General features: G+C 44.7%; 4 protein-coding genes, 1 long non-coding RNA gene and 2 pseudogenes across 5 annotated transcripts; 4 read left to right on the forward strand and 3 right to left on the reverse strand.

The window, feature by feature from the left end:
- LOC136484099 (cysteine-rich receptor-like protein kinase 15) overlaps window positions 1-2,013 on the reverse strand; it is a 7,711-nt pseudogene extending 5,698 nt beyond the window's left edge.
- An 11,877-nt stretch (window positions 2,014-13,890) lies between these two features.
- On the reverse strand, window positions 13,891-15,165 carry LOC136484100 (uncharacterized). The gene is made up of 2 exons (XM_066481259.1): window positions 14,590-15,165; window positions 13,891-14,338 (listed from the first exon to the last, which is right to left on the reverse strand). The coding sequence occupies exons 1-2, from the start codon at window positions 15,149-15,151 to the stop codon at window positions 14,295-14,297; spliced, it is 606 nt and encodes a 201-aa protein (XP_066337356.1). The 5' UTR covers window positions 15,152-15,165; the 3' UTR covers window positions 13,891-14,294.
- Window positions 15,166-17,893: 2,728 nt separating this feature from the next.
- LOC136480548 (mannose-6-phosphate isomerase 2-like) lies at window positions 17,894-19,218 on the forward strand (annotated as a pseudogene).
- A 6,795-nt stretch (window positions 19,219-26,013) lies between these two features.
- On the reverse strand, window positions 26,014-30,096 carry LOC136484101 (uncharacterized). The gene is made up of 4 exons (XR_010765763.1): window positions 29,902-30,096; window positions 28,337-28,400; window positions 27,769-27,820; window positions 26,014-26,272 (listed from the first exon to the last, which is right to left on the reverse strand). It is a non-coding gene; the product is annotated as an uncharacterized lncRNA (long non-coding RNA).
- Window positions 30,097-37,436: 7,340 nt separating this feature from the next.
- On the forward strand, window positions 37,437-37,988 carry LOC136480549 (uncharacterized). The gene has a single exon (XM_066478060.1). It carries the CDS (start codon window positions 37,437-37,439, stop codon window positions 37,986-37,988), a length of 552 nt encoding a protein of 183 aa, XP_066334157.1.
- Window positions 37,989-39,160: 1,172 nt separating this feature from the next.
- LOC136480550 (uncharacterized mitochondrial protein AtMg00810-like) lies at window positions 39,161-39,703 on the forward strand. The gene has a single exon (XM_066478061.1). The coding sequence runs from the start codon at window positions 39,161-39,163 to the stop codon at window positions 39,701-39,703; it is 543 nt and encodes a 180-aa protein (XP_066334158.1).
- A 14,591-nt stretch (window positions 39,704-54,294) lies between these two features.
- LOC136480551 (disease resistance protein RGA5-like) lies at window positions 54,295-64,650 on the forward strand. Its single transcript, XM_066478062.1, has 5 exons — window positions 54,295-55,097; window positions 61,423-63,436; window positions 63,570-63,707; window positions 63,814-63,939; window positions 64,393-64,650. Exons 1-5 carry the CDS (start codon window positions 54,295-54,297, stop codon window positions 64,648-64,650), a joined length of 3,339 nt encoding a protein of 1,112 aa, XP_066334159.1.
- The last annotated feature ends 7,260 nt before the right edge of the window (window positions 64,651-71,910 follow it).

A 71,910-nucleotide genomic window follows, 5' to 3' on the forward strand; every position in this document is an offset into this window, starting at 1 on the left:
GCTCTGAGGCACACAATTTGGTGGAAGGTTCTTGCTCTGGCCAAATTAAGGACTTGGTAGGTTGCAACCATAAATCATGGGTTCTTTTTGTGCACACCACATGCCTAAGTGGGTACGGCCCGCTGCCCAAGTAGTGCAGGCGACCAACAGTCTCTGTGGGAGTTAGTAGGCACGCGGTCTGTGGCCCTGTGCAATTAGTGTCAGGAGGGCGGAGGCTACTCCGTGTTACCTCGATGACACGACCCTAGCTTATATAGTGGCGTCTATATATCTTCGCTTCGGCTGGTGGACAGGACTGGTGTTAGTCGGCCTAGTTGCGGTTGCTGTGTTCATCGTTCATGGTGATTCATTGACGGTGTTCATGTGGGGTAACAGTGTACTCTCTACAGAGGTTAATAATCTATATGTATAGCCACGATTTCGGATATAATCACTTACTTGTGTGCAAGGTTCAGCTAACTAGCATCTCTCCCCTTGAAGTACGGTCCAGCTTGAGTCCGTTGAGACGAGGGGCGTGCGGAGGCCGCCTCGTCGACTAGACTGAGAGATTGAGGGTGTTGTGAGGGATGATGAGTTGTAACTTGTGATGATGATGAGTGGATGGTGAAAATGAGAATGGGTTGGGATCATAGAAGATACACTATACTTATTGTTGTTATTCTGCATGCGCGCTAAAGATGCAAACTACAGCCAAACTATTAGGATCACTAGATCTCTTTATTTTCTATTTCCACCAAAGCTCATCGGTGATGACCATGGCCTACACACATCTGGTGGTGTGCAGATTTCCTAACTTGCAGTGGTTCTGAGATTAGTTGTTGGTTTGCGGTCTACTCTCAAGGATGCCTGTGGATTGAAGACTCGTCATGCTTCGCTGCTACGATTAGATTATCGGTGTTTTGTTTGATTTAGCCCAGAGGGCATCTATCTAGTTTATTGTAATAGGCTTACTTTTGTACTCTGATGTGTTGTATGACTTTGTAATCATCTGGGAAGGGACGCCCGTGATAACTGAGGTATCCTGGGACTATCACAGAGGGGCAAGGGAGTCGGAATTTCAAGTTTTGAAATCCCGGTTCACTTCATATTTAGTCAGTATATATAAGTACTATGGGAAGAAAGGAAAGGACTGCATACTCTTGGATTTTGGTGATGGTAGCAGCTGGACAGGCTGTGGTAATGGTGATGGACTTGGAACAAGAGCATTCGAGGACTCTGAGCTCCATGTCGGCTCACCGGCGAAGAACTTACTCGTACCGTACCTCAAACTGCACCGCAGACCAAGAATACGTCCCCCTTGCCGCCCGGCGAAGTTGGCTGTGGCCAGCTCGCCGAAATTGTGGATGCAGTTGTAGCAGATATCTTCAACCAGGTCAGGAGGGCACTGCGCCAAGCAGTAGAGCTATGGAACGGTGGTGCTCCCATCATTCTTGTCCACACGGATTGCAGTGTAGTGCTTCGTCGTGGAGAGAACTTGCGCTACTGTGTCACTCAGCATCGTCTTGAAAATTTTTGTGAAGTTTCGGATCGCCTGCTGCTGGTTCTTGGCGTCCCACCAAACGGGTAGCATGGGCTCTGAGCTGAGATTTATCAGGATGAGCGCACCATCGTCGACAGCAGCAGCCGAAGTATTGACACGGCTAGAGGAGTCCATGTCAAGGATGTGATCCATGTCCGAAAAGCGGATGATGCACATGTCATAGAAGATGGTCGCATCCTTGCTGAGCCTGGACAGCTGCCTTGCGTCCTTGAACGCGGCATCGACACAGGTGCTGCAGGAGGAAGCGCTGAGGTCGCCACGGCATTCGCAATGTTTGGGCCGACACCTGAGGAGCCTTCGGCGAATAGATCGGTTGGGTCGCTGCCTCCTACTGTAAGGAGCGAGGACGACAGACTGTGGACGTTGAATTGGTATGTGCTGTTGGCCGTGTAGTCGCTGGTGCCGCAGATCTGCCACGGCCCAGCGGCGATTATCGGCGGGAAACCAAGGATAAGCAGGAGGATGAGAAGCATGGCTGGCTTGCGCCAAAGGGGATAGCTTGCACTGATGGCTAACGAGGGGCATCTTAATTCTTAAGCAAGGATAGATCTGCGTGGAAAAGTCACAGGTCACAGGCTCACAGCCATCATCGTCAAGGAGAAGGAGCAGTGCAATGAGAAAAGGGTCGGACTGAATGTTAATGCATGGGTCCTCGTGGAAATTTAGTGGGTGCGGTCGTTACAAGAAATTTTGAATCCAGTACGTGTGGAATGAACGTGTGATACTACCAGGGTTGAATTAGGAGTTTGCATCGGTTTTTCCGAAGGTGGCCTTCCCGCCTTTCCGGGCAGGCATCTTTTAGCCATAGATGTTGGTCCTCGAGATTGGTGCAATGTGTGGTGGATATATTGTACGTATTTGATATATATAGTTTATTTATGTGTACCATATTTATATTAATGCAATAATACGTACAGCTGCCCCATGTTCTCTCGCAAGATGCTCCTCTCGCTGTCTGCTCGCAAAGTCGCACGCAAGTCACCAGATTGTCCTTGGATCAACTCATCCGTAGGTGGAAACTCACGAGCCGCCGCCTAGGGTAACGCTGCCACCACCCTTGCTCCTAGGTCCTCGTTGTCGCCTCGTCTCCACCTAGGGCTCCTCCTCTTCTTCCTCTCCGGTGCGTCTGCCGGGGGTAAGAAGGAGAGGAGACCTATCTCTCTTTTCTACAAGTTTTTAGTTTTAGTTTGTTTCGGGTTTAGCACAAACAAATCCACCAGTGCAATCATATGATTTTTAGTCAGGATCTTGTTACCTGTGATGGTTTCGGTGCTTGCCACTACCAGATCGCCTTTGCAGGTGTTGATTTTATCAGCAGGCGGTCAATTTGTGGCATTATATGCAAAGGAGGGATGCTCCTGGGCACTCCCAACGAGGACGGTTTCTCGTGGTCATCGATCTTGTCGTCGATGGTCATGGAGAGAAAATCAAGGATTGAAGGTAATGAATCTGCATCCTATATTGTTCCCAACGATGCAACTATCGATATTATTTCATCGATTTAGATACATTTTGGACTAGTTCCAGAACGTTGGATCTTGCGGTATGTCCAATGTTTTGGAGTTGATCGCTAGATCTAGCATAAGGGTTGCACTCTAGTTTCGGTGTTCAAAAAGGCAATGTTCATCTAGAGCATCGTCTGCATTGAAAAAGAAGACGATGGACGAATCTGGATCGACTATTATACCTTATTTATTTCAGGTTTTTCCAAATGTAATTTTGGGATGTACTGTACCGAGTTTTAATGTAATTTCCCCTTCCTTTGGAAAACAAACTCATCCCTAGGTGAGTTGTTTCTTTTCGCTGAGTTTTTTATTCTTGGATGCGTAGGCAAGTTAATGGTTTTTTGAATTTTTTCCTCACTTCTCGGACCCACCAATCCATAAAATTTGTACGCAGAAACACCATGTCCACGAGGCCAGCGCAAGAACCATTCTACGTTCTCCGAGAGGATATCCTTGTTAAGTAATCTGCTGCTCCCCTTGTGTGAACGCACTGCAGGGACAGGCGGCGCCGAAAAGGGCCCCCTGTTGTTGCACTGTAGCAGTTGCAGGGGCAGGCGTCGAATGGCTCACCTGCCGCACTGTAGCGACAGTAGGAGCAGGCGCCAAAGTCAGCCTTGCTGTCACATCTAGTCATTGTAGCAGCATGGCGGCCTGACATGTCTGTGTAATAGGATTAGATGGATAGAGTTGTATATATAGTTGGCCACTGCAGCTCAGTAAAGAGAGCGAGTTCAGTTTTGCCATCTCCTCTGCAAAGTTTCGGCCAACACTGGTGCTTGTGCTATATGTGTATGTGCTCTGTTCTCCCTCCCTTCTTCTACCTCTAGTCATAAGTATGTGGTCGCCAACGACAGTTCGTGGTCAGCATCGCTAGTGTGTGCTCGACAACACTAATGAGTGGTCGGCTAACTCCGTACCGGAGATCTAGTGGGCTAACAAGTGGTATCAGAGCCATATAAACGTCGTCGCTGGACTAACCGTTGGCGATGATGCACGGTTTGGAGATGGGCGACAGCAGCGGCGCTGCTGTGGCTGCCCAGCCATGACAGGAGGTCATTGTGCGTATGGTGCGGGAGGTCAGCGGCGCCAGTTGGCCGACGCTGACTCGCACCAACTATGGCGAGTGGTTGGTGACTATGAAGGTCAAGCTCAGAGCCCGATGGCTCTGAAATGCTATTGACAAGGGCACTGACAACGAAGAAGACGACATGTCAGTGCTGGAGGCTATCCTCGCTGCTGTGCCATCGGAGTACAGGGAGCCTTTGGAGGCGAAGAGCTCTGCTAAGGAGGCATGGGAGGCCATTGCGGCGATATGCGTCGGTTCCGACCGCGCAAAGAAGGCGACGACCCAGCTTCTGAAGCAGGAGTACGCCAACCTCAAGTTCAAGGATGGTGAATCGGTGGAGGACTTCTCCCTCCGCCTACAGACGCTCATCAGCAAGCTGAAGAGCCATGGCGTCACCATCGACGAAGAAGAGGCGGTCTCCAAGTACCTCCACTCCATGTCGACGAAGTACATCCAGATCGCTCTCTCCATAGAGACGATGCTGGACTTGTCTACCCTCACCATTGAGGATGTGACAGGCCATTTACGGGCGGTGGACGAGCGCATGGAGTAGGCCACAGCAACGAAGGACAGCGGCAAGCTGTTGCTGATAGAGGAGGAGTGGGCTGCCGGAGGAACTCCGGGGAAGCCTCCTCCAGCCGCGGTGGCGATGGCAAGCGCCGCGGCAAAGGCTTCTTCAGAGAAGAAGAAGAAGGTTGACCCCAACGCCTGCTGATGCTACGTGAAGACAGGCCATTGGGCAAAGAAGTGCCCAAATCACAAGCAGAAGAAGAAGGCTGAAGCTCATCTGGCATAAACTAATGATGATAATGAGGCCACTATCCTAATGGCGATGTTCTGTGCACTGCACGACATTGAGGCTAAGGAGAAGGAAGAGGTGATGGTGGTGGAAGGGCCTGAAAAGGGCCTGAAGGCTGTCAACCTCGATGAACCGCGTGCCCAAGTCGACCTCGGACGTTTGGGCGGCGGACAGGAGCAGCGGTGGTACCTAGACTCTGGCATCAGCAACCACATGACGGGCTCCAAAGAAGCCTTCTCCGAGCTCGATGATCACGTGACTGGCACGGTGAAGTTCGGTGATGGTTCAATGGTGGAAATCCGAGGGCGCGACACCATCATCTTCAGGTGTCAGAAACAGCGAGCACCGCACACTAACAGATGTATATTACATCCCACAGTTGTGTTCAAGCATCATCAGCATTGGCCAGCTGGATGAGCGTGGTAGCGAGGTACTGATCAAGGATGGCGTCCTCAAGATCAGGGTCTCGGAGCAGCGCCTTCTTGCCAAGGTGAAGAGGGCCCGGAACTGGCTATACCTACTTGACTTGAAGGTGGAGCAGCCGGTGTGCCTGGCAACATGGCACACTAAGGAGCCATGGCTGTGGCATGCCCGGTTCGGCCATCTCAGCTTCGACGCGCTTGGTCGGCTGTAGAAGATGGTCCAAGGGCTACCCCACATCAAGCACGGAGGTGAGCTGTGTGACAGCTGCTTGGTTAGGAAGTAGAGGAGGTTGTCGTTCCCAAATGCGGCCAAGTATCGCACGACGGATGCTCTCGAGCTCGTCCACAGCGATCTCTGTGGGCCAATCACGCTAGCCACAAACGGTGGTCGGCAGTACTTCCTCCTGCTCGTGGATTATTACAGTCGCTATATATGGCTACAACTCCTGACAAGCAAGGACGGGGCGGCGGCAGCAATCAAGAAGTTCCAAGCGCACCCGGACCGGGACCTCGCCGTGGCGCTGCACGCGCTGCGCCCGGCCACGTACCGCGACGACAACCACAAGCCCGAGATGGCCGTCGCCGTCACCGAGTTCCAAGCGCTCTGCGGCTTCGCCGCCACACCGGTACGTTGTACGACGACGACGACGACGGCCGTGCCCCCCGCATTTTCCTGCGGCCCTGCGTTCGTGCGCGCGACGTGCCGTTGGTCAATGGCCCAGAAAATTTTATTGTATTGTATTGCTTTATTTTTGTCTCCAACCAATCTGTGGTGACGTTGACTTGGAGCTTTGGATGGCATCAGCTGATGCCCGCTGCTAAATTGGTTGGTTTGTTTGGCTTACTTGAATTCTTTAGGCCCAGTTTAGTTGCCGAAAATTTTGGCAAAATGACATTGTAGCATTTTCGCTGTTATTTGGCAATTAGTGTCTAATCATAGTCTAATTAGGCTTAAAAGATTCGTCTCGTGGATTTCATCTAAACTGTGTAATTAGTTTTATTTTTTATTTATATTTAATACTTCGTACGTGCGTCTAAAGAAATTTGAGGCCCTTAATCGAACGTGGCAGCAGGATTCCGCAGATGATTCCGGATAGTTATTAGGTGGGTGGAGTTGACTGACGGTCAGGTGGGGTGGGATCTCCCCGGCTGCTGCTACCTGCTCATGGGTTTGGTCATTATGCCAATAGTGAAGCGGTGTTTAGATTCGGCTACTAAAATTTAGGAGGTGTGTCGAAAAGATGTTGCATGAGTTGTTTGGATACTAATAAAAAAATAAATTACATAATCCGTCGGTACTCTACGAGATGGATTTTTTAAACCTAATTAATCCGTCATTAGCATATGTTTACTGTAGCAAACATTGTCAAATCATGAACTAATTAGGCTTAAAAGATTCGTCTCGCAAATTAGTCGCAAACTATGCAATTAGTTTCGTAATTAATCTATATTTAATACTCTATGCATATGTCCCAACATCTGATGGGACAGCGACTAAAATTTAGGAGGGGCAACAAAACACCCCTTTAATCGCATTCATAAGTAGTAAATGAATTAATCAATTCTGCGAATAATTAATCCCATTCTTCACAAGTAGTAATTGAATTTGGTAGTAATATATACCAGTAATTAATGGCATACAACAATCGATTGGATCCTCTGAACATTTTTATTCTTGCTCTGACTTAATGTCAGTCTGTCAGAAGAGGTTTATAAACAAGTAGCATGCACATGCTGGTAAATCGCACGCCTCTCGTGAGGTTCTGAGCTGCTGACTGTGTGGCCTTAGTTCCACGACAAGTCATACTGTCCACTAAAGCCGTTCTAGATGTACCCCGTGGCCAATGGTACATTGGTACCTAAGCTGATGGGCCCTGATACGCAGCTAGCTCCTGTACAAATCACATCCAGCGGTGCTCTTGAAAGTGCTTGCTAGTTTGGTTGGGTGGGAGGCGTTTGAAGGAGGGCAAAAGAGCATTGTCTGGTGTCATTGTCACTGAATTTTCTATGGCATATTCCATAATGAACAAATTAGATCACTGTTGTCGGGATAATATGTCGATTCATAGCTCGATCCTTGAGATATTTTTAAGATGTTCCTTTTTTTTTACTAGTAGGTTAGGCAGTAAGGGACAGTGAAGTGGTTACTGCATACTATATTCTGGGAGACATTCAGTTTACATGATCAGCATGTTCTATCTCTTTTCTATAGCTGTGAAGTTGTTTAAATCCATTGCATTCCTTTCAGAAGGGAATGCTAATTGTTCACTATATATTTTTCAGCAGATCATCAGTGTGGGCTATTATTATTATTATTATTATTTACTGACTTATTTATACTGATGTCCAGGAGCTCAAGGAAGTTTTGAGGACTGTACCTGAGGTTCAGGAATTAGTTGGCAAAGAAGAATCTAGGAAGCTTTTGGGTGTCAAAGAGCAAGATGGGGGGATCGGTGTGAGGTCATATCTGAAATCAGCTTTCACCAAGTTAATGACAGCGAGTGACGAAGCAGTTTCTAAAGCAATTGCAAACCTTAAGACTCGCTTGAACAGTGAGAGTAAGGTAAAGATCTTTTCTGAACAATTCTTGCTGCATCGGTATTATGTCATCTGAATTACTTGTATAATCCCAGAGACTGGTGGCAGTGACTTTCTGGCTGTGGCGCTCTACTTTGATCCAGTTTATATCTGAATTACTTGTAGAATGACTTTAATTAGCTGTTACAATCGGTATTATGTCATCAAATCGATTGGATCCATGCAGGCCAATTCTGTAGTAGTTAGTAGTTACCTTTATGAGTTACAGGGAAATGACTTTGATTAGCTGTTAGAATGCCTTGATTGTGTTGCTGGTCTAGTTTGGTCTTGAGGTGGAAAGCTTAGAGATGGACAGTGAGAAGATTCCTGTGGGAGAGAGAGGGTGGAAATGAGAGAATGGTATATTGGCCAATGGGGTAGTAACATGTCACCATTTGTTCTTCATTTCAGACTCGGTGATCCTTTCTTAGCACCAAAAGGTGCTACAGTGGCAAAACGACTTCCGGAATAGGTTGGGTAGGTAATGTTGAATATGACAGATATCAAGTAAGACGAGGCAACTGATCCGATTGGGGAGCAAATATGGTTGAATGTGCCAACAAAGTTGTATTTATGCTTACTGAATATATAGTCATTTAGTGGTGCGAACCAAACAACTTTTTACTTGTAATTCTCAACATAAAATTAATTGAAGTCCCAAGTATTCTTGAAAAACATGGAATCGATACAAATTGTGGGATATTATTAGCCTTTTCATCCATCCCTGGCCTGCTTCTGAAGACATCTTCTAGATATCTCTCATGAATTTTTTTCCATTACAAGCATGAATTAACTACAGAAAATTAGAAGCCTGTGGAGGTAGAATAGTCCTTTGTGCTATGTTATCTTCATCCTGTTTCTCAGGGGTCAATTACATCATTTATTCTGCTACTTCTCTAAGGCAGGGTGAGGGCATGACTTATATAAAATGGAGAGAAATATAATGTTTGAAGAAATAATTCATGAAATTTGTTCTGGCTAATCTAATACTCTGTCTAATTCATCCTGATGATGCTTCCATGTATTCAGGCTAGAAGTTTAACAAAGAAGGAGCAACTAGTTTTGTCATTGGAGAAGCAGTACCCAGGAGATGTTGGTGTTCTGGCAGCGTTCTTCCTAAATTTTGTTAAGCTCAATCCTGGTGAAGCACTTTATGTTAGTGCGAATGAACCTCATGCATATCTCTCAGGGGAGTGCATTGAATGTATGGCCACTTCAGACAATGTTGTCCGTGCAGGTCTAACTCCGAAATACAGAGATGTGCAAACTCTCTGCTCGATGTTGACTTATAATCAGGTCAGTTGTTTTACACCCTCCATTTATTATCACTACCAGCTTATAACCCCACTTTATTCATCATTTGATGATGAAATGTGATTGCTCAAAACATGTGGAGTTTGATTACAATCTTATTCGTACTAAGGGGGAGGAGGGCTTATCTTAATATTCCATCTTGTTTGTTAGTCTTAGTTAAGATAGTCTAATGAATGATGTTCCTTTCTCATGTAACTTACATATCTTCGCTGAAACATCTTGCCACATAAGTAATAAGTTTTTGATTTCCTACATGCAGGCCTTCCCGGAAATTCTGCAAGGAATGCCTGTACAGCCGTACGTGACTCGTTACACCCCATCAACTGATGAATTTGAAGTTGACCGCTACTTGCTACCTCCTGGCAAATCAGTCACCATGTCTCCAGTGCCTGGTCCATCCATATTCATCGTCATGACAGGAGAAGGAGAAATCCAGGCAGGCTTCATGACTGACAGCGCAAAGGCAAAGGAAGGTGACGTTTTCTTTGTGCCGGCTCACACCAAGGTCAAGCTTTACACTTCTTCCCCCAGGTCCATGCAACTGTACAGGGCTGGGGTAAACAGCAGTTTCCTGAGTTGATGGGCAACTGGTTTCTAGGGTTGGCATCTGTAGGTTAGGTATCAGCTACACAAGAATTTTCATGTTTGATACTTGCTCAAAAGTTAGTTAATTAGGTGGGTTATCATAGTGTATAGGAAAGATGGAGAATAATTTCATCACTTTATATCTTGTTTATTTTCCCAAAATGTTGTATTATATTTTCAAATATCCAGTGACCTGTTGGATCACAAATGGATCTGTAATTGAGTTCAAAGTTGAAAAGGTTAGCTCCTTTTGTTTTGGTGGCATGCAAGAACGGCTCGCCCCTGCATCGCCCTCCCACGCGGGCGGCTTGGGCGGCCAACCCAAGCCGCTGGCCCCCTCCCCTTCCCTCCCCTCTTCCGCTGCGCCGCCGCCAGAGCAGGCCGTCGACAGGGCTGCGCGGCCGGCCGGTATGGCAGCAGCGGGCCCTCCTCTTGCCCTGCCATGCCCTCTTGAACGGTTTCTGCGGGATGGCAGGGCAGCATGCTATGACCCATGGTCTTGGCCTGACGCTGTGTTGGCAGACATCTTGGGTGAAAGCCTCGGTGACGGTTGCGCCCTTGGGCGCCGCTTCCCCTGTTGAGGGCGTCGTGTTCCCCAGCACTGTCTTCCATGGGCAAAAGCTCGGTCCATCTCGGACGAGTGACGGTGGTGTCCCCGACGTCATTCCCTTCCTGAAGGCGTCGCTATTGAAGTTCGTCTCGGCCACGACGTCGCCTTCGGGTTATGCTCTTCGCTTCTTGGCGCTCGGTATGCGTGTGGAGGGAGGGACTTGCAGCGTGAAGTTGGAACTGCTACTTCAGGGGATGTGTCTCGACAACGATGACATGAGGTGAAACCTCCCCTTCGTGGACTGGATTGCTTCGGAGGTCGGGCAAAAGCCAGGGGTGGGGCGGAGGATCAAGATTGGAAGTCGGAGATGCTCTTCGGTTTGAGCTCAGCAACGATGACCTGTTGCGGCCTTTCGCTTTGGATTGTCTGCCTGTTTTCGATAGGATCGTCTGGGGTCTGCCATGGGAAGTCGGAGCTACTGGCTGCATTGCAATCATGCTCGGCGACGATGCATGGTAGTTTTGTGTGCTCTTCCACGCCGCGTGGGTGGGTTAGCCCTTCGTGTGTCCAGTGTTGGCTCCACGTTGGGCTACCCTTCTTCTACATACAATTCTTTCAACTTAATTGAGTGGCAGAGCTCCTGCCTTATTTTAAAAAAAGAGTTCAAAGTTGAATATACCTTTTGTGTTCATGAAAAAATGGAGGTTGACTTATAGAAGTGTAGAAATGAATTAATTCCAGACGACAAATACCATGGACCCCATTGAAGCCTCAATTGCATGAACAATCACAACCTTGAATGATTGAAAAAAAGACCCATTGAGACTATCTGTTTCAAGCTCAAGGCTAGAAACGTGTGATGGAACAATTTCCTGTTGCTTCGCGCCTGAAATAGGTGAAGAATGTAACTAACCTTAGAAATGACAGAAGATGTCTCAATTAGTGGAGATGGCCATATATATAGAGAGCCACATGGGCTATATGGGCCTATAGGATGGGCCTTGATATACACTTAACACCCCCCTTCAAACTCAAGGTGGAAGCGGAGGATCTGAAGCATTGAGTTTGATCAAATGAAGCCGATGTTGCTCTCGAGTTTGGGCTTTCGTGAAAAAATCAGCCAGTTGCAGCTCAGAGGGTACATACTGAAGATCAATTGTCTTCTGATGACAGTGAGAACGAGTGAAAAAGGCATCAACACCAATATGCTTAGTAAGCTCATGTTTGACAGGGTCATTGGCAATTTGTATGGCTCTAGTGTTATCGCACAAAAGAGGTGTGGGTGCATCACAAGATATACCAAAATCAGCGAGTAACCATCGAAGCCATACAGTCTCTGCAGTGGTAGTAGCCAGTGCTCGAAGTTCTGCTTCGGTACTAGAGCGAGAGACAGCAGCTTGTTTCTTGGACTTCCATGCAAGAGGAGAAGAACCAAGAAGAATGCAATAGCCTATGATAGAGCGGCGATCCATGGGGTCACTTGCCCAAGTGGAGTCTGAATAAGCATGAAGCTGAAGTGGACTATCGCAAGCATAAAACAAGCATCGAGATGATGTCCCCCTTAAATAACGTAGCACACGCAGCAAATGGCCAAAATGAACAGAAGTAGGAGCACTCACAAACTGACTTAGAATGTGAACAGCATGAGCAATGTCAGGTCGAGTAACAGTAAGATAAACAAGGCTGCCCACACGATGCCGATAGCGAGAAGGATCCTGAAGAGGCGTTCCATCAGTAGCATGAAGTTGCAAGTGCATATCCATAGGTGTGGCAGCCGTGCGATTATCAGTAATGCCCGAACGAACAATAAGGTCATGTATGTATTTTGATTGAGAGAGGTAATAGCCATTGGCAGAATGTGAAATCTCAATGCCCAAGAAATAACTAAGAGGACCCAAATCAGACATTTGAAATTGCACACCAAGTTGCTTCTTCACATGGGAAATATGTTCCACATCATCTCCAATAATTAAAATGTCATCAACATATAGAAGGAGCAAAGTACGCCCACGTGGAGAGAGGTGAATAAATAGAGCAAGATCATGAGCACTAGCTGAAAAACCAGCAGCTCGTATCACAGAAACAAATCTCTCAAACCAAGCACGAGGAGCCTGTTTGAGACCATATAGGGCACGACGAAGACGACAAACATATCCTAAGGGAGCATCAACACCTGGAGGTGGCTGCATGTAAACTTCTTCATTCAAGGCACCATGAAGAAAAGCATTCTTAACATCCATCTGAGAGATAGCCCAGTTTGAAGTGGCAGCCACTACAATCAGAGTACGAACGGTAGTCATATGAGCAACGGGTGCAAATGTCTCATCATAATCATGGCCTTGAGCCTACTGAAAACCTCTTGCAACAAGTCTAGCTTTATATCTCTCTATAGAACCATCAGATTTTCTCTTAATCTTGAACACCCACTTAGATGTGATTGGCACTGCATGTGATGGTAATGGAACAAGATCCTAGGTCCCTTGACGATCAAGGGCAGCAAGCTCCTCACACATTGCAAGCTGCCATTCAGGGATGCTGGAAGCTTCTTGATACGTGGAGGGTTCACCAACAACAGCATTCACAGATGGAAAACCATACTTGTCAGCAGGCCCAATAGTACTGCGGTCCCGAAGATTATATCTTGGACCAACCTGTAACTCATCAGATAAAGCTTGTGACTCATTAGCAACATTAGAAACATCAGCAACGGGATCGTCAGGACTGGCCAGGGTGGTAGAGGTAGATGAAGGAGCAGTGGGACCTTTGGGACGACGAGTGAAGACATGTTTAATGGGTGGTTTAGATGGAGGTGGAGGTGGAGGTGGAGGACTCTCATGTGTAGATATCACATGAGGTGGAATGAAGGAGGATGGTGCAGGAACATCACCTCCAGATGAATTAGTAGGAAAACAAAGAAAGGAGGTGGACTCAGTGGGTGAATATGAAGGTTTAGTAGATGGGTTTTAAAAGAAAGGGCGATCCTCAACAAAATTCACATCACGGGAGATACGTATACGACGAGAGGTAGGATCATAACACCGATAACCCTTATGCTCAGGACTATACCCTAGAAAGACACACTCAACAGATTGAGCGGTCAACTTGGTCCGCTCACGAGGGGGAAGCAAAACATAGCATGTACATCCAAAGACTCGGAGATGATCATAGTTTGGAGGAGTACCAAAAAGTACTTCACCAGGACATTTGCCAAACAATTTGGATGAGGGCTGTCTATTGATGAGATAGACAACAGTAGAAATAGCTTTGCCCCAGAAATGTGATGGAACAAATGAGGAAATGAGAAGTGTTCTGGCAGTTTCTATGAGATGGCGGTGTTTGCGTTCAGCAACACCATTTTGAGCATGTGCGCTAGGACAAGAGAGCTGAGCAAGGGTGCCTTCGGAGGTCAAAAAATGGCGAAAAATATCAGATAAATACTCACCACCAGAGTCAGAACGAAAAACTCTGATAGGAGTAGAGAACTGAGTGTGAACCATGCGCGCAAAGGATTGATAAATAGAGCACAGTTGAGAGCGATGTTTCATGAAATAAATCCAAGTATAACGGGAATGATCATCAATGAAAATAACATAATATTTATGACCACCCTTTGTAGCAAAAGGTGCGGGACCCCATACATCTGAATGAATAAGATCAAAAGGCCTAGCAGAATGTGAAACACTAGATGAATATGGAAGTTGTATTTGCTTTCCAAGCTTGCAACCTTTACAATGGAAACTAGACTCGACAGATGCATGACCTAGACAACCTTTATTTATTAATGTTGACAAACGGGACCCACATAAATGACCAAGACGGTGATGCCACTTGGCGAAGGACGAGGTGGATGAAGATGCAGCAGATGACACACGAGACGTGGATGTGGCTGAAGAAGGAAGGCGCAAGGTGTCCAAAACGTAGAGGCTAGGAGCACCTTTACGGCGATGGCCAGTCCCAATCACAGTCCCGCTTCGACGATCCTGGATGAAACAAGATGAGTCATCAAATCCAACAAAGCAATTTTGATCAGTAATTTGGCCTACTGATAGAAGATTCATGTTCAACTGAGGTACAAGAGAAACATCAGGTATAGAAAAATGAGAATTGCAAAGAGAACCCTAGTGAGTGATGTGACAGGATGTACCATCGGCAGTCTGAACAGAAGCACCATCCGTGACTGACTTGCAAGCAACCAAGTGGGACTGATCAGATGTCACATGGAAAGAAGCGCCTGAATCAAGAACCCAAGACGTCGAGGAAGCACTGACAGGTGAGGCTGCAGCAATAAAGACTGAACCTCTAGAAGTGGAGCCCGTACCACGACCACGGGTAGCACGACGGGCACGAAACTCAGCCAATTTCTGTGGGTGCTGGACAAAACAATTTTCTGGAGGATGACCAGTCCTGCCACAATGCTTATAAGGCTCTGAAGAGGTGCCTTTTGGTGCACCAAACCTCTGCGAGGCTGCCAACACAATATGAGGCACAGACACAGAAGAAGTAGACAGGGACTGAAGACGTGTTTCTTTTGCAAGTAAATCAGCCAAGGCCTGTGCCATAGTGAGATTAGAGGAATTGTGAAGCAATCGAGTGCGAATGGAATCATATTCTGCCCGAACTCCCATAACAAATCTGTATGTAAGGAACTGCTCAATGAAAGTAAGTGCTGTACAATTCTCTGTAGCTGTGCATTGAGGTACCATGGAGATCAAAGAACCCATCAAACGATCAAAAGCGGAGTAGTACTCATCAATGGACATATCTTTCTGTTCAATGACATGAAGTTGTTGCATAAGAGTATGCTGAAGAGCACCACTCTCTTGAACATATCATTGCTTCAAATAAGACCACATGGGCTTCGCTCTTTTAAACTTACGAAGACTCATGATCATAGTTTGCTTAACACTATTGACTATGGCTGCCATCACTTTTCCATCATTGATTTCCTAGGTTTTAATAGCAGCAGCATTACTACCATCAGGGTTACGAGCAGGCGGATCATCAGTCAGATGAAAATAAAAACCAACACCCCTTAATGCAGTCTCAACACAAAAAGCCCACTCTGGATAGTTCTGACCATCTAAAGTGATGTTGATAACAATGGCATTGATTTGTGATGTTGACATGGTTGGAAAGGATACTGACCGCTAACCAACAGGGAGACTGACAGCGAACCAACAGGGAGACTAAAGTAGGGATCAGTCACCACCGTTGCAGAAGCAGAAGTCCTCTGTTTCCTCTGCTGTGCGATCCGGAGGAGATCGGACGATGTGGGACGTAGACGAGTGCGCTGAAGAGGCGGACGACCGTGCGGACCGCGCGGACTTCGCGGGCGGATGGCCACGGGACTTCACGGGCGCACCGCGCACGGGCGCGAACGTCGTAGGCAGACGGGTGCGTAGGTACGGTGCGGCGACGGTCGCACGGGTGGCGAAGGGCCGCGCGGACGGCATGGAGCGATAGACCGCGATGACGGCCTGGGGGAGACAACCGCGACGACGGCCTGATAGGGATTGGATCGTGGGGGGATTAAAAATTTTTTTGATTAGCTCTAATCCCAGCCCTAATCCATGGCTCTGGTACCATGTAACTAACCTTAGAAATGACAGAAGATGTCTCAATTAGTGGAGATGGCCATATATATATAGAGAGCCACATGGGCTATATGGGCCTTGATATACACTTAACAAAGAAACTAGGCATGCATTTGATGAACTATTCTGAGCAAGTTATTCCTCATCATGCCGAGTCTACATAGATGAACGCATGAAACAACATTAGCTTGCATTTGATTAGCACTGCATGGATGAACATGAAACAACATTTGTATGCATCTAATCAGAAGAAATACTTCCGTGAACATTGAGATTGATAGCTATATAGAAGAGTTTACAGTCGAGACCAGTGTTCCAACTTTATATAGTCCACAATTAGGGACAACATTGTTCAGATAGAAATTTGAGATGTGACAACATTGTTGAGATTGAAATTTAAGATGTTGAAGGAAACTGAGAAGAAAGTAGGGAATTTCAAAGAAAAATAAAAAGAAAGTAGGGAATTTTTAAGGAAATTTTAGTAAGAAGAAAATAAAAGCTTTGGTAGCCATTGTTGAACAAGTTCGTGATGTTATCACTATTCATGTCTGTAATGTGTCCTTTCTCTCTATGCTTGAAGATGATCAATAACAACAATCAATGGGGTGTTCAATAAAAAAGCTGTATTTTACCATTGTAAATTAAATGATCTTTGTATTTGAGTTCAAAGCAGAATTTGTGTTCTTGAAAAAAGGAAGTTGACTTGTTGCAAAGTCCTTTGATCCTTACCAAGCACCAATTGCATGACTCATTGTGAACTTGAATGATTCGAAAAGAAAAAAACGATCGAGATTCTCTGTTCACTCGCTGTTCTAGAAAAGTGTGTTGTACCTAAAAACATATTTCTGTTGCTTTGTAAATGTCTTGATCAAAAGATATGTGAAGAAAGGCATGTATTTGAAGAACAAATTGATGAAACTATTATTCCACATGTAAAATTTGCATGGAAGAAAATGATGCAACATCTGCATGCATCTAATCAGCAAAAGCACATTTTGTGAACATTGAGATTGGTAGCTATATAAAACAAATTCGGGCACACAATGTATTGTTGTTAATGGCCAAAAAAATTCTATTGTTTTTTCTCCAATGTGTGGTGATGTTGACTTGGAGTTTGGATGGCATTGGCTAATGCCGAGCATTGAATTTGTTGGTTTGTTTGGTGAGTCCGATGGGTCTGCTCATGGGTGTGGTCAGTTTCAGTATGCCAATAATTAATGGCATATATAAGTAGCAGTAGTAGTAAAATGAATGAATGAATTATGCGATTAATTAATCCAATCCATCACAAATTATAGCATTTGGTAGTTATATAGGAGTATACCAGTAATTAATGGCATAGATACTCAGATTAACTGTTGAACAAACAAGTGGATCCTCTGAACATTTTTATTCTTGTTTTGAGATGGTGCCCGCAGAGGTTTATAAACAAGTAGCATGCACATGCTGGTTAATCGCAGGCCTTTCGTGAGAGCTTCTCAACTTCTGACTATGTGGCCTTTAGTTCCACGACAAGTTATGCACTTATGCTGTCCACTAAAGCTGTTCTAGTATTCTGGATATACCCTGTGGCCAATGGTACCCACCTTAGCTGATGGGCCTTAGTACACAGGTCCTATCCAAATCACATCCAGCGGTGCTCTTGAAAAATGTTTGCTAGTTTGGTGGGTGGGAGGTGTTTGCAGGAGGGCAAAAGAGCATAGTCTGGTGTAATTTTCACTGAATTTTCTACGCCACATTCCATAGAATAGTCCTTTGTGCCATGTTGTCTTCATCATCTTTCCCAGGGGCCAAATTAAATACATCATTTGTTCTGCTACTTCCATCTTGTGGTTTATGGCACTGCTCATCTCTAATGCAGGGTGAGGGCATGACTCATATAAAGTGGAGAGAAATATAGTGTTTGTTTGAAGAAATAATTAATGAATTTTGTTCTGGCTAATCTAATACTCTCCATGTATTCAGGCTACAAGTTTAACAAAGGAGCAACTTGTTTTGTCATTGGAGAAGCAGTACCCACGAGATGTTGGTGTTCTGGCAGTGTTCTTCCTTAGTTTTGTTAAGCTCAATCCTGGTGAAGTACTTTATGTAAGTGCGAATGAACCTCACGCATGTCTCTCAGTGGAGTGCATCGAATGCATGGCCACTTCAGACAATGTTGTTCGTGCAGGTTGAACTTTGAAATAAAGGGATGTGCAAACACTTTTTGCTCGATGTTGACATATAATCATGTCAATTGTTTTACTCCCTCCATTTGTTTCCATTCTCCATTACTGTCATTTGACATTGAATGTGATTGCTCAAAACATGCGGAATTTGATTACAATCAGTCCAGTTAAGATAGTCTGATGAATGATGTTCCTTTTCACGTGTAATTTATATATCTTCCTGAAACATCATGCCACATATCTAGAGTAATAAGGTTATGATTTTGTACATGCAGGTCTTTCGGGAAATCCTACAAGGAATGCCTATATAGCCGTATGTGACTCGTGACACCCCATCTAGTGACAAATTTGAAGTTGACCACTACTTACAGCTACCTCTAGCTAGGCATATCAGTCACCATGTCTTCGGTGCCTGGTCCATCCATCTTCATCGTCATGACAGGCGAAGGAGAAATGCAAACAGACATCATGACTAACAATGCAAAAGGCAAAGGAAGGTGCCATTTTCCTGAGTTGATGTGCAATTGGCTTCTGGTGTTGCCATATATATGTAGCTGTACCAGTTGCACACAAATTCACATGTTCCACACTTGTTCAGAAGTTTTAATTAGGTGGGTTATCATAGTGTATAGAAGTGATGGAGAATAAGTTCATCCCTTCATGTCTTGTTTATTTTTCTACAAGTTTGTATTTCATTTCCAAATCTGATGAGCTGCTAGGATCACACATGGATCTGTAATTGAGTTCAAAGCTAAATATACCTTTTCTGTTGGTAAAAAATGCAGTTTGACTTATAAAATTATGGTAATGAATTAACTCCAGATGACAAATACATGAATCCATGGACCCCTTTGAAGCCTCTATTGCATGACCAATCATGACCTCGAATGATTGAAAAAAATGACCCATTGAGATTATCTGTTTAAATCTCAGGGCTAGAAATGTATGATGTATCCAACTTATTAGGGCTAGAAACTTGTGATATCTGCTTCATGCCCGATGAAGAAACCAGGTATGCATTTGTTGAACTAACTGCTGAGTATTGTTTTTTTCTCATGCCTAGTCTGCATGGATGAACATGAAACATCATTCGCGTGAACATGAAACATCATTTGTATGCATCTAATCTGTAGAAACTCATCCTGTGAACATTGAGGTTGATAGCTATATAAAAGAGTTTATGGTTGAGACAACATTGAGGCTGATAGCTATATAAAAGATTTTATAGTTGAGACCACATATGGGGAAAACATTGTTAAGATAGAAAATTGAAATGTTAGAGGACACTGAGAAGAAAGTAGCGAATTACAGAGGAAGCTTTGCATTGTATAGGTCTGCACATGTTTTTCATACATTCTTTCACCATTTACTATTGGAGAATCCAACCCTTCTGAAGTAAAGGCTTTTGTTGCTAAGATGGAAAGGAAAAATTTGGCAATCATTGTTGATCAAGTTCGTGATGATAGCACTATTCATGTTTGTTGGTGTTCTATTTGAGTCATAGTTTTAGTTTTGTTTAATTTAAATTGGTTGATGTAACATGCCCATTCTCCGTTGCATTCTCATTGAACTTGAACTTGATTACCAACAAGGTGTCTCAGAAAGATGGATTGTTTATTTTTCTAGAAGAGCTATAGTTTGCATCTACAAATTAAATGAGCTGCTGGGATCTTAAATGGATCTATATTTGAGTTCAAAGTTGAATATACCTTTTATGTTCGTGAAAAAAGGAATTTGACTCAAAAAGTATGAGGAATAAATTAATTATAGATGCTACGACTGGAGGATCCACTAAGGGATGAAGATCCTATGCTATGAGAGCCAATTATAGTAAACAAAGTGATTACAAGTATCACTAGAGTATGACTAAAGATCAAGATTAGTACTCAGAATAACAAGACTTGAACAAGTACTTAAGTAGAAGCAATATATTCAAATGAGGAAAGTCTTACAAGAAGGAAATGGTACAAGAGCTATACCAGACTCCAAAGACTGCTTCTAGACTCTGAGTAGAGTTCGATTCACTCTAACTCCCACTACTAGCCTAATTACTAAAGAGTGGGCTACTAGATTCTTCTTGGATCTTCTTCTATGATAAGAGAGATGATTGACAAATGGCACCAAGAACCCTATTTATAGTACTTGTAGGTAGGGGGTATTTTTAGCTAGAGTTGACACGGCGGAGCTGACAAGTGGGGTCGAGCGACCCCTATAGGGTCGGCCGACTCTAGGATGCATTGCCTCTTTATCCTTCTCGGCTCTCAGCGCGTCTCCAAGGCAGTTGGCAGTTTCACATACTTGGCATGGTTCAGATACAGGTGGTGGATACATCATTCCTTGGATGAGTCTATGGTGGCCCTTGGATTAGACCAATACCAACTCAACGTGTGGATGTCATGGATTGTGTGTTTCTTGGCCACTCACACAGATTGGTGACGTGTAGGGGCAGAGCCAATCCAGTCGACCTAGGTGGAGCCAGGTTGGGCGACCTAGGTCGGCCACTCCCCTGGTGCTCCTACTTTGTCCTATTTGTCTCTAATGTTGATTCCTTGAAGAATTTGCAAGTTTACCACTGCATACAAATAATTTCATGTACAAATGGAACCATATTATTTGAAAACAGAATATTACTGTGATGTTGATTTAACTTTTACTTTGTTGTCATGTTGATGGCCTGAATTGGCCTGTAATGACCATCAACATACAAAAACTTGAACTCATTCAACAACCCTTTGGTGTTTAGGAAATATGAAGAATAAGTTCATCCTGTCGTATATCATGTTTTATTTTTCTAAAGTTCTATATTTTACATTTCGAAATTAAATGAGTTGCTGGGATATTAAAATGATCTGTATTTGACTTCAAAGTTGAATATACCTTTAATGTTCATAAAAAACAAGTTGACATATATAAAAATATGAGAAAAAATAAATTATGGATGGAAGCTCCTTTGATCCCTGTACTACTTTGAATTTTGAAACCTCAATTGGATGACCCATTAACTTGAATGACCAGAAAAGAAAAATAATCATTGAGATCTTCTTTTTCAAGCTTAGTGCTACAAACATGTGATGTATCTGAAAACATATTTCTGTTGCTTCGTAAATATTATGACAAAAAATAGGTGAAGAAACAAGGCATGTATTTGATGAACAAATTGCTGAATATTATTATTCCAGATGCATAATTTGCATAGAAGAAAATGATACAACATTTGTATGGAACTAATCCGAAGAAAACACATTCTGTGGACAATGAGATTCGTAGCTATATAAAAAAATTTCAGTCGAAACTAGTAGTGTTTCAACATTATGTGTAGACCGTCAAGGGTATCAGTGTGTATAAGACAAGGTTTGGAAGAGGTGTTTTTAAAATAAGAATAAAACAAGTTTTTGAAGAGAATTTTCAACATAAGGGTGGAACAAGGTTTTGAATAGTGGTCATTGAAATAAGAATAAAATAATATTTAAGGGGCTCGCTTCTCTATACAGGAACTGAACATGGTTTGGAGAAGGGTTCTCAAAACAGACATAAAATAGGGTTCTCAAGGGGAGTTTTTAGAATCACGTTTTTTTAAAAAATATTTTTTTTTTCGAAAACCAAGGGTTGTAAAAAGGAGGTTTTCTAAATAAGGGTATATCTAAAAAGTGGTGATTGGCCGTGGAGAAAGATTTCTCCTTCCGAGGAGCTCCAAAGATTTAAGCTGATCAGTCCCTCAAAAAAAAGATTTAAGCTGATCAGAGTTTTGTTAGCAAATAAAAAATGTTTTGACATGAAAAAAGCATTTTATGGTGCATGATAGGATCCATACGTACGTGCGTGTGAGGCCAGGCTCAGCCGACTCAAGCCTGGGTCTCCACTCCACCTGGACGTGCATGTTAAAGGTTGCGGTAATGCTTGGTTGAGGGTGTCCACATGAACGGACGGACCGACCCCGCACGTGTGATGCCCAAGAAAAAAAGAGGTGGTGTGTGGAGTCAGGCGGGCCCGCACCCGTTCTTTCTACAGGCTAGCGCATGTGAGCATGTGCGGCCACTCGTTCGGTGCATGCGGCGTGTGGGGAACCGTGCATGTGCGTGACCACGGAGAGAGGCTCCCTACTGCGTCTGTTGCTGGCTGGACCAGCCGGCCAGGCCTTTAGCCGCACGCGCCTAGGGCCGCAAGCCTCCCTGTCGTGCCGGCCATCTACTGCCTAGCGCCTAGGCCTGCTGCTGCTTGCCGTCCTACTCTTTTTTCTCTCTATGTTGTCTACGGCCAGGCCAAGCTGCCCTGCCGCATGCTGCCTGTAGTGCGTTGCTGCTTTGGCTGACCAGATTAGCTAGTTGCAGGGCCGGCTAGTCCGCTTGCCTCTTTGTGACAGGAGCGCGGGCTCACACCTGCATGCGTCGTTTGCTGCTTCCGTGACGGTTGGCCGTTGCCAGCTGAGTGCTAGCCCAATTTTTTCCGCCACTCCATGGCATCGCGCTCTTTGTGTTTCATGCGTTTTAGATGTATGTTTCATCTGGATGTTGCATGTGTTTCATCTGGATGTTGCATATGTTGCAATGGCTATACACGTATGTTGCAAATATATGTTTCAAATGTTTCATCTGTTTCAGACGTATGTTGCAATGTTTTATCTGTATGTTTCATACATTGCAATGGCTATACACGTATGTTGCAAGTGTATGTTTCAAATGTTTTATCTGTTTCAAACGTATGTTTTAAGTGTTTTATCTGGATGTTGCATATGTTGCAGTGGCTATACACATATGTTGCAAGTGTATGTTTCAAATGTTTTACCTGTTTTAGACGTATGTTGCAGCAAGGCTTCATGTTGTAAGTGTTTTTATTAGCAGGCGCAATATGTTTCATGCGTTTCAGATGTATGTTTCATCTGAATGTTGCATGTATTTTATCTGGATGTTGCAAATGTAGATCTGGTCCCCACATGCATGCACACCCATGGGCGCGCAGCACAGAAGCGAAGCGAGGGGCGCGGCAGCATGCGGGGGCACGGGTGTGGGTGTTCTCCACCTGCATGCACGGGTGCGTAGCATGGAATGAAGCGAAACGCGTAGCAGCAAGCACAACCTTGCGTGGGGATGTGCATCACCATGTGGGGGCGCGCGGGCAGACGCACAGTTACAGCCGCATTGCGGGACAAGCGAGGCAAGCGGCGGCAGGTGCAACAAGACTCATTAAGCATGCGGCGTGGGCGCAACCGGCGGGGCAAGCACGGGCGTTCGGACAGGACCTAGCGTCCGGACATCCGGGAGCTAGCCACGCTCTAAAGGTTGCGTCTGTATCTGTTGGAGTGATAGAAATTACCTGTGGCCTCTAATACTTGTTAGAATTCATAAATATTTAATTCTGAATTCCTTGCATCTAGTCCCAAAATCTGTGCTTCGTCTTCATTCGTGTTCGTGTCTTCATTCGTGTTCGTGTTGCCTAATTAAGACTCAGTGTGATGCGAGTTAATGTACTTTATACACTCATAAATGAAAGAGTTTTCTGTAGATTTGCTGACCTTTTGTGTTCCGTCGCATTCTGAAAAAAAACCGATGATGCAGACAAACAATACCAGTAGTAGTAGAAACACCAAGGAAATGGCCACAACTTTACCTATAGGTGCTATATATTGAGTGTAAACAGTTAGTTGGTTGCAAAGCTATATGGTGACAATGAAAGTAATAGTGTATTTTGTAACATCCCGTGTTGCTGTGTAATATAAAAATCCGAGCTTTCAAAAATTTTCATTGCAACGTGTGTTGCATGTAGCTGGTAGGTCAACTTAAGTCAACCGTTTCCCCTTCTAGCCCTGATGTCACAATCTAGGACTTCAAAAATTTGCAACAATAACACCATTGTCTATTGTTGACCAAGTCAACATCATGGCAATTCAATACTCCTAAAACAAAAACCCTAACTTTCTCTCTCATATTGTTCAACCGAGTTTACAATTAACCTTGATACATCCATATAGTTTATAGATGCATGTGTGTTTTGGATCTTGTTCTTGGTTGTGCATAGAGGTAGCCCTCTCTCCAAACTCTATGGCAAATAGGAAAATCCTTTCTTAGTTTCCTGGCTAGCAGACCCCCTCAAGCCCAACTCGCCCTCGTCTCTGTAGCCCAGTTCGTGCTCCTGGGCACTGCTGCCGAATGGCCCAACCCCCTCTGCCCGCGGCCCAGAAACCAAGCCAGGCCCGCCTTCCCTCCTCCCCATCTAGCCCAGCCGGCCTGGCTCGGCCTTGCCTTGTCCCAGGCCCCGCCGAGCTCCCACCGGCCCAGTACGAAGCCGCCTAAGCACCCGAATTCTCTCCGCTTCCGGCCCAGGACCAGCACGTAGCTGGCTCCTCTTCTATGCCCATCACGTCCGCTGCATACGGGCGTGGAAGCGCCGCGTCCGCCGCACTCACGCACGCGGCACGAGCAGGAGTCGAAGCCGTAACCAGGGGGACCCACAGGGCAGAGACCAGTTGCCATCCAAACGTTTACCGCCGTTGCTCCTTTCCGTCGCCCCCGTCAGAAATAGCGTCGTCTCCTACCTCCGTACGACCGCGCTCCTCTGTTTTCCGCCCGGATGAAGCCGAACGCCTGAACCGCTCGACGCTCGCCCTCGGGTGCCGACGCCAGCACGGGCCCGCCCCCAGGGCGCACCCCGCGCCGCGATTGCCGGGTGCGCCCGAGACCGCGCCCTTGACCGCACTGGAGCCCGACATGCCTTCTCGAAGCTTCCGAGCCCGGCCAACCACTCCGAGCTCCGAATGCACGCCACGTCGCGCCGGCCGTCACATCCACGGAACGGACGCCGGTGCCCTCAACTGGAGCCCTAGCGCCGGGGCTAGAAAACCCCCAAGCCGGCCGCCTCCCTCGGCATTCCCCAGACTCGCCACCACAGACGCTCCCTCTCTTTCCCTTGCCTCGCTCTTCCTCCTCTCTGCCTCGCCCTTCTCCTCGCCACTCTACTGCCGTCGACGGCACGGGAGCGCGAGAAGCCGAGGACGTGGCCATGGCGCCGACGCGGAGTCCCCAGGCTTGCCGCGGATCGGCGCAGCGGTAGCAGCCCTCCCCTGCGACCCTCGCCGCGCGCCGAGCAGAAGCCCAAACAAGCCGCAGCGAACGCCGACCGCCACCGTCACCGCTCGACCTCGTCTCAACGCCGAGTCGTGCCGCGACGCCACGGCCTTGCCTCCTGTGCCACCGGCCAGCCATCGGTGAGCCCATCCTTTCCAAGTCTCCACCTTTTCCCCTCTCTATCGTCGATCCTGTCTGAATCGGCCTTCGTGCTGTGTTCTGTGAGTTGCACAGAAGCCACACCCCCCGTCCTCCATGGCATAGCCGGCCTGGAGTCGCGCCGTCGCTTTCACTCGCCGCAACCGCGATGCCAAGCCGGAACCACGGGAGCGGAACCGAGCCCATCCAAGCCCGCTTCTGGTCCAATCCCCGAGTGCCAGTTGCACTTGGAAAAGGCCCGGTTGCACTCGGGGAAGGCTTCCCCGAGTGCAACCCTCAGGGAAAAGCCTCCGGCTAATCCTCCCACGGGAAAGGTGTCTTCCCCGAGTGTCGAAAATCGTGCACTCGGGGAAGACTTTGCCGAGTGCCGTGCTGGCACTCGGGGAAGACTTGACGCTGTTGGCTGACGGTCGACGCCGTTTTCTTTTTTTTTCTTCTCCGAGTGCAACACTCGGGAAAGATTTTTGAATTTTTTTAAATACTCTTTGCCGAGTGCCGCAGCTTAGGCACTCGACAAAGAAATTTGTTTTTTTTTAAAAATCCCTCTTTCCCGAGTGCCACAGCACAAACACTTGGGGAAGCCACCTCTAAAATTCTTTTTTTTTTGTTTTTTGCTTTTCCATGTAAACAACAAAGCATATATATATATATCACAAACCACAAATCAACACCAATATGTCACAAACCACATTTATATATCACAAACAACCAAATTTGTCCGAAATCCACAATATATTACAAACCACACGTTCAAAAGTACACACTATTCCAAGTTCACAAGTTCAATACATAAAAACGACTCCGAAGGCGGCTCACGGCGACTATGAGGGATGGGACGCCCCAGCGTGCGATCCCGGCGACGGTCCAGGTGGGGATGGCCCGACGTGCGATGCCGGCGACCCTTCGACATGGTTCGACGCCGCCCACGATTGATGCTGCAAAAAAGAGAGGCGATTGCACGTGAGTGACAAGATAAAAATGTAAGGAGTGTAAAGAAAAGTTGAAAATTACGACGATCTGCATGTAGGCCTGGTGTCGTTTGATGTGTAGAAAATTGCATGGATCGGATACAAGAATAACTGTAGTGGCAAGTTTCCATATAGGTGAATAGTAATATAGTTGTATCTCAGAAGCGCAAAAATTGTAATGACATGGATCCAAATAATCCAAAAATTTATGTCAAAAGGGGCCGGGTAGTCCGTAATGAGAGGGCCCAAACAATCTAAGTTGATAATTGGGTGGATGAGCCTTGATATGAGCCAGGTATATGTAGTTGTAAAAGCTCAAAAAAAGTAATATAAGAGCACAAAATAAGAAGATGATAAATTGAGTCACGATCATGCATGTAGCCACCTTCCTCCTCCTAACTTGCTTCTATTTCTCTCTACTGAAGCAGCAACATAATGCCACAAGCCACAAATCAACCACTTGTATCCAAAATCTCACACTGGGCATTAGTAATATCGATTGCTCATGGTATCAGCTTCACTTTTGTGCTCCCAATTTCATTTGAGAATGCTTAATTTTGACTCGGCTGTTGCTTCTCCCTAAGTCGCATAGTCCTGTCCCCCGCTGCTGCTGGTATAGTCCTCTTCAACTCTGGTTGTCACGCTTGTCTCAGCAACTGAAAACCGCATCTCCTATTACTCAACTCAGACCTTTGGATCCATGTTGTTCTCCTGTGGAGCAATGATCTAGGCAGTTTTGGGATGTAGAACTTTTCGACCCCAACCCTGATTTTGGATGACGTCCCTTGATTTTTAGATGACATCCCTGACCCCCGTGACTATGGTATGGAAATGTCTCCGTCGTATAGATTAATAATAGATGGAATTCAAAATAGTGGCACGGTTCTGCTAGCTAGACATGGTGGTTCACTACTGGACAAAATAGTTTCCATAAAGTTCGAAGCCATGCTTGTAAGGTTTAATGAGTGGGGGTAGAAAAGCGATTTGCAATTGGAAAAAAGGAAAGACCTATTCCCAAGACAAGATTTCTATAAACTCCCAATTATCTTGTACCCAAGATTAAGAATATGGATTAACTCCATCCTAGTGTTGCCTTGCCTCTAGTTACTGGCCTCTGGCCTCCTAGTCCTACCACATCCTGCAGCATCTATCCTTAACAGCTTGCAGACCCTATCTCAAATCTGAAACATTCCAAGTATGCTTTGGACTTCAGTTGCGCAGTCAACTAGGAGACCATAAAATGGGCGTGTTTGAACACAACAAGTAGAACTAATGAAGCAGATCATCTCTAGAATTTCTTACTGCAGATCTCCTTTCAAATGCAATCATAGTGTACGAAGAGAGCCAACAACAGAATGATATATAATTTCACTGTTGGAATACTGGTTTTGTAAAGTACTACTTCAAATATCTTTATCATATAGAGACTTCAGTAATATTAAATGAAAGTCCAAGTTCATTACCAGGTCGCTAGATTTCAACCACCTATGTGACAGAAAGGCACCAACATCATACCTGCAACATATAAGATCGCCACACATGTAAGAATAAAATTGTTTTAGTTTGAAGTCAAGGACAGAGCATAGACCACTTCCGCCACTGCCAACGAAAGTGCTTATAAACTTACAGTGGATGAATTCACAGATATACGTATGGCTCTGTTAGTGTGCCACTAAAGTGTCACACACCACATGTAACAAATAACTTTAGACAAGCACTCTTATCATAACTTCCTATTCATTTGTTTAAAACCTTTTGTATGGATACAAGTATATAAGTTCCTCCAATGCTTTCAGAAAAAAAAACCATTTCTTTCCATGAGGGACCACCTAGTTACTTCCAGATATTCTTTAACTTGGGCCATTGGGCAGCCTCCTCAAGTTATGCAACATGGATGATAGTAAAGTTAATCTACTAACTAGCCTAATCACTCAGCAAGTGAATGCATCTTTACCTAGGCATAAATTACAATAATACATCACTGTAAAGAGGGAACAACAAAAGTAGTATGAGATACATATGTATTCATACCATGCACCATCATGAGCTGACTTGACCTCAAACTCAAGCTGGAGACCTTGCAGAGGCTTCCTCCCTGGTTATCAGCAAAGGTAATAATAATCAGAGGAAAAATGGATATGATAACCGATGATGATAAGTTGAGAAGGCATATCTGGAATGCACAAAACTAATATCATGGGTACAACTGAAGCCCGGCCTGTCAGGCAGGCCTCATTGACTTATAAGATAGTTTGATTTAGCAAACTAGCAATTTTTTTTTTTGTAACGGAGGTAGCACTGAGTATTGTTGCCACAAAAAAATTAGAAAGCGGGTGAAAAAGTAAAAAAAAAGAAGTGTTATCTTCCTCAAGGTGGTAAACTCGACAACTCAAAGGTCCCTTCAAATAATGTAAATCCTCAATAATCAATAAGGCCTTTGACACAATATTAAGTTCTCAAGTAAAAATGCAAAATGTTTTCTCCCTCACGAGCAAGTTCAAAAATAGAAGTTCTTATCAGAACTGCATGTCTGCTGTGTGAAGGATGTTTTAAAGCTATAAGCTGGCTCAAGCCATTTCTGGACGGCTTGATTGCAGAACTCATATTGCATATTCCATATATTTCTGAAATCTATTTAGAAACCACAGGGAGGAATTTTCCATATCAGAAGAATGCAGTTAGTATAACTAGATTTGAGAACTCTAATTTCAGAAAAGGTAGATTCAGAACAACAAAGACTAAAATGAAACCATGAGCAATTATGTTAGATTAAAACAGGACAACAATACTTCACTTTAACTATATCAAATAAAAACAAGACTTCTAGGAACACTTGGCTTGTACATGGCATCATTGTGGTCGCCGCTATATATATGACCACTGTGGATGCATACACCAGATTCCATGTCATTTTCAGCACAAGGGTATGGCCAGATTCAATCCGATCATACAAAGATGAAGGAATTGCTCATGTCAAATTGGCACCCAGTGACTTCAAGAAGACATGGTGCCCCTAGGTCTTCCATGACGCCTCATACTCTCGGTCCTACAGATCTCTGCCGCTATATCTATGACTGGTGTGGACACATACACCAGTACCCATTCTCTTGCCATTTTGAGAACACGGCAGATTATCGAAGCTGCTAAGATGAGGAATTGTTCACCACAAACTACTGCCTAGGGACTTTGAGCAAACAAGAACACAGTGCCCCTAAGTCTTCAGTCCCCGACCCTCGCGCTCTCCATCGTAAAGATTTCCAATGCTGCTGCCATATCTATGACCGTTGCGGATGGAAATGTGCCCCCCCCCCCCCCCCCCCCCATTGCAGGCACGACTCTTGCCATTTTAAGCACACGTATCATAGCATGCCAAGATGAAGGAATTGCTCATTTCAATCTAGTGCTAGTGACTTCATGAAGACAAGAATGCAATGCCCCTAGGTCTTCCATGACGCCTCACACTCTTGATAATACAGATCTCTGCCACCGCCACAGAATATAAGACCGCTACGGCTGTATGCCCCCTTGGCTGCACCCACATCTCTTGCCATTTCAGCACATGAATCCCAGCATGTGAAGATGAAGGGATGTCTCACCTCGAACTGGTGCCAAGCGACTTCGAGCAGATGAGAACACGCTGCTGGACGGGGCCGGGGCTGGGAGCGCCAGGCGGCTTGCCTCGGGGCCGGCCGCAGGGGCCGGGGAGGGGGCGCGCCGGCCGGACGGGCCCCGACGCGCAGGGACAGGGGCGCGCCGGCGGGGCCGTGCCACCGTCTCGGGCTGCGGGGGCACGCCGGCAGGGGCCTGCTGGGGCGCGCGGTGCGGGGGGCTAGCTGCGGGGGCGCGCAGCGCGGGGGGTGAGCTGCGGCGGCGGCGGGGGCTGTGGGGGCGCGGTGGCGCTGGGCCGGCGAGCGGCGTGGCGGTGGCGCGGGCGCGGCGAGCGGCAGCGGCGGAGGGGGCTGGCGGCGGCGGGGTAGCGCGTACGGGCGGGCGGGCTGGCGGGCGGCGTGCGGGTGTGGGGTGGCCGGTTAGGTTTAGATAAGGCCTGTTGGGCCTTTTTTTTTTAAGTTTTCCTCAAATGCCCTGGCCTGGCACTCGAGAAAGGGCCTCTTCCCCGAGTGCCAGGGAAGGCACTAGGGGAAGAATTTTTGTTTTTTTTTGTTTTTTTTTGTTTTTTCTGCCTCATTTTTTTTGTGAGGCCTTCCCACATTATTTAAAACTCACTGTTTAAATTTGGGACAATTTTGACTTTTTTTTATATTTTGTTAGTTTTTTTCGTTTCGTTGAATTTTTTTGCATACTTCGAATTTGAACCGCAGGTGCATGAAATAATGGAATTTGGTGATTCAAAAAATTATATTAATGATAGTTGGTGTATGTTGAGGCCTTATTTAGGAACTCGCATGAAATTTCGAGCATCTTGTTGACGTAACATGACGAACAACTTGCGGGAAAAGTGTATTTAAATTATATAAAATCTGAACGAAGTCCGAAAATCACAAAACTTGTTTGAGCGTCGTGTTATCGCATGTAGAGGCTATGATAAAAAATTGAGAATGTTTCGAGAAAGTTACGACGTCGGATGCCTAAAACCCAGACATCTCCGCATGTGATCACTTGTAGAGGCATGCGGAGATGTCTGGGTTTTAGGCATCCGACGTCGCAACTTGCTTGAAACCTTCTTGATTTTTTCCGCGCACGCCGGCACAAGCATCGGAACGCGCACGCGCCGACGCGATCACGGACACCTGCACAAGTCCTCGTGCAAGCGGAGGTTCACGCTTCCCTTACTTTCTTTGCCACTGCTTCGCCGGCGGAGCCGTGACCCCGCCACGACCGTGACCTTGCACCGCACGGACGCCGGCCTTGTCCTACCGCCCTCATGACTAAATCACCACCTCGCACAAGCTCGAACCTCAGTCTCGTCGTCACGGCCGTCGTTTGCAGTCCCGAGCTGCTGAATGCAAAACGCCATGGTCGCCATGCCCTTGTAGCCGCATGAGCACAGTGCGTCGCAGCCTTCTTCCACACTCGACACGCTGTGAGCAGCCCTGATCGTCGGCCCTACCTCGCTGCCTTTGCGACCAGGGCCCCGCCGCGTGCTGCTGCTGAACCCGTCGCCAGGCCATGCCGACCGCCGAGTGGAGCACGGATGCGCGCACGTCCAAGCCTGAGCGGGCAGACTGCCGAACACCTGCAGGGTGCTCCGACCCCTTGTGCCTCCGGTATTGGGGCATGAAGCCCAGGGGACAAGCCAACCCAGGAGCCCATCCGACTTGGGCTGAAACCGGCCAACCAGACCAACTCGGCTCCCCTCTCCTTCCTTGCTGTCGGGCCAGCATCAGGCGATTGGACGCCTGAAGCCCAGCCGAGTCTAGCTGAGCCCACCGATGCAGGCCCATCCATTCCTTGCCCTTTTTCCTTTTCCTGTTTTCAGAACACCTTCCTAACTTCAAAATTCACAGCAAATTCATCGCAGCTCCAAAAATTTTGAAACCAGTTTCATAATTTTTTCTAAAATCCTAATCTACCTTCTAGTGCTGTTCTCGGCATTTTCTTACATTGGCTCGGTTCGAGCTCGGATGGATCCAAGGACGCTTTAGATGGAGAAGGAGACTCCCGCTGATCAGCTACATCGACTTTCGGAGACACGTACCACTACTTCCTCTACACCACAGGTGTCATGGCAGCACCTTTACTTAGACAATCCTGTTAGGCATTGCAAACTAGAAATGCTAGCACTTTATATTTATTCCTTTGCTAGAATATGGGATGCATGCCATTGTCTGAGCCCTGTTTGCCATGATTGAAACCACTTCCCCTGATTACCCAGCTCCGTGCTCGCACTATTATATATGTCTGTCTGCTTGCTTGCATTTACTCCATGATCATACTTACATATATGCCTTGATATGTGATGTGTGATGGTTTGGTGGTATGTGGATGGTGGTTGGGGGTTTAACTGCGAGGCATCCCATGAGGTATATGGTATGATACACGACGGGAGCGGTGAATCCCGATTGGGTGGTGGTGATGTGAGGAGTTCTGGAGATATTTCCTTGCCCTCAACCTGATTCTTGGAGATACCGGCTAGAGCGAGAGGTTGCTGTGGTATACGGAGTGCACCAAGGGTAGTTCCTGTGGCGGGAACATAGAGTCTTGGAGGGACTGCCATCCCCGAGGGACAGTGGGATAAGGAGTTTGTGGATAGATCACCTCTGAGGGGTGAGTCCAGTGCTCTGAGGCACACAATTTGGTGGAAGGTTCTTGCTCTGGCCAAATTAAGGACTTGGTAGGTTGCAACCATAAATCATGGGTTCTTTTTGTGCACACCACATGCCTAAGTGGGTACGGCCCGCTGCCCAAGTAGTGCAGGCGACCAACAGTCTCTGTGGGAGTTAGTAGGCACGCGGTCTGTGGCCCTGTGCAATTAGTGTCAGGAGGGCGGAGGCTACTCCGTGTTACCTCGATGACACGACCCTAGCTTATATAGTGGCGTCTATATATCTTCGCTTCGGCTGGTGGACAGGACTGGTGTTAGTCGGCCTAGTTGCGGTTGCTGTGTTCATCGTTCATGGTGATTCATTGACGGTGTTCGTGTGGGGTAACAGTGTACTCTCTACAGAGGTTAATAATCTATATGTATAGCCACGATTTCGGATATAATCACTTACTTGTGTGCAAGGTTCAGCTAACTAGCATCTCTCCCCTTGAAGTACGGTCCAGCTTGAGTCCGTTGAGACGAGGGGCGTGCGGAGGCCGCCTCGTCGACTAGACTGAGAGATTGAGGGTGTTGTGAGGGATGATGAGTGGTAACTTGTGATGATGATGAGTGGATGGTGAAAATGAGAATGGGTTGGGATCATAGAAGATACACTATACTTATTGTTGTTATTCTGCATGCGCGCTAAAGATGCAAACTACAGCCAAACTATTAGGATCACTAGATCTCTTTATTTTCTATTTCCACCAAAGCTCATCGGTGATGACCATGGCCTACACACATCTGGTGGTGTACAGATTTCCTAACTTGCAGTGGTTCTGAGATTAGTTGTTGGTTTGCGGTCTACTCTCAAGGATGCCTGTGGATTGAAGACTCGTCATGCTTCGCTGCTACGATTAGATTATCGGTGTTTTGTTTGATTTAGCCCAGAGGGCATCTATCTAGTTTATTGTAATAGGCTTACTTTTGTACTTTGATGTGTTGTATGACTTTGTAATCATCTGGGAAGGGACGCCCGTGATAACTGAGGTATCCTGGGACTATCACAGAGGGGCAAGGGAGTCGGAATTTCAAGTTTTGAAATCCCGGTTCACTTCATATTTAGTCAGTATATAAAAGTACTATGGGAAGAAAGGAAAGGACTGCATACTCTTGGGTTTTGGTGATGGTAGCAGCTGGACAGGCTGTGGTAATGGTGATGGACTTGGAACAAGAGCATTCGAGGACTCTGAGCTCCATGTCGGCTCACCGGCGAAGAACTTACTCGTACCGTACCTCAAACTGCACCGCAGACCAAGAATACGTCCCCCTTGCCGCCCGGCGAAGTTGGCTGTGGCCAGCTCGCCGAAATTGTGGATGCAGTTGTAGCAGATATCTTCAACCAGGTCAGGAGGGCACTGCGCCAAGCAGTAGAGCTATGGAACGGTGGTGCTCCCATCATTCTTGTCCACACGGATTGCAGTGTAGTGCTTCGTCGTGGAGAGAACTTGCGCTACTGTGTCACTCAGCATCGTCTTGAAAATTTTTGTGAAGTTTCGGATCGCCTGCTGCTGGTTCTTGGCGTCCCACCAAACGGGTAGCATGGGCTCTGAGCTGAGATTTATCAGGATGAGCGCACCATCGTCGACAGCAGCAGCCGAAGTATTGACACGGCTAGAGGAGTCCATGTCAAGGATGTGATCCATGTCCGAAAAGCGGATGATGCACATGTCATAGAAGATGGTCGCATCCTTGCTGAGCCTGGACAGCTGCCTTGCGTCCTTGAACGCGGCATCGACACAGGTGCTGCAGGAGGAAGCGCTGAGGTCGCCACGGCATTCGCAATGTTTGGGCCGACACCTGAGGAGCCTTCGGCGAATAGATCGGTTGGGTCGCTGCCTCCTACTGTAAGGAGCGAGGACGACAGACTGTGGACGTTGAATTGGTATGTGCTGTTGGCCGTGTAGTCGCTGGTGCCGCAGATCTGCCACGGCCCAGCGGCGATTATCGGCGGGAAACCAAGGATAAGCAGGAGGATGAGAAGCATGGCTGGCTTGCGCCAAAGGGGATAGCTTGCACTGATGGCTAACGAGGGGCATCTTAATTCTTAAGCAAGGATAGATCTGCGTGGAAAAGTCACAGGTCACAGGCTCACAGCCATCATCGTCAAGGAGAAGGAGCAGTGCAATGAGAAAAGGGTCGGACTGAATGTTAATGCATGGGTCCTCGTGGAAATTTAGCGGGTGCGGTCGTTACAAGAAATTTTGAATCCAGTACGTGTGGAATGAACGTGTGATACTACCAGGGTTGAATTAGGAGTTTGCATCGGTTTTTCCGAAGGTGGCCTTCCCGCCTTTCCGGGCAGGCATCTTTTAGCCATAGATGTTGGTCCTCGAGATTGGTGCAATGTGTGGTGGATATATTGTACGTATTTGATATATATAGTTTATTTATGTGTACCATATTTATATTAATGCAATAATACGTACAGCTGCCCCATGTTCTCTCGCAAGATGCTCCTCTCGCTGTCTGCTCGCAAAGTCGCACGCAAGTCACCAGATTGTCCTTGGATCAACTCATCCGCCACCACCCTTGCTCCTAGGTCCTCGTTGTCGCCGCGTCTCCACCTAGGGCTCCTCTTCTTCTTCCTCTCCGGTGCGTCTGCCGGGGGTAAGAAGGAGAGGAGACCTATCTCTCTTTTCTACAAGTTTTTAGTTTTAGTTTGTTTCGGGTTTAGCACAAACAAATCCACCAGCGCAATCATATGATTTTTAGTCAGGATCTTGTTACCTGTGATGGTTTCGGTGCTTGCCACTACCAGATCGCCATTGCAGGTGTTGATTTTATCAGCAGGCGGTCAATTTGTGGCATTATATGCAAAGGAGGGATGCTCCTGGGCACTCCCAACGAGGACGGTTTCTCTTGGTCATCGATCTTGTCGTCGATGGTCACGGAGAGGAAATCAAGGATTGAAGGTAATGAATCTGCATCCTATATTGTTCCCAACGATGCAACTATCGATATTATTTCATCGATTTAGATACATTTTGGACTAGTTCCAGAACGTTGGATCTTGCGGTATGTCCAATGTTTTGGAGTTGATCGCTAGATCTAGCATAAGGGTTGCACTCTGGTTTCGGTGTTCAAAAAGGCGATGTTCATCTAGAGCATCATCTGCATCGAAAAAGAAGACGATGGACGAATTTGGATCGACTATTATACCTTGTTTATTTCAGGTTTTTCCAAATGTAATTTTGGGATGTACTGTACCGAGTTTTAATGTAATTTCCCCTTCCCTTTGGAAAACAAACTCATCCCTAGGTGAGTTGTTTCTTTTCGCTGAGTTTTTGATTCTTGGATGCGTAGGCAAGTTAATGGTTTTTTGAATTTTTTCCTCACTTCTCGGACCCACCAATCCATAAAATTTGTACGCAGAGACACCATGTCCACGAGGCCGGCGCAAGAACCATTCTACGTTCTCCGAGAGGAGATCCTTGTTAAGTAATCTGCTGCTCCCCTTGTGTGAACGCACTGCAGGGACAGGCGGCGTCGAAAAGGGCCCCCTGTTGTTGCACTGTAGCAGCTGCAGGGGCAGGCGTCGAATGGCTCACCTGCCGCACTATAGCGATAGTAGGAGCAGGCGCCAAAGTCAGCCTTGCCGTCACATCTAGTCATTGTAGCAGCATGGCGGCCTGACATGTCTGTGTAATAGGATTAGATGGATAGAGTTGTATATAGTTGGCCACTGCAGCTCAGTAAAGAGAGCGAGTTCAGTTTTGCCATCTCCTCTGCAAAGTTTCGGCCAACACTGGTGCTTGTGCTATATGTGTATGTGCTCTGTTCTCCCTCCCTTCTTCTACCTCTAGTCATAAGTATGTGGTCGCCAACAACAGTTCGTGGTCAACATCGCTAGTGTGTGCTCGGCAACACTAGTGAGTGGTCGGCTAACTTCGTACCGGAGATCTAGTGGGCTAACAAGTGGTATCAGAGCCATATAAACGTCGTCGCTGGACTAACCATTGGCGATGATGCACGGTTTGGAGATGGGCGACAGCAGCGGCGCTGCTGTGGCTGCCCAGCCATGACAGGAGTCATTATGCGTACGGTGCGGGAGGTCAGCGGCACCAGTTGGCCGACGCTGACTCGCACCAACTATGGCGAGTGGTTGGTGACCATGAAGGTCAAGCTCAGAGCCCGACGGCTCTGGAATGCTATTGACAAGGGCACCGACAACGAAGAAGACGACATGTCAGTGCTGGAGGCTATCCTCGCTGCTGTGCCATCGGAGTACAGGGAGCCTTTGGAGGCGAAGAGCTCTGCTAAGGAGGCATGGGAGGCCATTGCGGCGATATGCGTCGGTTCCGACCGCGCAAAGAAGGCGACGACCCAGCTTCTGAAGCAGGAGTACGCCAACCTCAAGTTCAAGGATGGTGAATCGGTGGAGGACTTCTCCCTCCGCCTACAGACGCTCATCAGCAAGCTGAAGAGCCATGGCGTCACCATCGACGAAGAAGAGGCGGTCTCCAAGTACCTCCACTCCATGTCGACGAAGTACATCCAGATCGCTCTTTCCATAGAGACGATGCTGGACTTGTCTACCCTCACCATTGAGGATGTGACAGGCCATTTATGGGCGGTGGACGAGCGCATGGAGTAGGCCACAGCAACGAAGGACAGTGGCAAGCTGTTGCTGACAGAGGAGGAGTGGGCTGCCGGAGGAACTCCGGGGAAGCCTCCTCCAGCCGCGGTGGCGATGGCAAGCACCGCAGCAAGGCTTCTTCAGAGAAGAAGAAGAAGGTTGACCCCAATGCCTGCTGATGCTACGTGAAGACAGGCCATTGGGCAAAGAAGTGCCCAAATCACAAGCAGGAGAAGAAGGCTGAAGCTCATCTGGCATAAACTAATGATGATGATGAGGCCACTATCCTAATGGCGATGTTCTGTGCACTGCACGACATTGAGGCTGAGGAGAAGGAAGAGGTGATGGTGGTGGAAGGGCCTGGAAAGGGCCTAAAGGCTGTCAACCTCGATGAATCGCGTGCCCAAGTTGACCTCGGACGTTTGGGCGGCGGACAGGAGCAGCGGTGGTACCTAGACTCTGGCATCAGCAACCACATGACGGGCTCCAAGGAAGCCTTCTCCGAGCTCGATGATCACATGACCGGCACGGTGAAGTTCGGTGATGGTTCAATGGTGGAAATCCGAGGGCGCGACACCATCATCTTCAAGTGTCAGATTAGCGAGCACCGCGCACTAACAGATGTATATTACATCCCACAGTTGTGTTCAAGCATCATCAGCATTGGCCAGCTGGATGAGCGTGGTAGCGAGGTACTGATCAAGGACGGCGTCCTCAAGATCAGGGTCTCGGAGCAGCGCCTTCTTGCCAAGGTGAAGAGGGCCCATAACTGGCTATACCTACTTGACTTGAAGGTGGAGCAGCCGGTGTGCCTGGCAACATGGCACACTAAGGAGCCATGACTATGGCATGCCCGGTTCGGCCATCTCAGCTTCGACGCGCTTGGTCGGCTGGAGAAGATGGTCCGAGGGCTACCCCACATCAAGCACGGAGGTGAGCTGTGTGATAGCTGCTTGGTTAGGAAGTAGAGGAGGTTGTCGTTCCCAAAGGCGGCCAAGTATCACACGGCGGATGCTCTCAAGCTCGTCCACAGCGATCTTTGTGGGCCAATCACGCTAGCCACAAACGGTGGTCGGCGGTACTTCCTCCTGCTCGTGGATGATTACAGTCGCTATATGTGGCTACAACTCCTGACAAGCAAGGATGAGGTGGCGGCAACAATCAAGAAGTTCAAGGCACGTGCGAAGGGAGGGAGCGGCAAGAAGCTGCGCGTGCTGAGGACTGATCACGGCGGTGAATTCACTTCGGTAGAGTTCACTGTGTACTGCGCGGATCAGCGTGTGGTGCGACACCACACCATGTTGTACTCACCATAGCAGAATGACATGGTGGAGCGGCGGAACCAGATGGTGGTCGGCATGGCTCAATCCATGATGAAGGCCAAGGGCATGCCAGCAAGGTTCTGGGGTGAGGCGGTGACCACGACGGTGTTCATCCTCAACCGTGCACCCACCAAGGCCGTGAAAGGCAAGGCGCCATTCGAAGCTTGGTATGGGCGCAAGCCAAGCGTGTCCTTCCTCCAGACATTCGGCTGCATCGGCCACGTTAGGAAGACGAAGCCGGTCCTCACCAAGCTGGGGGATAGGAGCACACCGATGGTGCTCCTAGGCTATGTGGAAGGTACCAAGGCGTACCCGCTCTATGACCCACATGGAGACAAGGTGCTTGTCTCGCGTGACGTCGTGTTCGACGAGAAGACGGCCGGGACTAGAACAGTCTAGGCACGAGGGAAGCTGGCGGCTTCACCAGCACCTTCATCGTCGAGCACTTGGTCATCCACAGTGGTGGAGACACTGGAGAGGAGGTGCAGACCACTCTAGCAACAGAGCCAGGCACTCTTGGGGCAGTGCTGAGCACTCCGGGAGGGGTGTCGAGCACTCCAAGAGTGGTGCCAAGCGGTCTTGCTGTGGTGTCGACCACTCTAGGGCGAGTGCCGAGCACTCCTGTAGCAGAGCCAAGAGATCTTGTAGTGGTGCCGACCACTCCAAGACTAGGGCTGAGCACTCCTGCAATGATGCCGATCACTCCGGGAGTGATGATGAGCGATCCAGGAGTAGTGCTGAGCACTGCAACTAGGGTGCCGAGCACTCCAGGTGCTATGCCAAGCACTCCGGCAGAGCTTGGGTTCACGAGGTGCGCAACCGAGTACGCGCTCTACATGAGGCGATGGGGGAAGGAGAAGCTCATCGTCGGTGTGTATGTAGACGACTTGATCGTCACCGACGCGCGTGCAGAGGATATCCACAGCTTCAAGTGCGAGATGGCGGCTCGTTTTCGAATGAGTGATCTCGGTGCGCTCTCCTACTACCTCGGCATCGAGGTAAGACAGGGGAAGGAGGCGCTCACGCTCGGTCAGAGCACGTACGCCTCAAAGCTATTGGAGCGGAGTGGCATGGATGAGTGTAAGTCGTGCATGACTCCAATGGAGGAGCGGCTGAAGCTGACGAAAGCCAGTACTATGGCGAAGGTAGATGCAACACTCTACCAGAGCATCATCGGCGGTCTACGCAACCTAGTCCACACGAGGCCAGACATTGCGTATTCTAATGTCACATAGCGCATTCTAACGTCACTGCATTTCACACTTTATAACATGACAAAGTATCAAGACAGGAATGGATGGGCCCTCGGCGCCCCCATTCGAGGTTTTTCATATGGAGATGGATACCCTACAACAGCCATTGGTGAACAACAAACGTGGGTTCTATGTAATGTGGGCAATGTACCATTACGTCGACGGGAAAACAATAACCTCAGATGAACGGGTGTGTATGGTTCCCATCTTATGTATATCGGTTAATTCAACAAAACGATCTATTGTTTTGTCTTACTTTTGTGCATTTTGATATCATCTTGCTTGAACGACAGCGCGAGAAACTTGGCGTATGCATTCTCCCTTTTATGGACCAAGAAGCACAAGGCATATGCTAAAGCTGCTTCCTTCTATAGACTACTGTAATAGGGATCTTGATGGACTCGTGATGATGTCACCATATTTGATAAGAACTTTTTCATTGTAACCGTAACATTTGTAATACTAATCTTGATGGATTTGTGGTGTATGTGAGTCTAGTCTACATAGCAAATATAAAGCACCACACAAAAATAATAAAATAGATTCCAAAAATATATATAAAATAACAAAATGCAAAAAATAGATCACTGCCGGATCAACGAAAAACCGGCAGTGATGGTAGACACATCACTACCGGCTCATGTAATGACCCGGCAGTGTTTCACAAATAAACACTATCGGTTTCATCCATGAACCGGCAGTGTTGGTCGAGAGAACACTGTCGAGTTGTAGGTTGAACCAGCAGTGTTGTTTTACAGAACACTACCGGCTTGACTCATGAACCGGCAGTGTTGGTCGAGAGAACGCTGTCGACTTGTATCAAGAACCGGCAATGTTGGTTTCCTCAACACCGATGGTTCATAACTCGAACCGGCAGTATTGGCTCAACGGAACACTGCCGGCTCTGGTAACGAACCGGCAGTGAAGATTTTGATCACTGCCGGTTTATAATAACCGGCACTGATGTGAACCCCCCATCAGTGCCAATTTGGTTGTGCCGGTTCAAAATCCAGCACTGAATGGGTTTTGAACCGGCAGTGATGTGCCGATCTGGGGTAGTTTTCTTCTCCGTGTGACGCAAGGACTTGGCTGAATTCTCCTAAGGATAATGTGGTTGCGTGAGATCCAAATGCTCCAGCTCATTAGAACAGTTTCCTTGAGAAAAAGGTACTCACTGTCGAGAACATGAAGATTGATGAACTACATGGCAACTACGCTCGAGGCCACACCGATGGAACAACTGAGACATGCTCTCTTATATACTTTGTCCACACAAAACACGATCGTAAGAGATTATACTCATGATCATTCTCTGCAGAAGTTTCCTTGTACTTAACCTGACATTTAGGAGTAACTAGAAGAAAACTTTGGGATTGTATTGGCAAGATGACTTTCACAGTGAGCGAAAAGACGCTTGTATGTACTTCCATAGGTCCAGTCAGGCTTTTATATGCTTTGGTGGAAGTTAAAATATGTGATCATCAAATGCTTCTCCATCTACATCTTCATCTGCTAATTGTACGTTCGGAAGAGATTTTCCAATTCCTGATCTGTTAATATAGGTTTCCACCAAAACGGGCAGGTGAAAGAACTGGTGAAAACGTGCACTTCTCTTAGCTTTAGCAAGCGGAAGTTTTTTCCTTTTCAAAATCGATGCAGCTCGCAGACTTTGAAAAAAAAATCTTTCTAATGGCAAACAGCTAAGATATAAGCAAAAGCAGTTGCATAATGTGATCGCGCAACCATAGAAGTAAGGAAAAATATGATACGCAGTCCATAGAAGTATACCGTGCCGTCCCACTATTTTTTTGAGCTAAGAGAATCCAGTTCCCCTTTTGCAAAAGAGATGATGCTCATATGAACACGACTACAGGGGACAATATCAGTTCTCTGCTTTAGAAAACAGTGAGGTCTATTCGATAGAGCTCTGTCACTATGCCAAAGCCTTGTGGCGTGTTGTGCACTTTGTATTAGGCATCAAACCTCCTTGTTGTGTACTTTTTATTAGGCATCAAACCTCCACAGAATATAAATCATCTCTTTAATTCTTGGTCTAAGCAAGGTGGTCAACATCTTAGATCTTTGGTATTGACAGGAGCTGTAGCAGTTTGCTAGGCAATTTAGCTTAGTAGAATAATTTTGTGTTTAATAATGCCAAACAAAAACTTTTTTTTGCAGGTTCTCTTTAGGGGTACACTCCGGCTTCATTTTTGGGCCCTGTTGCAGCGCACTGATGACCATAAGGATTCGTTAATTTCGGCATCCCAACTTCTAGAAGTCAGAGCAATGGAGTTTTTTTCCTTCTCATGGATGGCCTTTAAGATTTCGTATTGGTCATTAATGTTGAACACTTTTTTATTTCCTACTTAAGCGGTATTTTTTTGGACCGATGCCTCTTCGTTGAAGAGGTTTGAAGCCCAAACTCTTCCATTATCTTAAAAAATTTTGATAGAGCTCTATCTCTTAGTCCTCGTGTGAGACACTACTAATTAAACGACTTTTAGAGAGGCGCCTCTGTTTTTTTCAAGATTTGGCTAGATATAAAATTATGCCAACACATACACTTGGGGCTCAGCCAATGAACCGCCTCTAAAAATCCATTTACAGTGGATGGCTAGGAACATAAACCACCCCATTAAATGGAGGCCATTTCCAAGGCAGCTGAAGTTATCAATCATCTTTGGAAATGATTGACAGATACAGAACTGGTCTCCTCCTTCCTCCTTCAGACATAACTGTAGAACGAGAAGGAAAAGGGGGAGCACCCAAAAACAACAATAAAATTGCAAATCTAAGGGGAGAATGTTTTCATCTTGATTTTCTCAGGGAAGGTCACTCTAGACGGTAAGCATATGTCAATCTAATGATGTTTTTGAAGTTTAGTGCTGGATTTTTTTTTTGCTTATATAGGTTTTAGTATTTTTCTAGGCATGCATTGTTATGTAAATTAGCTCAAATCATTGCTGGCTATTGGTTAATAAATTGAGTAGGGGAACAAGTCCCTCTCATTACTTGGCCCCCATATGTCATGACTTTTGGTGTCTATTGTGTAAATTAAGTAGGGGAACGAGTATCTCCCATTATTTAGGTCCCATGTAATATTTTGTAGGGTCTGCTATCATCTTGTCGAATAATGGGGATTCTTTTTGAGCCTTGATCTAGATCAAGACCTATGCATGAAGAAAAGAGGAATAGAGTTCCTATGACATGTGCATGATAACTTGGTATAGAAAACCTCAGATTTATTTATTTGAACATTGATGGTTCGAATTTAGTTGGCCAATTTTGTTTAGTCTTGAAATAATTATCTTTGTTAATTGGAATGGATAGAAATGTTGCCACAGTATTTTCTTCGATTTTCTAAAATTACTCACCTATGCCATTATGACAATAGCCGTTATGACTCACTCGTGAATCAATCTAAAATACCCACATATTCCATTATAGAAAATAATCTAAGGTAATCCAAAAATCTTTATCTATGTCATAGTGAATAATAATCTAATGGTAACATCCTAAATGTCCATCAAAATTACTTACATCTGGCGATATTAAATATAGCAAAAAGTAACCCTCAAATTTGTCTATAATTACCTATATCCCACTTCTACAAATGTTATCAAAAATAATGAATGTAAAAAATAAATGATATTTTATCACCATGTAAATCATGTATACCTGTATGAAGTTTGGGCGTCATGATTTCTTTGTCAAACACATATATAGATCAAGGCATTGTTTTAACTAAGTATATGTTAAACACCCATGGAGTCTATAAATTGCAAGCTCTTTGCAGGGTTGTAGTGAATATGTTCTCAATGCAAAATTCCTTGGGGATTTTAGTGTGTGAAATGACAACACAATCAATAAGACTAACATGTTTGCTAAGATGTGATTCATAGGTTACTTTGTGTCCTAAATAAAATAAGTTAAGCAAAGTCCAGAGAAGGAACCTAGTCAAAACAACAAACTAAGAGAAAACATAGAGCACTTGACAGTCTACATCTGTAGAACAGGAAATGAGAAAGTTTGCATCTCTCGAATATAAAATGAGAATGTCATACAAATGTAGAGACCATCTAGTGAGCAAAGTAGCTAAAAGCTCTATTGAAATGAGTTGATCGGAAGGTCCTATGAAGAAATGACAAGGTGGTTGCCAACAGAGTTGAGGATCAAACAAGCCAATTTCGGTGCCCAAGGTGGTGATTAAGAATATGGATGTGCCTCTAAAGGTTTGGGTCCCAAGGGGTGAGGACAATGTGTGGCATTACGGGGAATTTGTAGACCTGGCATACAAGGAAAGTACAATAGGTTCAACACTATCCTAGGAAGCTTTGTAATTTACCCGATCTAAATTTCCTTGAGCAGTTTTTGAATTGTGAGCTCGAGTGTGTCAGTTCACGCGGCAGTGCTGCGCGTGTGCCCAGTAGTGCTATGGCACTGAACGGTAGTGCCGCACAGGTTCTAATAGCAAGTTTCTAAGTTTTGTTTTCAACAGGCCTATTCACCCCCCTCTAGGCATAGCAGGGATCCTTACAGTAATGCTCAAAAAACGAATAAAACAAAGAAGAAGCCAGTGGACTGGAGCATTACGGCATTGATGAATAGGAACAAAAAGGGAGAGCCTGACTGCAGGGACGCATGTGTTACCTTCTTTAAGCGAATAGTCTCGTTCCCTAGGTGGATGAAGGTCGAAAGGCAAGATAGCAGCAAGCATAATAAAGAAAGAATCCTAGAACAAGCCACTTTTGATAGGATAAATATACAGAAACGGGCAGAAGATATGGACATAAGCATGGTGGATGCTGAGCTGCTCTATTTGAATGAAAAAGAATTTGATATGGCAATACTCGCATACAAGTATACTTTAGGCAAACCTTTGGTGGCCAGTCAGAAGGATTATAATGATTTGCAACAAATATGCATCAACTGCCTGATTATTACATGGCTGATACTAAGAATGGGGAGTACACTGGTTTCGAAGCTCTTATCCTCCTCGGAGTGGTGTTCAATTACCTTGAAGAACAACTGCACCATGTCTCATATGACTGCTTGTTTCAGCTCTTCTAGAGGTGCGAACTGAATAACCAAATAATGACGTTGTGGACTTTGTAAGTACCATACCCGCACGATATTTTAATAAACCACGTCTTCAACATTTGAACACATCCCATGCTTTATGCAGGTGGTTGGCAGCATATTGCACAAAGAATAAATATCATCATATAGGCTTCTTCGACGCCGTTCTAGTAAATGAGAAAACATGCAGACGCGATGAAGGAAATGACGTGGGACATCTGACAGAAAGGATGAGGACATTGTTCGTAGAGTTCTAGAAAAATAGAAAAATGAACATACTCCTAGCTTACAACTACGAGTATGTGTTCTCGGCCCTTATTTTTGTGCTTCCTACTGTTTTTTTTTTGAAGATTTTGATTAACTCAGACTTTGTGATTGCAGTTTCCATTATATCCTCATAGATATCAAAATTTTGGAATCACGTATTGAGGTGTGGGACTCAAAGAAAAAGCCACTTTGTCATATCGATCCCCTACTCACAGTGCTAAATAAGTAAGTGAACCCAATAACATATCATTTTCTAATCACATAGCACATTCTAATGTTCCTGCATTTCACACTTTATAATGTGACAAAGTATCAAGGCAGGAATGGATGGGCCCTCGGCGCCCCCATTTGAGGTTTTTCATATGGAGATGGATACCAAACAACAGCCATTGGTGAACAACAAATGTGGGTTCTATGTAATGTGGGCAGTGTACCATTACGTCGACGGGAAAACAATAACCTCAGATGAACGGGTGTGTATGGTTCCCATCTTATGTATATCAGTTAATTCAACAAAATGATCTATTGTTTTTTCTTACTTTTGTGCATTTTGATATCATCTTGCTTGAACGACAGCGCGAGAAACTTGGCATATGCATTCTCCCTTTTACGGACCAAGAAGCACCAGGAATATGCTAAAGCTTCCTTCAATAGACTACTGTAATAGGGATCTTGATGGACTTGTGATGATGTCACCGTATTTGATAAGAACTTTTTCATTGTAACCGTAACATTTGTATTATTAATCTTGATGGATTTGTGGTGTATGTGAGTCTAATCTACATAGCAAATATAAAGCACAACACAAAAATAATAAAATAGATTCCAAATATATATATAAAATAACAAAATGCAAAAAATAGATCACTGCCGGATCAACGAAAAACCGGCAGTGATGGTAGACACATCACTACCAGCTCATGTAATGAACCGGCAGTGTTTCACAAATAAACACTGTCGGTTTCATCCATGAACCGGCAGTGTTAGTCGAGAGAACACTGTCGGGTTGTAGGTTGAACCGGCAGTGTTGTTTTACAGAACACTACCGGCTTGACTCATGAACCGGCAGTGTTGGTCGAGAGAATGCTGCCGACTTGTATCAAGAACCGGCAGTGTTGGTTTCCTCAACACTGGCGGTTCATAACTCGAACCGGCAGTATTGGCTCAACAGAACACTGCCGACTCTGGTAACGAACCGGCTGTGAAAATTTTGATCACTGCCGGTTTATAATAACCGGCACTGATGTGAACCCCCCATCAGTGCCAATTTGGTTGTGCCGGTTCAAAATCTGGCACTGAAGGGGTTTTGAACCGGCAGTGATGTGCCGATCTGGGGTAGTTTTCTTCTCCGTGTGACACAAGGACTTGGCTGAATTCTCCTAAGGATAAGGTGGTTGCGTGTTATCCAAATGCTCCAGCTCATTAGAACAGTTTCCTTGAGAAAAAGGTACTCACTGTCGAGAACATGAAGATTGATGAACTACATGGCAACTACGCTTGAGGCCACACCGATGGAACAACTGAGACATGCTCTCTTATATACTTTGTCCACACAAAACACGATCGTAAGAGATTATACTCATGATCATTCTCTGCAGAAGTTTCCTTGTACTTAACCTGACATTTAGGAGTAACTAGAAGAAAACTTTGGGATTGTATTGGCAAGATGACTTTCACAGCGAGCGAAAAGACGCTTGTATGTACTTCCATAGGTCCAGTCAGGCTTTTATATGCTTTGGTGGAAGTTAAAATATGTGATCATCAAATGCTTCTCCATCTACATCTTCATCTGCTAATTGTATGTTCGGAAGAGATTTTTCCAATTCCTGATCTGTTAATATAGGTTTCCACCAAAACGGTCAGGTGAAAGAACTGGTGAAAACGTGCACTTCTCTTAGCTTTAGCAAGCGGAAGTTTTTTCCTTTTCAAAATCGATGCAGCTCGCAAACTTTGAGAAAAAAATATTTCTAATGGCAAACAGCTAAGAAATAAGCAAAAGCAGCTGCATAATGTGATCGCGCAACCATAGAAGTAAGGAAAAATATGATACGCAATCCATAGAAGTATACCGTGCCATCCCACTATCTTTTTGAGCTAAGAGAATCCAGTTCCCCTTTTGCAAAAGAGATGATGCTCATATGAACACGACTACACGAGACAATATCAGTTCTCTGCTTTAGAAAACAATGAGGTCTATTTGATAGAGCTCTGTCACTATGCCAAAGCCTTGTTGCGTGTTGTGCACTTCGTATTAGGCATCAAACCTCCTTGTTGTGTACTTTTTATTAGGCATCAAACCTCCACAGAATATAAATCATCTCTTAAATTCTTGGTCTAAGCAAGGTGGTCAACATCTTAGATCTTTGTTATTGACAGGAGCTGTAGCAGTTTGCTAGGCAATTTAGCTTAGTAGGAATAATTTTGTGTTTAATAATGCCAAACAAAAACTTTTTTTTGCAGGTTCTCTTTAGGGGTACACTCCAGCTTCATTTTTGGGCCCTGTTGCAGCGCACTGATGACCATAAGGATTCGTTAATTTTGGCGTCCCAACTTCTAGAAGTCAGAGCAATGGAGTTTTTTCCTTCTTATGGATGGCCTTTAAGATTTCGTATTGGTCAGTAATGTTGAACACTTTTTTATTTCCTACTTAAGCGGTATTTTGTTGGACCGATGCCTCTTCGTTGAAGAGGTTTGAAGCCCAAACTCTTCCATTATCTTAAAAAAATTTGGTAGAGCTCTATCTCATAGTCCTCGTGTGAGACACTACTAATTAAACGACTTTTAGAGAGGCGCCTCTGTTTTTTTCAAGATTTGGCTAGATATAAAATTATGCCAACACATACACTTAGGGCTCAGCCAATGAACCGCCTCTAAAAATCCATTTACAGTGGATGGCTAGGAACATAAACCACCCCATTAAATGGAGGCCATTTCCAAGGCAGCTGAAGTTATCAATCATCTTTGGAAATGATTGACAGATACAGAACTGGTCTCCCTCTGCCTTCCTCCTTCAGACATAACTGTAGAACGAGAAGGAAAAGGGGGAGCACCCAAAAACAACAATAAAATTGAAAATCTAAGGGGAGAATGTTTTCCTCTTGATTTTCTCAGGGAAGGTCACTCTAGACGGTAAGCATATGTCAATCTAATGATGTTTCTGAAGTTTAGTGCTGGATTTTTTTTTGCTTATATAGGTTTTAGTATTTTTCTATGCTTGCATTGTTATGTAAATTAGCTCAAATCATTGCTGGCTATTGGGTAATAAATTGAGTAGGGGAACAAGTCCCTCTCATTACTTGGCCCCCATGTCATGACTTTTGGTGTCTATTGTGTAAATTAAGTAGGGGAACGGGTATCTCCCATTATTTAGGTCCCATGTAATATTTCGTAGGGTCTACTATCATCTTGTCGAATAATGGGGATTCTTTTTGAGCCTTGATCTAGATCAAGACCTATGCATGAAGAAAAGAGGAATAGAGTTCTTGTGACATGTGCATGATAACTTGGTATAGAAAACCTAGGATTTATTTATTTGAACATTGATGATTCGAATTTAGTTGGCCAATTTTGTTTAGTCTTGAAATAATTATCTTTGTTAATTGTAATGGATAGAAATGTTGCCACAGTATTTTCTTCGATTTTCTAAAATTACTCACCTATGCCATTATGACAATAGCCATTATGACTCACTCATCAATCAATCTAAAATACCCACATATTCCATTATAGAAAATAATCTAAGGTAATCCAAAAATCTTTATATATGTCATAGTGAATAATAATCTAACGGTAACATCCTAAATGTCCATCAAAATTACTTACATCTGGCGATATTAAATATAGCAAAAAGTAAGCCTCAAATTTGTCTATAATTACCTATATCCCACTTCTGCAAATTTTATCAAAAATAATGAATGTAAAAAATAAATGTTATTTTATCACCATGTAAATCATGTATACCTGTATGAAGTTTGGGCGTCATGATTTCTTTGTCAAACACATATATAGATCAAGGCAATGTTTTAACTAAGTATATGTTAAACACCCATGGAGTCTGTAAATTGCATGCTCTTTGCAGGGTTGTAGTGAATATGTGCTCAATGCAAAATTCCTTGGGGATTTTAGTGTGTGAAATGACAACACAATCAATAGGACTAACATGTTTGCTAAGATGTGATTCATAGGTTACTTTGTGTTCTAAATAAAATAAGTTAAGCAAAGTCCAGAGAAGGAACCTAGTCAATACAACAAACTAAGAGAAAACATAGAGCACTAGACAGTCTACATCTCTGGAATAGGAAATGAGAAAGTTTGCATCTCTGGAATAGAAAATGCGAATGTCATACAAATGTAGAGACCATCTAGTGAGCAAAGTAGCTAAAAGCTCTATTGAAATGAGTTGATCAGAAGGCCCTGTGAAGAAATGACAAGGTGGTTGCCAACACAGTTGAGGATCAAACAAGCCAATTTTGGTGCCCAAGGTGGTGATGAAGAATATGGATGTGCCACTAAAGGTTTGGGACCCAAGGGGTGAGGACAATGTGTGGCCTTACAGGGAATTTGTAGACCTGGCATACAAGGAAAGTACAATAGGTTCAACACTATCCTAGGAAGCTCAATAATTTACCCGATCTAAATTTCCTTGAGCAGGTTTTGAATTGTGAGCTCGAGTGTGTCAGTTCACGCGGCAGTGCTGCGCGTGTGCCCAGTAGTGCTATGGCACTGAACGGCAGTGCCGCGCAGGTTCTAATAGCAAGTTTTGAGTTTTGTTTTAAACAGGCCTATTCACCCCCCTCTAGGCTTAGCAGGGGTCCTTACAGTAATGCTCGAAAAACGAATAAAACAAAGAAGAAGCCAGTGGACTGGAGCATTACGGCATTGATGAATAGGAACAAAAGGGAGAGCCTGACTGCAGGGACGCATGCGTTACCTTCTTTAAAAGAATAGCCTCGTTCCCTAGGTGGATGAAGGTCGCCGATATCGAAAGGCAAGATAGCAGCGAGCTTAACAAAGAAAGAGTCCTAGAACAAGCCACTTTTGATAGGATAAATATACAGAAACGGCCAGAAGATATGGACATAAGCATGAAGGATGCTGAGCTGCTCTATTCGAATGAAAAAGAATTTGATACGGCAATACTCGCATGCAAGTATACTTTAGGCAAACCTTTAGTGGCCAGTAAGAAGGATTATAATGATTTGCAACAAATATGCATCAACTGCATGACTATTACATGGCTGATACTAAGAATAGGGAGTACACTGGTTTCGAAGCTCTTATCCTCCTCTGAGTGGTGTTCAATTACCTTGAAGAACAACTGCACCATGTCTCATATGACTGCTTGTTTCAGCTCTTCTTGAAGCGCGAACTCAATAACCAAATAATGAGGTTGTGGATTTTGTAAGTACCCGACCTGCACGATATTTTAATAAACTACGTCTTCAACATTTGAACACATCCCATGCTTTATGCAGGTGGTTGGCAGCATATTGCACAAAGAATAAATATCATCATATAGGCTTCTTCGACGCCGTTCTAGTAAACGAGAAAACATGCAGAGGCGATGAAGGAAATAACGTGGGACATATGACAGAAAGGATGAGGACATTGTTCGTAGAGTTCTAGAAAAATAGAAAAAATGAACATACTCCTAGCCTACAACTATGATTATGTGTTCTCGGCCCTTATTTTTGTGCTTCTTACTGTTTTTTTGAAGATTTTGATTAACTCAGACTTTGTGATTGCGGTTTCCATTTCATCCTCATAGATATCAAAATTTTTGAATCACATATCGAGGTGTGGGACTCGAAGAAAAAGCCACTTTCTCATATCGATCCCCTACTCACAGTGCTAAATAAGTAAGTGAACCCAATAACATATCATTTTCTAATCACATAGCACATTCTAATGTCGCCACATTTCACACTTTATAATGTGACAAAGTATCAAGGCAGGAATGGATGGGCCCTCGGCGCCCCCATTTGAGGTTTTTCATATGGAGATGGATACCCTACAACAGCCATTGGTGAACAACAAACGTGGGTTCTATGTAATGTGGAAAATGTACCATTATGTCGATGGGAAAACAATAAACTCAGATGAACGGGTGTGTGTGGTTCCCATCTTATGTATATCGGTTAATTCAACAAAATGATCTATTGTTTTGTCTTACTTTTGTGCATTTTGATATCATCTTGCTTGATCGACAGCGCGAGAAACTTGGCATATGCATTCAAGTAACCGTACCGCCTCTCATCCTCGACCGTTTCCTGGACAAAGTCTTACCCGAGGCCTGGCCCGAGGGTATGACCTCCACCTCCAAACCAACACGAATGTTCTCCAGCCCCATGATATTGTATTGTGTGCTTAACCTAGTGGCTTTCAATTGGTATCTTTCTAGCATTATTTAGAATTTACCTTGTGTAGGATTGCTTTGTGTGTTGAAAATTGTTTTCTACACTTTCCCCAAGCTATAGGACTTCCTCTCTAATTTATTTCACAACCAATGTGCAAGGTTGTCAATTGGTATCAATATTTCAAATTGATATCACCTTAGTGATTCAATCACTTCTTGCACACATTTAGGAGTGCTGGTTCTATAGCTATGGTTTTTTGGACTAACATGTTGTGTTGTCTCCTTAGGTGGAGATAATAAGGCCATGGGGGAGAAGTCTAAGATCAGCATCATGATCAAACTATCAGAACAAATGGCAAAGTGGGGCTGTTGAAACTCAATTAGAAGCACCCCCTATGTCATGTGCTCCTATGTGGATCAATGGTAATATACTTCCCAAAATGAATACCTTTACTACTAAAATTTCTCTATATATATGCCTTTTTATTGGTTACGTGACAAAAGGGAGACAATGCATGCAAACCAAGGCACAATTGATTATATTTGAAAATGGGTAAGAATTGAAAATTTAACGAGAGCACAATCTAGTCCAGAAATTCCAACTGCTTAAATAGATCGAATATGATACTTATGATCATATTTGGTATCAAGTTGGGCAATGCTTTGGACAAATTGTACGATTGGTGTGACATCCAAGCAAGCTTTTGGTGAGCCAACTTCATATGTACTTCATTTGTTCAAATGCAATGCATTTTTATACTTACAATGCTTGTGTTAATTTCCATCAATCACCAAAAAGGGAGAGATTGTAAGGATCATATGTCCATGATCATATATTTTAATTTTGGTGATTGAGATGACAACATAAACCTAGGACTAACATGTATGCTAAACCTGTGTTAGATAGGTTATAATAGATCTTATGGTTAAAAGGTTAAAGTATGATCAAGATCTATGTTGAAATAGAGAAGAAACAATAGAGATTCCCTGAAGATTCCTCACTGAAGCATTCACTAGATTAGTTGATCAAACCCACTAGATCATATGGTTGTGTCCAGCAAGTCAGTTGGAGGCGATAGTGCCCTCCAGATGATACGATGAAGAGAATAACCGCTCGACAAATCACCTGGTGATCATCAGAGTTGCCACAATTGAAGACCTCAATGATCAGTGCTATCAGATGATTTTACATAGGAGAAACTCAGCGGGTCATCTGGTGTAGATCAGTACCATTGCAATGGTCAGAACCAATGGAGGGATTCCTTGCTACATGATACGGTTAACAAGTTTGGAAATAGAAGCAGATGAGTGAAGAATCAACCAGATGATACAGTTAAGTATCCAGCACCACTCAACAGGTCATCTGCAGTGTGCCGCAAAACTATAGCAAACTTTTCCAACATGTTTGAATGGGGATGGGGCTGTATGTATGGGCTTGCCTCACTTGCTTGAGCGTGTTGGAGTAATCCCAAGGCTAAGATAAGTTAGAGCAAGTGTTGCTACAATCCATTGAGCCTCTCAAGTCATTTTAGATCACATCCAAAGCTAGGATAGACAATATAGTGCATACTATGAGGTTTAGGCCTTAGAGATTGAATGCTTAGAGAAATTGTGCTGTCGCACCCTTTAATCTTAGTGATCAGGAACACTTGAGATTGTGACCTCCCGGTGAAGTCATGTTGGCCTTCCAAGTGGCAATCCTCTGTCTTCGGTATCAAGTGGTGTCATATCACTGTCTGAGGGACGAGGGGATCTCCTCCCTCTTGTGGAGAAGCTTCATAGTGTACAAGGCATCAAGTTGACCAGAAGGGCTTCTAGCCTTTGATTGGTGGATGCCTGTGTGGCAAATCGAACATTGTGATCGATAGAAATCTTGATGGAGCACCAACGTAGATTAGGGGTTGAGATTAGGGAGCCTATGACATGGGATACATTGGTATGTCTTCTAGAGTTTGCCTTCTCTTTCGTGAGCTCTTTTACTTACCACACGTTTGTTGCTTTTACCTGTGATTTGCTTGTGTGACCTTTACTTTCCTAAATTAGCTACAGGCTAGTTAATACGTTGCAAAATTCTTTTGGATTGAGTGTAAGTTAGAGCGCACTAGAAAACCTTTAGTGCATATATCATATTAGAGTAGTTTATGTTTTTTCTAGTGGTAGATTAAATTGAGCGCTAGGTTTTTAAGTTTGTATTAAACAACCAATGTAACCCCCCTCGGGTGCTCATAGGACCTTAATAATTACACTGGAACATACAACAACCGCCTCTAGAAATGGATTCCAAGAGACTGACTGTCTCTTGATCTATTTTAGTGACTACTTTCAATAAAGTCGCCTCCGCCCAAAAAGGGAAACTCCTCTAAAATCGTTTTTTGCATAGTGAATACAGTCGTTAGAAATTCTTAACAGCCAATAGAATGAAGAAGATTTCACGATGCATAAAAAAAAGCTACCTCATAACTGTAGTGAACACTAGGAGCAAAATGATGCGATTTCAAGTATCTTTTCTGTATGGAGCATCTTGTTGCTAGTGCGCCTTTATGAGTTTTTTTCTCGAGGAAACTACGGGGAGGCTAGAGACTTTGAGGCCCCACTTGTTTTTCACGTTAAATGTTTGACCAGTCGTCAAAGTTGGAATTTCCACGAGCCGGGCAGCAAGCAAGGGACGCTTTAAAGAATTGAAACAGTGGAGCATCTAAATATTCCAGTCTTCTAGCACAAGTCAAGTTTCCTTTTTGTAAAACTGATGCTGCGCGTACGAACACAACAAAAAAAAAAATCCTCAAATTCTAGCTTTCCTCACATAATAACTTCTCAAGCTGACAAATGCCCAAATTCCATATAGCAAGCAGAGTTCAGACACAAGCGAGCAATGGCAGACCTGCTTGTGGACGCTTCCAAAGGGGTGATGCTACCTCTGCTGTCCAAGCTCTCCAAGCTTCTAGAAGAAGAATATGTCAAGCTCAAAGGTTTGCGCAAGCAGATACTGTTCTTGAAAGATGAATTGAGCGCCATGAGTGCTGCGCTCCAGATGCTCACCGATGCAGAGAAGCTCAACCCTCAGATGGAAGAATGGAGAAAAAAGGTTCGCGAGCTAGCCTATGATATTGAAGATTGCGTGGATGCCTTCATGAGCCGTGTTAACCATGATCGACACAGCAGCAGCTTCAAGGAATTCTTTCACAAGCTGAAGAAACTGAAAGCACGCCATGAGATTGCCGATGAGATTGAAGAGCTCAAGAAGCGTGCAACAGAGGCAAGCGAGAGGTACAAGAGGTACAATTTTGTCATGCTGGCATCCATATCTGGCACTTCTTTTGTTGATCCTCGGCTACCAGCGATCTATGAAGAGATAGATAGGCTTGTGGGCATAGATGGACCAAAGAAGCATATCATTGAACGTTTATCCTTGAGCACAAGGGGTTCTATTTCAAGGCTGAAAGTGCTGTCGATTGTGGGTTGTGGGGGTCTTGGTAAGACAACGATTGCAAACCAAGTCTATCACAATATCAAAAGCCAGTTTTCAAGTGCAGCTTTTGTGTCGGTTTCTCGAAGTCCTAATATGAGAAAGATTCTAAGTGATATAGCCAAAGGAGTACATATAACTGATAATCCACTGGATGACGATGAGCAGCAGCTCATTAACAAACTCAGAGAGCACCTCCATGATAAAAGGTATGATTTCTCATCTATGATAGTATATGCATGTGTTGTGCTGTCGAGATGAAATTCAATTTGTGGTGTTTGAATGATCTATCGTAACAAATTCAGTAAGTAACGAAATAAAAATTGCAATGATTACTTCTTGATGTAAACGAGGAGCACAAGTACCATTTCCTTTCGTAGCTCTGTAAGATTTTCTTTTCACAAATTTTCGTTGTCATTCAAACTACAAGAAACAACCACTTAATTTTATATTATATAAGTGTATTGTTGAGCCGTGAAAAATGCTGGTTTAAACATTGAACCATATATGATACCAAAAATTATATTTACTTACAAAGTTACTACAGAGGCTAGTGTGAATGATACATTACTTTTGTTCAAAAGTGTGAATGATACACTACTTTTGTTCAAAAGTGTAGACACATAGAAGACGAAGGGAAACAACGCACACACTACTTTTCTTCAAAAGTTTTAAAAATAGAAGACTTGGAGAAACACCATACACACAACCATATGGGGTATCCTTTTTTATTATATAGCCATATACGTCTTGAGTAACAAGAATATATGACAAACCCTAGGCTTGTATAATGTATTAGGCTATAAAATTCTAATACAAAGTATACGTGCAACATTGCTATTTGTCACAATAAACAATATAAAGATAGTAATTGTTAGGTACATAGGTTTAGTCCCACAATAAAACAATGATGTTATATTGGTATGATTAAGATGGGCGGTCGTTAGCTATTAGGCAAATTTTTAGTTCGAATTAAATCAGAGGCTTCAACAGTCACTACTATGAAATAGAATATCATATGTGACCAAAAGAAATTTCCAGAGGCAAGAAACACCTTTGCCTCCAGAATGAGGTCTCTGTTAATGTTGTATTTTGACAGGTACCAGCTATGCCCACCTCGGGAAATCAATCACAAATAACAAAGAAAAGTAGCATGTATGCCTGTCGAGCCCGTTGAGCCCATGAGAGACTAGCTACCGTTGCAACCACCAACACAGCTCCTGTGTTTTCCCATTGTAGACCTCATCCCCATCAGTGCCATGCAGTGGTGTCATCCTCCGGTTGCCTGATGTGCTCCTCATGCTCCTCATCCTCCACCTGGATCCGGGGAGCCAACCACGGATTCGTCCAGCATCATCCTAGATCTATTCTACCCACCTAGATCGGGGTGTCGGACCATAGATCTGACCACCAGCACCCAATGCGGAGATAAATGGGAAACAGAGAATGGAGTCTGCCAAGGTGGAGTCACACGTCAAGAAGGCTTGCCATCGAAGCAACTCTAGATCAGATTTCTCCACTTCATCTCCGAGCCTCCAGATCTTGCATCCCCACTTGATCTCCAGACACAGCATATACAACACATCGACCGTTATGATCGCTGGATGATGTCAACTCATCGGCTTACAACCTTCAACTTCTTCTCTAGTTTCACCGTCTGCCCTGCTCCCATTGTGACTACAAGGGGATGCTAGGGTACATTAGGGTTTCTGTAAATACAATTAATTAGGATTATGTAATCTCCGCTTGCCATATCCCTAAGGAAGCTTCGAGCTCCCAAGCAATGTACTCTATATATAATCTCGGCTTGCCATATATCTAAGGGAGGCTTCATGCCCCCAAGCAATGTACTCCATGTAATCTGCTCATGAGGCTCAGCAATACAAACAACAATTCCACATATTATCTCTCTCCTACACCTGCCATGGAGATGATTGACACTTTATCCCAAGTGAAACCGTAGTAATCATGATCCTCACTAGCGAGCAAAAACGCTCTACCTAGGTTACGAGGTTCATCATAAAAAATGCATTGATTACGAAGACTCCACAAAGTCTAGGCCCATAAGAAAATGATTGGGGAGTCATATTATGCAAGCCGGCCCCGTGTAGAAGGAAGAACCAAAATTCTCATGCGAAGACAGAGGTCGAGAGGTTGACAATAGTCAATAGGTGATTAATATTTTCTTCCTCTTGCTCACAAAGTGGGCAACAGGCTGGATGTGGCAGCCCTCTTCGTGCTAACTAATCAGACATCCAACACCTCTCATGGGCCATTAGCCACATGAAACAATGTGATTTACCTAGCGCCCAAGTTTGCCAAATACAATTAGAAGGGCTAAAAATTACAGTACCACGAAACAGGCTTTTGTAGGAGGATTTTGTTGAATATTGCCCATCATTTGAGAATGGCCAAATGTGTGAGTTTTCCACCTCTGGTTGAAGCATCACTTCAGATATGAGATCACAAAGTGAAAGATATTTAGTGAAGAAATCAGTAGGTTGGGTGCCTTGAATATCCCTAACCCATGTATGGTTAGTGACAACTTCATAACCACGACTATAGAAAGTTCATCATCGCCGGTTCCAAACCCCCCTTCAGCGACGGCTTTGGCCACCATTGGTGATAGTCACTATTGATCACCGCCGGTTTCAAACAGTCGGGGGCATTGTTCATCACCGTCAGACCAGCGTTCAATTTGGCGGTGCTGTAGTTATCGTCACCGTCACATCAGCGTTCAATCTGGTAGTGATGTGGAGACATCAATGCTGGTCTGGCTACCATCCGACAGTGATGATGTAGACATCAATGCCGAACGGGTGTTTGATCCAACGGTGATGGTGGAGATACCAATGTTGGTCTAGCGTACCATCCGGCGGTGATGATGTAGACATCAACGCTGGACGGGCATACGATCTGGCGGTGATGGTAGAGACATCAATGTCGGTCTGGCATGCCATCCGACGGTGATGATGTAGACATCAATGCCAGATGGGCATACCATCCGGTAGTAATGATGTATACATCAACACCGAATAGGCGTACCATCCAGTTGTGACGATGGATACATCAACACCGGATGAGTGTACCATACTACGGTGATGATTGAGACAACAACGTCGGTCCCGCATTCCATCCGACGGTGATGTAGTACCAGCATAGTCGGTTTGAGTTCCATTCGGCGATAATGAGGGCAGCTTCACTGCCATTATGTTTGTTTTGACGGTAATGTCTTGTCCATTACCGTTGGCATTTGCACTGTACATCATTGTTCATAATACAATTGTAATAATAATATAGAAACTTCGTGGCTTACATCGCCAGCAACATATATATACAGAGACAATGTATTGTATCCAAACATACATCACCACCAAGACAGAAATCCATACAACAAGTCCAACCACAACAACATAGTTTTTAGAACACAAACAAACATAAGATCATCCATAATGAAACCAACATTACATGGTGAAGAATATTAGCACCTTGATTAGATAAGGTGATGCTCTCCATCCTGACTTAGGACTTGGTCCATAATGAAACCGGCAAGCTCTTCTTGCAACCCGCATTGATCATTGCCCATTGACTGTGTTGCGATCGAATCGGACTCGAGTACAGTGAACCCAAAATTCCAATATGGTTGATATTTCTTGCTCTTTTTCCTGTACTTGTCGAAGGACCTATGTGATAAGTTCATGACAGTGACATAGGATGATTAAAGTTAACTAACAAATAATCCTATCATTCGCAATGTAGGAGTAGTAGCTTGTCTCACTTGTTCAACGTGTCAATGACGGGTTGGATATTCTCTCATGGGCTCCTTTGAGAGTAAAAAATGGTGAGAGTGCATTTCTCTAGGTTAATGTCAAGAAGGACATAATGGTTGCTGCATTCACAACGCCCCATTGCCAATTAGGCTCAACTTTGAAATATGTAATGGAGTAGAAAATTAGGCATTTGCAACACACTTATTTGCAGTTGTAGGCTAGAAGTATGGAGGATTTGTCTTGCTGGGAAAGGAAGCCCTCTCACTAGGTTCAAGAAGCCTATGTGTGTGTCTGATAGTGTCCTATATTGTCCGGTGATTGTATATCACTAGGTTCAAGAAGCCTATGTTAATCCCTCTCAACCTACAAGTTCAAAATAAAAGCTGCATGTGCGTGCCTCCTTCCTACATAACAATGTGTAGTTGTTACAAAACAATGTGTAGCTTGATGGATGGAGGGGTCAGCACCACGTGGCTTACGAATTTTCCTCCATGTTTTTCCCTCCATATTCATAGCAAGCATCAGTGAGTACTCCAAAATGTGTAGACAACCATTAAGAAACACACTTCTTGATTTTGAATGTAGCACAATACCTTGGCTCCATTTAGATTCCTCAATGATCCATGCTACAGTCAGATGAGTAGATCACTACACCTATGCACTCACCCTCCTCCTCCACATATTTAATCACATGGAAATGCGAGGAGACTGTCAAATTGAACCCCAAGCGATCCTGACCACCAGAACGGATGCTATGCGGCAATATCAGCCACTTCTAGGTTGCCGATTGCAGATAATACAGTAAAATCCATCAAGCGCAATGCACCAGCATAGGATGAGGCCGCTGGTAATCTGAGACAACTACTTTGTTAATGGGGAAGGGCAAGAAGGACAAGGAGGGGCGTTCACCGGGGACGCTGGTGAAATGTTGCTTGTCGTTCCAGTTGCCATAGAAGAAGCCGGTGACAGTCTGCAGCTTGTTACGGTAGTCAGAGTCCGAGATGAGGCGGTTCTAGGAGCAATAGACACACTTACAACAGCACAAGGAGCATCTCGACAAGGACATGGTCTGTGAGACTGGACACTATGTTCCTCTTGTTGGGGGCCTCCTCCATCTCGATGACCCTGCGGCGATGCGATCGTCAGTGTCCAGTAGGATGAGAGCTTGCTTAGTAAGATGACTAAAGAGGAAAATAATCCAACAAATATCGATCGCTGAAGCGCGAAAGCACTACACTTGCCTTAGATCTGGTGGCGGCGCGGTGAGAGGCCGGCAATGGTTGACACAAATTGCAACTTACTTTAGCATGTAGGGCAACAATGCCATGAATCTAAGCCCCTAGAGAGGAATAATGCACCGGGTGTGCGGGAGGAGGAGGCAGAGTTTTTTTAGACAGCCAACGACGGATGGCCTTGATGTTTAGACTTGTCGGCTGGCCTTAGGGTTGAGTCCAGACGAACGGTCCGAATTCAATACATAGTAATGGATGGCACATATTCCAAATGACAAAAAAAGAACACCGTACCATACGCCAAGGAAGACATGCTTGTCACCGTACTTTATAGAGATGCACAAAAGTAAATGAGCATCAACAATCACCGGATGAAATGGCAATGGGAGTTGTAACACCACCGTAACATACTGTGCGCACCAGAGAAATAAATCAACTTTGCAAACAAATTCGCCGTAAGAACAAACCGACGGTGAAACTTCTGATCACCACCGGCTCGGTGGACAATGCGGTGGTCCGAACTGTTGCGCTTTCCACCACCGGATCATAAAGCGAACCGACGGTGGTAGAGAATTCCACCGCTGGCTCTACGAGCGGAGCGTCCTTCCATCTTAAAACTAGCGGTGAAACTTCTTATCTCCACCGGTTTGTATGTGTGTCGCGCATTGGATGACTAACCGGTGGTGCTAAATGTTTACACCACCGGTTCGGCGCTATGGCAGCGAAGACCGGCACTGTTTTCACCGCCGGACCATATGCCGGGCTGGCGATGAAAACGTTTATCACTGCCGGTAAGTCACCCTTCTGGGACCCCTCAGACTATGAACCGGCGGTGATATGTATCACCACCGATTGTCACATAACCGGCGGTGAATGTCGCGGCGGTGATTAAACTATCTGTAGTAGTGAACTGCTCTCTTGTTTCTTTTTCATTTTGGGAACTAAGGCCATGACTTAAGAGGTAAGATCAGATATGCTTTGTCCATTTATCCACCTATCTGTCCAAAACAATGTTGCAATAGCATTACTAATCTCTAAAACCACTGCAAAAGAGAATAAGGCTTGGACACAATCATGGACCAGCACATGAAAATTAGTCCATAGGCATGTAGGTTGTGTTTTCTTACAGCCATCTCAACTGAAGATCCCAGTCAAAGTTTTAGTGATTAGAAATTCCAAGACCACCAAGCTCTTTGGGGGAACACACTTTGGTCCATGCCATTAGACTATGGTCACCTTTCTCCTCTTTCCTTCTCCACAAAAAACCCCTTCTTAATTTGTCAATAGCCTTGATGGCCCAGGGAAGAAGATCAATAGCCATAGCAAAATAGACCATCATAGATTTAAGAACATGCTTTACTAGCATGCATTGCCCTTTTTTAGTTAACAGGTCAACCTTCCACCTAGGCAAACACGCTAAACTCACATTGGGAATGGCCTTAAAAGAAGTATAATTTATGTTTACTACAAATACAGTTCCAATGTTGATGCTTTCAGCACTATCTAACTGCATATTTGTTAAACTCTGGCAGATACTTAGTTGTAATTGATGATATATGGGATAAAAGAGCATGGCAGACTATTGAGCTTTCATTATTGGATAATGATTGTGGGAGCAGAATAATCACTACAACACGTAGTGTTACGGTTGCATCATTCTGTTCTGCTCATGGTGGTTCAGTTTATTATATGGAGCCTCTTAGTTCCAATGATTCAAAAAGGTTATTTTTCAGAAGAGCATTTGGTTCTGAGAACTCATACTATCCTCATCTAGGATATGTTCCGCATGAGATATTAGGAAAATGTGGTGGTCTTCCATTGGCAATTATTACTATATCTAGCATGTTAGCCGATCAGCATGCAAAATCTGAATGGGAGAGGGTGCTAAATGCAATAGGTTCTGGATTTGCAAGAGACCCGGATGCAGAGAGAATGACAAATATATTAGCACTCAGTTATTTTGACCTTCCCCACAATCTGAAAACATGTTTATTGTACCTCAGCATATTCCCAGAAGATCAGACAATTGAGAGACAATGCTTGATAAATAAATGGATTGCTGAAGGATTCGTTTGTGATGAAAAAGGTCGAAGTGCATATGAAACTGGTGAACGTTATTTTAATGATCTCATTAATAGAAGCATGATCCAACCTGTAGGTGTAATTTATGGTCAGGCCAAGGCATGTAGAGTTCATGACATTATTCTTGACTACATCAAATGCAAGGCTGCTGAAGATAATTTTTTAACCTCATTAGATGCTACTGATCATGGATACCCTTCAGAATACAAGGTTCGTAGGCTCTGTGTCATTAACAATAACGAAGAAAAAGCAACCAGAATGACAGGCCTAGTTTTGTCTCACGTCCGATCACTTACAATATTTGGACATCCTGTGCAAACTTCTTTCTCTGCTTTCACTGTTCTTCGTGTGTTGGACCTAGGCAATTGCAGTGCTCTGGAAAACCATCATCTTTCAAGTATTAAAAAGCTGTTCCATCTGAAGTACTTACGTCTTGGTTCACATTCAATAACTTATCTCCCAGACAAAATTGGAGAAATGCAATATCTAGAAACATTGGATGTACAAGATACTCAGATTAAAGAGTTGCCATCATCAATCACAAAGCTTAAACGATTGGCCCATCTGTATGTTGATTCAGGAACTAGATTTCCAAATGGTATGATTGGACAGATGCAGAGCATGGAAGAGCTATGCAAGTATGGACTTGTATCTTACGAACAAGGAAAGACCGTGAAAGAGTTCAATAAGTTGACCAAGCTGAGAACCTTAGATATTAGCTGGAATTTTAATTGGCCAGATAGCTCAGAAGAAAGAACTAAAGCTGAGAACTTTCACAGTAATGTGGGAAATTTACTATCTTGTTGCAACCTTCACAATCTGCATATTGTGGACACTTCTGATGAGCATTACCCACTGTCACTCGATTCATGGCGCCCTGCTTCTCCTTGTAGCCTCCGTAAGCTCCACCTGAAAGAATGTCCCATCTATAAGGTGCCAGATTGGATCCCCTGTCTTGGAAATCTGGGTGTGCTAGAACTGTATATCATCTGTATGATACCAGATGATGTCAAAATTCTTGGAGCAATACGTAGTTTGCTCTTTCTAGAACTAGGCACCGCTGGAGCCACCAACGGAATGATCATCTTCAATGACATCAATGGATTTAGAAATCTCAAATATTTTTCACTGACAATTGATGCTTGTGGGACTGCCCTTAAGTTTGAAGCAGGATCAATGCCAATGCTTGAACATCTCAAGCTTCGGCTCCCTGTGCATAAGATGAAGTGCTTGAATGGTACTTCTAATTTTGGCATCCAGCACCTGTCTGAACTTAGCAAGCTCGAGGTCGAAATTAGATGCATCTGTGACGATGAAATTTCTGGTGTTGGAGAAAATGACGGTATTTCTGAAGATGTAAAATGCGTTTCAAGTTCCATTAATACTGCCGTTCAGACACTTCCCAACCATCCTACTGTCAGAATTGAAACAAGGTCGGATAATGGCTGTGCACATTTCAAATTTGTAAGTCATCTCCCAGAATTACACGGATTGATGATTTTCATCACACTCTCAACTGCAATAAGTGCATATTTCTTTTCTCTGATTTGCAATAAATCCTTACTTGTGACACTCCTGTTTGTGTTACATCTTCTAGCGTTTGAAGAGGTATAATATGGAGTATGGGATATTCAACGAGTGGCTCAAAATTTGGCACATCGAAGAGGGGCAAGAAGAGCAACTAACTGCAGAGACTGAACAAGAGGCTCAAGAGAGGATAGACTTGGAGATGCACGTAAGTTTTCCTCAAAGAAAGATGCTGCCCAGTGATGTCAATTGTTTTCCTTTTTTTCTGTTATCCTCCTTAGCATTTTTCAAAATTTCCTCATGACAAATGACAGATTCAAGGAAGCCGTCAGAGAAACAATTTCAATCGACAGTGGCGGTGCACAAGCTTGATGCTTATACCACTGGGAGTCATTGCTATGTTCACGAGTTATGGGAAATATCGTATTTTTGTCACCTTAGTGATGGGACTCTTGATGTATTGCCGTTAGCATATTTCGGTGTTGACTGTTGAGCTTGGGGCATATTTTCTTTTGCTGTATTTTCCTGGATCCCAGCAGATACTGTTGTGGGATGAGAGATTTATGTCTGATGTTAAGATGTGAGACTCATATTTGTTTGCTACATTATTTGACGGTAACTTCATTTGTTGTGATTTATAGTTTTCCCACATTCTTTCAAACATGTCAGCATGTCAAGTGAATTTGTTGATGTTTTACCATATTTTTCCTTTATTATTACCCGTTAATCACCTTCATCAACATGCACTCGTTCACCATTCTTCTCATATTTCTACTACATAAATAGTTTTTGTCAACGGCATTTTTACTGCCGGTTTTATAAAAACAACGGTGATATTATATCACCACTGGTTTTTGTCTACGACTGATGGTGAAATTGATTTTGACTGCTAGGTGGGGGATACAGCTGATGGGAAAAACCTGGCCACAGCAGTTTGTGTGATCATCACTATCTTCCACCTCTCCCACCGCGTGTGTTTTTTATGTGTGGCTGATAGGCGGGACCCATGCGGCCACCTATCGCGCTGTGAATTGGCCGGCACGCAGCATATGGATACTCTGCCCCACCGCCTCCTCTCTACTCTTTATCCATCCCTATCTCCTAGCACAGAGGCGCATTGGTCCCGTGGTGCATCAGTGTGGGAGGCCTGACATGGTGGCTCGGTGCCACGACGCGGGTGAGGGACAGCCAGTAATGCAGCCTGGGTGCCCATGCGGGAGGAGCAACTGACTACACTGAGAGCACCACTGTCTGTCCCCTGAGTCCGAGCACTAGGTGCCTTCATCTCCCTCACTATCTCTTCCTCTTAGATACCATTGGATCTCCCTCACCCTCTTTGAGATCTAGCATGGTCACGGCGGTGGGGTGCGGCGCGAGTAGACAGCAAGTTGGGCGAGGAGACAACAATGGCATGGGCACCGGTGTTGCTGCTGGCTGTTGGATTTTTTTTTGTCTTTTCTTATTGTGATGACCGGTTTATATAACAAGCCAGTGGTGATCATTATTTTCACCTTTAGTTTGAAATCGATGGTGACAAAGATTATTGTCACTGCCAACTTTCACCATCGAGACCCAAATCTAGTGGTAATGAGGTGTTCAGAAAGAAAGCGGCATTGATGTTTACGTAGTATTGTAAGGTCATCATTAAATAATGACACAGATACCATCATAGCATTTCACTCAGGAGCATTTCACTTAGGGAATATGGCAACAAAGAGAATTGATAATCAACATACTCATTATCATATCATAAGTAAACATCAGAATCTAAACAGGGGTAAATGATAGATTGAAGGTAGTGTGATACACACAGAGAGCTTCTACTTCTACAAAGAATATGACTAAGCTAGGTTGAGATGGACAAAATAAAGCTAGACCTCCTATGATACATCTCTGCTTAGGTTCTATGGTCTACAAACATACACACATGTAGGATACATGGTCCAAATTTAGTTCCACACGTCCGCACAGGCTCTACCGATGTATCACCAACGCTCTAGCGTGGTAGCTAGAATGAGGTGACGTCTTTAACATGCCCTATGTCATACCCGAATATGGAGGATTACAAAAGACGGATATAGCTGTCACCACTTGCCACCCACCTCTACAACCCATGGAGTGTACCCGCATTCAACGACATTTACTATATATCCACTACTGATTACAAGCCCAGCTCGGCCGACATTGCATGCATGGTACCTAATTCATAGTGATGTCGTAGGAAGTAACAGCATGATGGTAATGCCTTTAGTTTTCAGCTAATGAATGCCAAACCCATGATGTCCATTGACTTGAGGACAGGTTCTTCTTAACCTTCAAAGGTTGGCAACAACCACACACCGCACAGTCATTAGCCAACGGTAATACAAGCCAAGCTGGGCCGACTTTATATGCATGCATGGTAGGTACCTAATCCAGTTGCTGCTCAAGTAGAAACTGCATCAGCATGCTAGACTTATGCTGGGACCATACAGTGACAGATCGATGCAGATGCTTTTCAAAACCATGCGATGGTTCAGGTAGTTCCATGCTACAGGAGACAAGATATGTGAACAACATACATGAACATTGCGTTAAAGCCTTAAAGCAACAGACAAACACTTTCAATGTCTTGAATTTAAACTCTGACCCAGTGATATGTATACCATTATAATAAGTAAGAAGAAAAAAAGGAAACAGATAAGTGCTCATTTGTTTCAAGTCTCCTCTTATATTTTTTTCTGCTGTCTGTAAAATGACCAGACAGTGTGGGCGGAATGGGCCCTGGGCTGGGGGGCTGCAGCCCAGGGCGCGGCCAAAAATTTTCTATGAGTAGATCTTCAGCAGCCCACGGAAGCCCCCCAATGCCAGCCCAAGGCTGCAACCCTACCCCACGGCCAGCCCAACACAGAGACAGCCCTTGACCATGCCTGGCCGGCTGCCGCCTCTCATGTTCCGTCCGCATCCCGCTCGCGGCTCTCGACTCCCCAATTCCCTTCCCTTTCCCAGCGACGGCGCCACGGTGAGGCTGCCCAGGCGCCCAAGATCCACAGCTCCGCGCCACCGCCTCCGCCTTCAGCCCTCCATGATCCAACCGGCCGCGCTGCCGTTAGCAGCCCCTTCTGTAGACTGCAGCCTTACCCCGCAGCGGTGCCCGGCCGCAGGTGGCAGGTCGCCCCTTCAGCAGCATGCGGTCCCTAAGGTAGGCAAGCAGAGTGGCAGGGTCGGCGCTCCAGCACCTGTTCGTTTGGGCTGGTTTGGCTCACTACGCCAGATTTGCACATCACTGCCGGCCTCATCACTGCCGGATTTGTGAGAACCAGCAGTGATGTACCTTCACTGCCGGTTATGAGCTTGAAAATGAAAAAATGATTGGTGCTAGGCTAAAACCGACAGTGAAGGACCACATCACTGCCGGTTTTTGGCTTGAACCGGCAGTGTTTTGGCGGGCACTCATCACTGCCTGTTTAAGCCAAGAGCCGACAGTGATTGGGCACTATCACTGTCGGTTCTAGCCAAGAACCGACGGTGATAAGCCTACAACACAAAAAGGCTGCAGCCGTCCTCTCCTTCCTCCTCTCTTCCATCTCGAGAACAGAGGCGCGCGTTTGGGCCCTTCCCTCCATTGTTGCGGCTGCTCTTCACCATGAAGCTAGTGCTTGGATTTTGAAGAATGGCTTGATCTTTTTGCTTTAAGGTTAGTAACAAACATCCACTCCTTTAATTTTGTTGCTTAATTAGCTTCGTTTTGATGGCTACATTGCTTGATTCTCATTCTAGTTCTTTCTCCGTTCTAGAGAGCACTTCTCCAATTGGACATTTGTGCAAGGTTCAAATTATGGTGAATCCATCATCCAAAAGGTTGGTGTCTATGAACACATTTAAATTCCTAGCTAATTATTCCATGGTGGTCAAGATCATCATTGTTAGTATATGATGCTATAATTAGTTCTTAGAAGTAGAGTAGAATAGTTGTTCTTCAATATTGTGCAATAATTGTTTTTTACTACGATTTTCAATTTACAGGGCCGGGGCTACCAATTTTGATTTTTCAATAATTAGTGTCCAATAATGTTTTCCAAAAATGATACTTTCGAGCTGCAATTGTTGTTCATGAAGCTCGATTTCTTATTAATTCTTTGTAATTACTGTCTTAGTATTTTGTGTGCAGAGATGGATCGAGAGTGGATGCATCTGTCCCAAACGGACAAGCGGTACAAGCATGGCATCAGCCAGTTTATCACCGATGCCAAAGGCCATGCTGGGAATGGAAACCCTATATTCTGCCCATGCAAAGATTGCAAGAATCATAGGAACTTTTGTCAAATTAAGTCTATATGATCGCACTTGATTACCAGGGGGTTTATGCCAAACTATACGATATGGACTATGCATGGCGAAGTTGGTGTGAATGTTCTGCATGGAAACGATGATGATATGGACATGCCTGACGTAGCCATCCACAATGCTGACGAGGAACCCGGTGTCAATACGGAACCTATGGCCACAATTAATAATGTGTTTAGGAACACGCTAGCTGACGGCACCGAGGATAACGATGGCATTTCTCAGCTGCTATGTAATGTAGAGACCGGATGTCTTAGTGAAAGACAGCTAAGAAAGCTAGAGAAAATAAGACAAGATGGCAAAACACCATTGTATAGGAATTGTCCAATGAGCAAACTAGAAGCCAACATCATGCTGTTAGAGTTTAAATCGACAAACGGATTGAGCAATAAAGGCTTCAATCAGTTGTTAGGTATAATAAGGAAAATGCTCCCAGAAAAAAATGAGTTGCCAAAAAAGACATACTTGGCCAAGCAAATGATCTGCCTCATCGGCCTCAAGGTTGAAAAAATCCATGCGTGTTCCAATGATTGCATATTATACTGTGGAGAAAAATACAAAGACTTGGACAAGTGCCCCAAGTGTGAAGCTCCACGGTACAAGGAAAGGCTGTAAGATGAGGGTACCAAGACTAGAGGAGGTCATGTAAAGGTTGTTTGGTATTTCCCTATAGCCCCCCAGGTACATAGTCTATTTTGCATGTGCAAAGTTAGCCAAGCTGTTGTGCTGGCATGGCGAAGAGTGTAAGAAAGATACAATGATGAGGCACCCCACCGATGGGCATGACTGGAGGCCTGTCAATACTATGTTCTATAAGGACATCGGTGGAGAGGTAAGGCACCTTTGGTTTGCTTTGAGCACAGATGGGATGAATCCTTTCGACCAGGTTAGAAGCAATCATAGCACCTAACCAGTGACGCTCTGTATATACAACCTTCCACCTTGGGTCTGTATGAAGTGGTCATACATCCAGATGCCACTACTAATCCAAGGGCCAAGACAACCTGGGAATGACATCGATGTGTTTCTAGAACCAGTGATCGATGAACTAGCAGAGATGTTTGAAAAGGGTGAGCTAGATGTTTGGGACGAGTACAAAAAGGAACATGTCACGATCAAGGGAGTACTTATCGCTACAATCACCGACCTGCCAGGTCGAGGTTCGTTGTCCAGAGAGAAGACAAAAGGCTATACTGGATGTGTCAAGTGCTTGGACGAAACCGATGCGGTAAATCTGCCAAATAACTCAAAGATAGTTTATATGGGACACCGTGGTTCCTACCTAAGGATCACCCTTACCGTAGGAACAGAAAAGATTTCAATGGTACTATTGAGAAACACTTAGCTCCAAAATATCGAGATGGGCTTGTGATACTTCGAGAACTCAACAAACTGGAGGTTGTCCTTGGGAAGGGGGACAATGTAGTAGCAGCGCCTAATGGGAGCATTTGGAAAAAATTGGTTTTCTAGAAACTACCTTACTGGCCAGTTCTGAGTGTACGCCACTGTCTTGATCCCATGCACATCACTAAAAACGTGTGTGCTAACACTCTTAACACCTTGATGGACACCGGGGGGGCATCGAAGGATTCACTAGCCACACGCCTAGACATGCAACACTTGGGAATCAGGAAGGAGCTGCATCACGTGGAGTTAGAGAATGGCCAGTTCAAACTTCCAGTTGCATCATGGACATTGAAGAAGGAAGAAAAGCGTGCGCTTATTTCTTTCTTCAATGAACTCAAAGTCCCGACGGGCTACTGTGTGAACCCGAAGAGGCTAGTGAACATGAGAGAACTCAAGTTCAACTATGGCCCTATGAAGGCCCATGACTGTCATGTCATTATGACTCAGCTGCTCCCTGTTGCCCTGCGTGGTATCCTCCCCCCAAAGGTCCGCGCCCTAATCATAAAGCTTTGCTCGTTCTTCAACGCGATCTCAAAAAAGGTCATTGATGTGTCCACGCTAGAGCAGCTGCAGCGGGACATAGCCAAAACTCTCATTAGGCTTGAGATGCATTTCCCGCCGACTTACTTTAATATCTCATTGCATCTGCTCATTCATCTTGTTGACCAAATTAGAGCCCTTGGCCTAATGTACCTACATCAGATGTTCCCTTTCGAAAGATTGATGAAAGTTTTCAAGAGGTATGTTAGGAACAGATTTAGGCCAGAAGGGGGCATGGTTGAAGGATGGTCAATGGAGGAGGCCACTGAGTTCTGCACATATTATCTGGACATCAAAAGGGTCAGAGTTCCAGAATCTCATCACGAGGGAAGACTACATGGCAAAGGAACGATCAGGGAGAAATCTGATATAGTAGATGACCCTGTTTCTTTCAAACAGGCATAGTTCACTGTTCTCCAGCAAGCTGAGGGTGTGATGCCATACATTGATGAGCACAGGCAATCGCTGCAAACTCTGTATCCGAGCAGGTCACAGGCTTGGTTGGATAAAAAACATAAGGAGGAATTTGTCAGCTGGTTGCGATGTCGCTTGCTTGGAATAAAGTTGGGTAATCAACTGAATGCCTTAGCCAAGGGACCTTCGAGTGCATATCTTAAGTACCAAGGGTATGAGATTAATGGATTCATATTTTACACAAAAAAGCAAGATGGAAAGAGCACGTACCAAAATTGTGGTGTTCGTTTTGATGCTCACGACAAAAACGGCAACGTGCAAGCGACATAATATGGTTTCATAGAGGAGATATGGGAGCTAGCCTACGGTCCATTGGAGGCAGCTCTTTTTCGCTGCCAGTGGGTCCGGCTTGAGGAAATCAATACTGATAGCGAAGGGTTCACTACCGTTGATCTCACTAAGACCGCATACAGAGATGACCCCTTTGTCCTTGCAAGAGATGTTATGTAAGTCTTCTATGCAAGGGACAACAAGACAAAAGGAAGGCTAAAAGTAGTTCTAGAAGAGAAAATGAAGTTTGTCGATGTCGATGGAGTGACGGACGAAGAAAACTACAGGGGCTATCAGGAAGTGCCTCCATTTGGGGCAAACGTACCCCTACCTATCCTTCGAGAGGGTGACGAACCTGCTTACGTATGAATTGATCACAATGAGGCCCTCATTGTTGATGCACCTAAAGATAGTTAGATTATTGTTAACTATGTAATCATTATGCAGACGTTGTATCAGCAATTCACACTGAATAATTAATTTATATTTTGTGCGCATATCTATAATTTAATTATTGACTATGTAATCAAATATTAAGATGATGTTCACAAAAACTATTATTTGATAATTATAGACCATTAATTAATTATCATATAATTAAATAATCAAGACACAAATTTTTGTATTATTTTAGAATATAAACTAACTGCATTATTTCTATTAATAAATAAATAAAGAAAAGCAAACTAAGCGAACTCCCTACCCTAGGTCAGCGGTTAAGGTCGCGCACTCTGTACTCTGAGATCCGCGCTCGAATCCCAGGCGGGGCAAACTTTTTTGATTTTGCATTTATTATTTAGTAGTGCATTACGATGGAATAAAAGAAAAAAAATAAAACCATTCTAACTAAACTCCCTATCCTAACTCAGCGGTTAAGGCCGCGCACTCTCGACCCCGCGACCCACGCTCAAATCTCAGGTGGGCCAAACTTTTCAATATTTTTTACAAAAAGGCTGCGATGGCAGGCTCCAAACCGACAGTGTTTTTTATATTATTTTACTAAAAGTTAGCAGCAGGGCCCTTCACTGCTGGTTTTGGTTTTAAAACCGGCAGTGACAGCTTCTATCATAGTTGGTTGCTCAAACCAACACAGAAGGCCCAATTCACTTTCGGTTTTTAAACTAAAACCGACAGTGATGTGTAGATGCTCCTCACATGCCAATAGTGCTCCCATGACCACAATAGTTGGAACACTGCTCCCACCTACCCCGACAACTTTAGTTCAGAAATAAAAATGTGCCACGACCGCTAGACACTATAAAATGGCCCTCGGCCAGGAGCTAGCCACTCCATGCATGCTGGTTTTAGCCAGGCTTTATCAGCCATGATACAATGTTTTCCTCTCACAACAAACCACATATATCGTTATGCATCGTAGTCCACCAAAATGGTGC

Source organism: Miscanthus floridulus, chromosome 9, assembly GCF_019320115.1.
Source record: "Miscanthus floridulus cultivar M001 chromosome 9, ASM1932011v1, whole genome shotgun sequence".
In the NCBI taxonomy this organism is placed as follows: Eukaryota; Viridiplantae; Streptophyta; class Magnoliopsida; order Poales; family Poaceae; genus Miscanthus; species Miscanthus floridulus.

What these genes read in the sequence shown, in the direction of transcription:
- LOC136484100 (XM_066481259.1), bottom strand. Translation starts at nt 15,151, where the DNA reads ATGCAACAACTTCATGTCATTGAACAGAAAGATATGTCCATTGATGAG. An exon ending in GTCTTGGGTTCTTGATTCAG is followed by an intron (nt 14,339 to 14,589) that starts GCGCTTCTTTCC and finishes TGTTTCATCCAG; the next exon opens with GATCGTCGAAGCGGGACTGT.
- LOC136480549 (XM_066478060.1), top strand. Translation starts at nt 37,437, where the DNA reads ATGGCGATGTTCTGTGCACTGCACGACATTGAGGCTGAGGAGAAGGAA.
- LOC136480550 (XM_066478061.1), top strand. Translation starts at nt 39,161, where the DNA reads ATGCCGATCACTCCGGGAGTGATGATGAGCGATCCAGGAGTAGTGCTG.
- LOC136480551 (XM_066478062.1), top strand. Translation starts at nt 54,295, where the DNA reads ATGGCAGACCTGCTTGTGGACGCTTCCAAAGGGGTGATGCTACCTCTG. An exon ending in GCTGTGCACATTTCAAATTT is followed by an intron (nt 63,437 to 63,569) that starts GTAAGTCATCTC and finishes TACATCTTCTAG; the next exon opens with CGTTTGAAGAGGTATAATAT. An exon ending in ATCGTATTTTTGTCACCTTA is followed by an intron (nt 63,940 to 64,392) that starts GTGATGGGACTC and finishes TTTGACTGCTAG; the next exon opens with GTGGGGGATACAGCTGATGG.